This window comes from Danio rerio, chromosome 1 (assembly GCF_049306965.1).
Source record: "Danio rerio strain Tuebingen ecotype United States chromosome 1, GRCz12tu, whole genome shotgun sequence".
In the NCBI taxonomy this organism is placed as follows: domain Eukaryota; kingdom Metazoa; phylum Chordata; class Actinopteri; order Cypriniformes; family Danionidae; genus Danio; species Danio rerio.
The window spans coordinates 24,050,695-24,122,783 of record NC_133176.1 but is presented as its reverse complement, the minus strand read 5'-3'; the positions used below and the strand labels follow the sequence as shown (position 1 = coordinate 24,122,783).

Sequence of the window (72,089 nt, the reverse complement as noted above, 5' to 3'; positions counted from 1 at the left end):
TTTCAGAACTTACATTTGACACTTTTACAGTGTAGTATGATTTTTCAACTTATAACTAGTGTAATTTAATTCTTAAGTAAATTATTATGTTTTTATTTTTTTTACAGTGAATCAAAAACCTCCTTATCAACTAGTGTTTTTCAGTTCTACTAATAGCTACAGGAGCTGGTTCATTATAGTGAATCAAAAAATATTAAAAGTAACCACAAGAATATAAATGACTTAAATGTGCAGTAGGTGATTTGCCACAATGCTAGCCTGTTAGCATAAATCCCTGAAACACCATCCCTCCCCTGCTGTCTAAAGCCACGCCTCCTGAAAACATGAGCGTGCACACCATAAAGATGACAGCACCCTCTCTTAAGTGTTGAGCTAAAGCTTGGCCGGTGGTGTGCAGGAATTACACTCATTATTACACTATTTTCTAAGCCATTTACATGCTATTTCTGACCAAATATTCAGTGTAGCGGTAAACGATATAGGGAGTGTGTCACAGGTTGTCATTGTTCAAAAATGACCCAATGTGATTATAAAACCAATTTTAACTCAGTAAAGGAGGCTAGGAAGGAATAGCATTTACTAATGTTTTGTTGTCAAACTAAATAAAATCTACATTATCGATGTTGTAAAAGGCCCTTATCAAACTGAAAATAGTCACATCGATCTTTCACTGGGAAATTTTAGTGGCTGAACAACACTTGAGTGCATATAACCCATTCAAAACAACCCAATCTACATCAGCTCTGTGTGACAAAAATAATTTTAAAACACAACATTACCTGTTAAAGAGAAATACTTTAGCTATGGTGTCGTTCGTCCTCCAGCATGCAAAAGTAACTCCAATATGGATTCAGGATTTTAAAAAAGTACGGCAGAGCTGCGTACAAACAGGTCCGCAGTAGCTCAAATCTGTATTTGCTGACAGACAGTTTGGGCTACTTATCAGAATTATGGTAGATGTCGGCCTGGCACTATTTTAATTGGATGAACATTTTTTAGTCTTATGCCCTACCCAGAATATTAAAATACATGAAAAAATACATTTAGATCATTTACTTTAATCATTACTATTTGAATGTGAAGAGACTTTCAACCAGCACAACAAAAACTGCTTCTGAAGACAACCACCTACTGCACCTTTAAATAATAACCCTTATAAGCCAGTCATTTTTAAGTAAACTAAAAATATAAAATGCTGCACAAGTGATATAGCTTTCAGACTAAAGGAGTTTAGAAGCCCAGACAACTTAACGTGTAAAAAATAAATAAAAATTGTAGCAAATCTAGTGTAGTCCAATTCTAAAATGAATGTCACACCGAAGCTTTTTTCTTTATAATGAATTCAAAAATAATGAACACAAACCAGTGCAGTCCAATTGGGTCATTTTACCCATATTCCTTTGGTTTATTCCCTGATTTTATATGGGTTGCCACAGCATAAAGAGCCTCCAATTACACTGCCACATGTTTTACTGGCAGATGCCCTTCCTGCCACAACCCAGCCCCCAAAAATGATTAGATTTAGTTTATCCAATTCACCTATACCGCATGTCTTTGGACTGTGGAGGAAACCAGAGCACCCGGAGGTAGTCTCACATAGCTAGACCTCGCATAGACAGTCTGACAGCTGAAGGTCTGGGAGTTTTGGACGCTTTTGGTCAAGGACCACCCACTATGTTATAATACAGTCAGGTTAACCAATCAATAACTTTTTGTTATGTGCCGTGCCCTGTTTGACGATGTGGACATGCCCTCACAATTACAGCCCAACATGTAATCACAGTGCACATCCTTGTAATAATTCAGCATTTAAGTTTAATAAATAAATGCTCATTGTAGCAAAGTTATCCCTACAATAACAGACGGGTGTGCAGGCAGTAAATCACTGGTTCATAAATGTCTAAGAAAGTTATACATTTATCAATGAGCATGTATCAATACAAACATCACAGCTTTTTTATCCGCTCTGACTTGGCTGAATAAGAGTGCTAAACACTTGAATCCTGAAAATCCTATATATATAAAACCAATCTTTGGATGATTAAGGATCTGTTTCCAGAAAAGTGTACCTTATGAATCAGACATTTAGCCAAAGGTCCACGGGCGGTGTTTGGTGTGAAGTCTGAGACTGAGACTAACCCACAGAAGACCCACACAGGGAAATGTGAAAATTCCAAACATAAAGGCTTCTTGGCTTAGCCTGGACTCAAATTAGCAACCTTCTTGCTGTAAAGCAACAGTACTACCCACTGAGCAAACGTGTCATCCTTTAAGGTATCAGTTATGGAATTAAAAAATAACATGAAAAAACATGTTGTATGATTTGTAAACTAGAGAACTTTTTAGAAGGCGAAGTAGTGGCACAGTAGGTAGTGCTGTCGCCTCACAGCAAGAAGGTTGCTGGGTCGCTGGTTCGAGCCTCGGCTCAGTTGGTGTTTCTGAGTGGAGTTTGCATGTTCTCCCTGCGTTCGCGTGGGTTTCCTCCGGGTGCTCCGGTTTCCCCCACAGTCCAAAGACATGTAGTACAGGAGAATTGGGTGGGCCAAATTGTCCGTAGTGTATCAGTGTGTGTATGTTTGTGGATGTTTCCCAGAGATGGGTTGCGGCTGGAAGCGCATCCGCTGCATAAAAACTTGCTAGATAAGTTGGCGGTTCATTCCACTGTGGCGTCCCTGGATTAATAAAGGGACTAAGCCGACAAGAAAACAAATGAATTAATGAACTTTTTAGAGCTAAGACATTTCAGTCAATTAAAAAATGTTCATCACTACAACAAATATAGTTTGGTTTTTGAACAAATGACTCTTATGAGTCAAATCCTTGCAGTGAAACAAAAAGCACACAGCACAACCAGTGAAGTTTCTTCAGCAAATTACTTAAAAGAGCTTTTCTTAATGACTGAATAAAAAACAACAGATTAACCAGTGTAGCATGATTTCAAATTACTCTGACAAGTGAATACAGCACAACCAGTATATCCAGTTCTCCAAGTATTGACTCATCTTCTAATAACTTACTACTGTATAAGATTTAGTTCAACCAACTGAATACTGATTTGTTGGTGTAGTTAAAGATGCAAGTAATTTTTATCTGTATACTTAACTAGAGATAGGAAATAGCAGGAAATTGTAGGGCTCTAATTTAATGGTCTATGCGCAAAGTCTAAGGGCCCTATCATACACCTGGCGCAATAAGGCGCAAGATGTTGTGTATGGTGTGATTTGTTGCTATTTCCAGACTAGCGCAACCCTAATTTTCTCGTTTTGAGCCACTTTGTGGACTCATAGGTGTCCCAGTCTAAAAAGGAGGTGCGTTAAGGCGCATTGTTAGTGCGTTGCTATTTTGAGAAACTGAAATAGACTGCACCATTGACCAAATGAAAGCTGGTCTAAAGTCCAGGACAAAACTATTAGCTATGCATTAACAAAGGTCCAGGATGTACAGCAAAAATAAATAGATTAAAATTATTATTTTGTATAGAAATAAAAAAAAAAAAAAAACATTACCTCCATGCCTTCTCCATGTCGGGGGGCTTTTTTCAGTTTATTCATGACAATTTGCATTTTGCAGCATTTATTATTTATTATATACATATTATATAAATAACAAAGTCAAATAAAAATAATGACTACTCATATTTAGATTTAGGGCGAGGCAGTGGCGCAGTAGGTATTGCTGTCGCCTCACAGCAAGAAGGTCGCTGGGTCGCTTGTTCGAACCTCGGCTCAGTTGGCGTTTCTGCGTGGAGTTTCCATGTTCTCCCTGGCTTCGCGTGGGTTTCCTCCGGGTGCTCTGGTTTCCCCCACAGTCCAAAGACGTGCGGTACAGGTGAATTGGGTAGGCTAAATTGTCCGTAGAGTCTGAGTGTGTTTGTGGATGTTTCCCAGGGATGGGTTGCGGCTGGAAGGGCATCCGCTGCGTAAAATCTTGCTGGATGGGTTGGCGGTTTATTCCGCTGTGGCGACCCCGAATTAATAAAGGAACTAAGCCGACAAGAAAATGAATGAATGAATATTTAGATTCATTTACTACTATGTATATATGCAGGTGACGCATTGGCACAGTAGGCAGTGCTGTCACCTCACAACAAGAAGGTCGCTGGTTTGAGCCTCCACTGGGTCTGTTGCCACTTCTGTGTAGAGTTTGCATGTTCTCCCTGCGTTCACATGGGTTATTACCGGGTGGTCCGGTTTGGGTAGGCTATATTGTCCGTAGTGTATGAGTGTGAATGGGTATGTATGGATGTTTCCCAGAGATGGGTTACAGCTGGAAGGGCATCCGCTGTGTAAAATGTGTGCTGGATAAGTTGGCGGTTCATTCTGCTGTGGCGACCCCAGATAAATAAAGGGACTACGCCAAAAAGAAAATGTTACCCTTCCAGCTGCAACCCTGTACTGGGAAACACCCATACACACTCACATTTACACACACTCTTATACACTACTGCCAATATAGTTAGCTATTATTCACGAATACCACCTGTCTTTATATATGTATAAATATATATGTGGTTGAAACGAGGAATTTTACTTTTTTACTTTTGTACATTTTTGAGGCCGTACTTCTTTACTTTAACTTAAGTACAAACATGTAGTCAGTACTTTTACCAGAGTCGTTTTAAAAATGAGTATCTGTAATTCTACTTAAGTGAAGGATGCTTGTACTTTTGCCATCTCTGGCTAAAACACCATCAGAATTTTGCTGAAGCTCAAGCTTTAAGCCCACACCTGATTCCCCCATGACTGCATATATACAGTAGTAATTTAAGTATTTTCCACTTGTATGCGTCCTGCAGATCATTGAGGACTGGAAGTATGTGGCCATGGTGATCGATCGCCTCTTCCTGTGGATTTTTATCCTGGTGTGTGTCGTCGGCACACTCGGACTATTTGTTCAGCCGCTCTTTCAAAGCTACAACACCCCCGTCGCAGAGGAAGAGTGAGTCACATCTTTCTCTCTCTTTAATTCATGACAGAGGAGTGTTTGAAGGCCAGTGCCTTCCGGAGTTTTGCAAACTTAATATGTTGTCAACAACTGCGTCACCTGCAATTTGCAAAAGTTTACTGATGATCTGCTTCTTTCTTTCTGTCCTTCTCTTCCTCCTTTCCCTTTCCCCATCCCACCATCCTCTTTTCTGTGTCTTCCTTTTGCAGATATGGAGATTTTTAAAGTGTCCAAGCAATTCTGCCACTTTTGGATAAACCTATTGACTGAACTTTGACATCACATGCATCAGTTTTCAGCAGAACATAACCTACACCACCTTAGAATAAATATAATAATCTTAATCACAATCTACCTAAAATAGGTTGTTTTCAATCACGTGGTTCTGGTGACGTGTGATATTCAGATGGAGGGCAGGAAGTAAAAAACTGAATTGGAGACATAACATCCGTATTTTTGTCATTTATACCATATTTCAAAGGAGATATAAAATAGAAAATAACCACATATGTTGGCAGGATCTTTATATCATGAAGAGGGGCGAATTTTCTACTGAACTGAAATATATTTGCCTGTCATCAGAGTGGTAGATACTGTACAAGCTTTTACGTTACATGACAAAATACTCTATAGTAAGTAATATAGTGTGTGGAAGCATACTATAGATAATTGACCCTTCGCTAAGTCCCGGCTTCCTTAGTTACTGTTGCTACACCTGTCAAGCTTTCGTGCCTGGCATGGCTTTTACAATATGTATGCGCCGATGTCAGACATTGCCAGAGATATAATGTCATTTTTAGTGAACAGGTGAGATATCAGAGAAAGCCAGACAAAAAAGGACTGCAGTATGCATTACAGGGGTATACTGTATTCACCACATAATAGGCAACCGATTAGAGAATAATTCAATCAAAATTGAAGCTAGCTTAGCCTAGCCACCTCATACGCTAACCACTCAACAGCTTAGCTCATGCTCAGCAGGAGAGGTGACAACAAAAATAATCTAATAATAACACATGAAACCATGATTTCTCAATTTATAGCCAAAAAGTCTGATAGATTAATTGTTGTGCAATGAAATATAGCTTTACTAACTGAAAAGGAAACACGCATGGTAGTGCTTTTACACAGCCAGAAAGGGGAAACTGATGGATGTGCCAAATATTAGCATCATTGACCCATAACAATGTACAGTAAGTTGCCTATAAATCAGTATGTTTGTGTGCTCTTTATAAATGACTGATAAACAGCTATGGGTATAGTATATTCATTGCAAGTGCTCAGTTTGTGATCAAATCTCGTTGATTTGTAATTTCAAATATTCTTAGCTTGAAATAAATGGAAATATGAAATTCAGTAAAGTTAGCAACAGATTCGCATATTCGTATTTTCCGGATCAATAACTCATGTCATCTTGACCTATTCGCTATTAGTATGACTAAGTTACTATGGCGAAGGCTTAAACGGAGCATTGCTCATAGTATCGAGCGAAAAAAAGGAAAAAGACAGATGTGAAACATTACCTGCTTTGTATTTTTGTAGGAAGCACAGTTTAGATCTGTTTAGGGTAAGTTATTGCCGTCGATCTAAGACTGAATGTGTCAGGAATATCAAAACCAATTTACCACCTCTCACACAGTTTGATCCACGCTGGCATTTCTCCCCTTGGGTTTTAGGTATTAAAAAGGGGAAAAAATTACACCATCCTGTCCAAACTTTAAGGATACTGGGTATCAGATTTACACAATACATATACACTTGCTCAAAAGCTTGACAGAGCCCCTGCGCATAGCTGCAGTTGCTAAGCCACGATTGTTGGGTGGAGATTTTTGGGTGTGGCTTAGCGTAGGGTCAATTACTTGAAATTAAGTAGTAATATTGTTGCTGTTGTTTAGCATAACTGTACTGTATTAATAAACTAATTATTCAATAGGCTTCAGTTCTATACGCTATAATTATACACCATCACAATGCAGCAGAGTTTACACTAACGTTATTACAGTTTATCAGTTCACAATGTTACAGTATTCTGTAGCATTAATTAACAAATAGTTGAACACATTATACACTTTATGTGGTTCAAAAACATGTTTATTATTAAATTACTATAGTTTTTCCCCATGCAGATATCTTCCAGACATCGTGAAGTAACAGTTGAAAGCATACAAAAGAATTGACTCATAGTCTATAATATTATTATTATTATTTTTTTTGGTAAGGGGGGAAATATATAATAACTATCTAGTTTTGTCGCAAGGGTTAAATATTTTTGTTTTGTTCAGTCGATAAACTTACCATCAACAAACATTCACTAGTGCTCCTTATCTTGATGTTCAGATTACGGTTGTTTATTCTGCCAAAATGCCACTAAAGAAATTGATTATTGCAAAACAAGACGGAGCTTTCATGTAATTACATGGCAGGGTACGTTATTTATATTCTCCTGGATTTTGTGGTGGTGTATAAATCAGATTTTTATTTAACACATTAACATATTTAAACACATAGCTAGGCCTATATATAATTTTTATTGTTGCTGTCTAACGAATTTTCTTTAATTTCTTGAACTTTCCCCTTTTTGTAACAAAAACTTTTGAAGTTCTACAAAAGCTGTTCGTTTCTTATTTTGGCTCATTTAAACAATTTTAAACAACATAAATTGAAAAAACATTTTGATGTTCTGTTAGCGATTCCTATGTAGAACAACCACTTCCTGCTAGGGGGTGTCAAAATTAATTGTTTCTTCGGTGCACTGCGATGCAATTTGGTATCGGTTCAGTAATAGATTCTAACCAATTATTACGTACTGACATCATTAATCTCATATGCGCTATATTGTGGTAGCTTACAATGTCGAGAGAGGCGAGCGTGAGTAATTAAAATGCTCTAACTACTTGAAAATGCAGAAACTCTGCACAATTCACTGCATGTGTTTGCTGAACACTAAAGTTACAGCAGAATCCTCTATTTAAGGATATGGAGAAACTGAAAGTAAACTCCATTTCTCTCTCTCTCGCTCTCTCTCTCACTCTCACTCTGGATCAGTGACCAGTTGGCGTGAGGTAACTTTTCCTCCCCTGTCGGCACAGCGATACTTCTGGATACAGACACGAGTGTGACTGCAGAGCGAGGTTTCTCCACTGCGTCTTTCATTGATCGGCTGTGATCGCCGCTGCCGTTTATTAGCGTCACTCATCGTGAACAGTGCCAGAGTGTTAGAGCCAATCGCAGCCCTTTCTGTTGAGTGTGTGACCAATTATAGGGGTATAAGAACTCACTTGACAAGGCACAGATATTTATATTTGTTTATTTGCTATAAATGCTTATGTTGTTCTGTGCATGTCCTTGAGTTTTTAAAGGTACAGTTCATATATCTGGCTGTTTGTATTAAAGGACAAAATTGTATTACAAATAATGTATAAATATAATTACAAATTTTAATACAAGAATTCTTGCTCTGAGAGGTAAAATATCAAATTGTGTATGGAAAGCATTGTAAATGCACCATGATGCACCGAGATATAGAATTAAACGGAATGGATGGCATGATAATCGTAACTGAACCGTGAGTCCCGTCTAGGTTCCCACCTCTACTTTCTGCCCTCCATCTGAATTTCGCATTTCATCAATGACATCATTTGAAAACAACCTATTCATTTTAAGCAGGCTAAAAAAAGCATTTCTCAATTAGTGCAAACTATCTTTCTATGCAAAATATGGCTTCTTATATCATGTGTATTGAACAAACGAGTGCTGTATTGCTCTCGGAAAGCAGGCTGTAAACACGATTTTATATTTTCTACATTTTGTATTTATTGAGGTAGCAGTACACTCACAAATGATGATTAATTGGAGAAGAGCATTATAATCAGCCATAAAATCAACCATTACCTGATCTGATTCCTTTAGATCCAAATGAACACACCAGCTGCTTCCTTCAGTTGCTTAGTCAAATCCCTCCTGTGTGTCACATGGCAATCTCTGTTACACTCTCAAAGCTGTAAACCAATGATCCTGTTTCTGTAATTAAGAAAAACAGTAATAGTGTGACATGACTGCTCTAAATGCCACTAAGTCTCTGCAGCCAAATCCTTGTATGACTAATATTTATACGTGTTATGTAGTGTTCACTTTTATATTTTTTCAAGGCACACATTCACTACTCTCAAAGGAGGTTTACAGGGTTTGAAAAGCGTGATGATTATTGGAGGCCTTGACTCAAGGACTCATTTTCTAAGAGGTTTTTTCTTCTTGCTTGACTTCACACACAAATGCATCGACACACAACCTATAGTGCACTCAATATTGTGTGATATGAACATTTGATTACTGGCCGCGAGTGGTTTTCCGGAACTGAATCACATTTTAATTGCCTTAAATGAAAGTTTCATGCAGTGATTGAAAAGCACTTCACCATCACAGCATCATGATCAAACAGACTTTTCAAAATAAGCATTGTAATTGCATATATATAAAAAAGTATACAATAAAACATTTTCATTCATTTCTTTTGGTGTTTTTGAGAGCAGTTTCTTCTATTTCTGTCATTTAATTTTTTGTTCCATCTTTGAATTGAGTATATAGAAACTTGCAATCCCAAGTAGGCAATGTTATATTATTGATATACAGTTAACGTGATACATAGGTGCATATTTGTTTAAATGTCACAATGTGTTTTCATCAACATAGGCTCGTTTTGAAAACGTAGCCCTATATACGTTTCTGGAGATCACAATTGGTACTTTTTAAAATACTATTGATTGGGTTTAGAGAATGAGGGGAATGGGTCAGTCAGTCAGCGATTTAGTCAACAGTGGCCTCTGATGTATTTGCGAAAACAAACTGCAAAAAATGTAGCTCCTGGGACGTATTTTGCTATCTCCAGACATGCTCTCTCCAAATAGATCCTGGAAACCATTATAAATGTAGGTGCCTTAATCTTAATCTTTCTTCCAACATAAGCATGAAAACAATATTTCATAGCTATGGAAACATCTGAGAAGTGTGTACTTTACATTTTCAAGTGGTCTTCCCTGTTATGCTGTTTATTTTTCCATGCTAGGGCTCTTGATTTAATGTATTGTAATTTAATTTATGGATTTTTTAAAATGCTTTCACACTTTCAGACCTGTGTTAGTAATCTTACTTTTCATACAGTTCCACTCATTGGAGATAAACATGGGGCAGGACAACTTGCATAGAGGAACCTGTACAGTGAAATTAGATATATAGTGTTCAGTAGCGGGGCTATGCTTAAACCAATCAGCTTCCCACGTTGGCTATTTGGGGGAAGTGGACCTTCCCTAAACCATTTGACTCAGACTCTCTCTGGACTCACTCATGATGGATCCCGAGCTTCAGATACACCCCTCTGACTCAAACTTCATGTATACTGCGTTCCGCCATTCATATACCTCACCCCCTCAAACTTCCTCGGTCAAACTCATTGTTCGACATTTCTCCAACACCAACTCAATCACAAGTCCGATCTCCTCCACATACGTGTACACTTTCATGCAGTCAACATAGACCTCACTCTTCCACCAGCAGCCCTCGTCAATGCTACCACAGCAGGTCTCCCGGGACCGAGAGTGAAATCTAGCAATGGACTATGGCCCACCTAAAATGTGCCCTCAAAAATAAAGTCATCAATTTCAGCCAGAACCTGGTTCAACAATCTCATCCAAGAAGTCCTCTACATGTCCAGCATATCTTCAAAACACTATTCTATACACTCCTTTTGGATCAGAGCAGCCACAACTGCATCTAGCTCAGGTGTCTCGGATGAAACCATAGTTCTGAGCAGATGGTCATCCAAAGCATACTGCCTATATATTTGGAGCAATCTCAATGACCTTCGTCAAGCTCAAACCCACATCAGCTCTCTCAAGTTTTGGGTTTCTTCTAAAGATTCCATTCCCATCTACAAGATGAAGCCTCTACTTGGACAAGACTCCCCGACCAGCCTGTTCAATCATTCCATGCTCTTCTTCTCAAACTTCATAACTAAACTCACAACTCTCAAAAAACTCATAATACATTTTCACAAACATTGTTAATGGCGTGGTCCATTCATTCATTTCCTTTCTAACTTTTCCTTTGTGAATTTTGTAACTGCTGTATTTTGTATTGTTTTTATTGTTTGTTTTTTATGGAATGTCTGCAGCAATATGGTGATGTCCATAACAAATTTCCTTTCAAGGTCGATAAAGTTTACTACTACTACTACTACTAATACTACTTTGGCTTAGTTCTTTTATTCATCAGGGATCGCCAAAGCGGAATGAACTTTCAACTTATCCAGCATATGTTTTACTCAGTGGATGCCCTTCCAGCCCTTGTGCTTCCAGTTAATGTAGTAACAAAAGTTCAGAAGCAGGGCCATGCCTTAACCAATCAGCTTCCCTCTTCTGCTATTTAGGGGAAGTGGACCATCCCTTAACCATTTGACTCAGATTCTCGCTCCCTCTCACCCATTTCCCTCTAAACTCATCCATTCCACACCCCCCCCCCCCCAAACTTTTTTTCCCCCTATACCTCCTAACATCCCTCACCTCTTCCACAGGCTGTCTGCTCTGGTGAGGTCTTCTAAAGGTTCCATTCTCACCTATGAGATGAAGATTCCCCAACCAGCTTGTTCAATAATTATTCCATGCTTCTCTTCTTAAACCTCATATTTAAAACTCACAACTTTTAAACAACTCATAATAAAGTTTCACAAGCATTGGTTATGGCGTAGTCCTAGGGAAAGTGGGGGATAGTGAAATTGGAGCAAATTGATATTTGCCACAGTTGTTAACCTCTGAGAATGAATCTGCAATTTGAATTTATTAAATGAATCACTGATTCAAGGAGAGGCATTTACTTCATTACCAACACATGCTCACTTCCAGCTTGTTAAATGCTGAAGCTTGGTCAGGGATCCTTTAGAGTCATTTTAAATTCACAGTGTTCTCCATTGCTTTAAATAAGGAACTTTTGGCATCATGTGCTAATGCGGTAGGCACTGGGCATTTTATCATCATGATTAAATGACTTCTGTAATGACAACTCTCAGAGAGATTTAATATGGTAATGAATATGCAGTGTTGGGGAAGCTACTCTGCAACTGTAGCTTGATAAGCAAGCTACTCATCAGAAGAATGTAGCTAAGCCACTGTCAAACCACATTTCTAAAATTAGATAGCTTCACTACAAGATTTTTCCTAAAAGAAGCTGGTTTTATTGAAGGTACTTTTTCCACAAAGATGTATATTACAAAGAAATAAATTTTACAAAAACATTTTAGGTTAAATATTTAATACTCTAAAAGTGCAATAAATGACAATGTCAAAGCCCAATATTTTATTAAACTTAGTTTTCAAATTTCTTAGACTGTCAAGAGTCAAAGTACAAAACTGCAACAAATGTAGCATTGCAATAACAAAATAATTAAAATAGATTAGGCATAGGTAGTTTTATCTAATAAAAATAACATGATGGCTCATTTTGGTAATATTTTTTATTGAAGCTCTCGCACAATTTCTCGCTACTTCCCATCACATGTAAGGCTATGTTTATGTGTTTGATCTTGTTGGCATAGATCTCCTACACTGCTACTGCTGCTTTGATTGTTATACTGACACTTGCTACTGTCAGTATACTCACAGACATGTCTGAGATTATTACACTTCTGCTGATAACATGACATGCATGAAAATACTTGTAGTTAATCTATACACAGGTGGAGCTGGGGTGGAGGAGGGTGCCCAAATACATGTTGAAGATTTTAACATAAACAACATTGAAGTAATTAAATGACAGGAGTCCATCTTCGTCATGGCCAATTTATTTATGAAAATTTACATTTGTTTAATGTTATTATTATTTGTAGTATTTATTATATCCATATTTATATTTGTGTGTGTGTAGATTTTTCAACTTTTCTGGTTTTAGAGACTTATGCATCATATGGCACTTATGGTTTTAAAAACAGTTTTGAAAGAATCAAATTTTGGAAATTTGGAAATTCAATATGTAATGGATGTTTTTAGTGGTGTGCATCCACCACCGTTTCTTGAATCCACAGTCAGTTAGTGATGGGTCGTTCTTGAACAATTCGTTCATTTTGAACAAATCTTCAATATGACTCGGGAACTTTGAGTCCTCTCAGGGAGTGATTCGTTTATCCGCACGTGCGCACATTTGTGCAGGTGATATCGTTCATTTCAAGTATTTTGAGTCGTTTATCGCAGAAAGGCAGAAGTCATTCGTCTTTCTTACTTGACTTGACACTACAGCAGAATTGGATGTAGAATTAGTAAATAGTTCTAAATCCTCTTTAGAGACGGGTGCATCATAACCATTAATTATTATAATAATATTAATATTAATATTTTTATATTATTATCATTATTATGTGCATTTTTTAGCTTTAACTGTAGTTCCACTGTACACTGCAATGAGAACCTCAATCAATAATATTTATGTAAAACTGAATTTTTGTTGCATCATGGATCATATTTTAGACTTTACATAAAATCATCAAACAATATGCACCTAAAAAAGCATTTTCTTTGAAAAAGGTCTGTCCTGTTGTCACTAAGTTGTTGTTACTTTTTTCTGGTGGATATGTGGTTTTATTTTTGTTATTTTAAAAATAAATGGAACCATGCTTTAACTTATTTAGCAGAAGCTTTTATCCTGCGACAAACACAACTAATGACGAAAGAAGACTCAGCCTATCAAAGGTTCAGAGCTTATCTTTTTGAATGCTAACAAACCTTAAGCCAAGTCCAACAAGTAAAGCCACACAGTGATGTTTTAAAGCTTATTTAATTCTAATTATTTAAAAAAAAAAAAAGCCAAGCTTGTTGTGCATTGTTGTTGTAATATTCCAAAGTCAATTTTGTTAAGCTCATTAGGCTCTGTGGCTTTTGTATTTTTTTATTTGTATTATCTTTCACTTAAATTGCTGTTTTATAAAAAAACATCTATTGGGAAGGGTTGCCCTATTTGATATAAAGCTTTTATGGCAAAAACGTGTTATTTAATTTAAAGCTTACTTGTTTTTATTTATTAAAAAGCCTAGCTTGATGTGCACTATTTTGTTTTTCTATTGTTTGTATTTTTTAGTAATTTTAACGTAATCTGTTTTGTTATACAGCTTTTCTGGTAAAAATAAATAAATAAATAAATAATAAAACAATAAACAACAATTAAACAGCGTTTAACTTTCTAATGCCTGCAGCATCGTATGTTACAAAACGGTTCACAAAGACAATTTGATTTATTAAATAACTCATCTCTTTTGCTTTCTTTCACATTATGTGACAAAAGAATGAATGACTCGAATGAACCAAGTGATTTATTCATTCGCTCATGCCCACCTTGTGTAGTGCAGGAGAAGATCAGTTCATTTTTCGAGTCCTCTATCGGGTCTGAGTCGTTCGTTCACCACGTGAAAGACTAAGCCTAGCCAATCATATGTATTTAGAGTCGGAAAGAGTATTGATCCGTTCACCTCTCGAGTCCTCGGTCTGAGTTGTTCATCACGTGAAAGACAGAAGCCAATCGTATGCATTTAGAGCTGGAAAGAGAATTGATCCGTTCACATCCAGAGTCCTCGGTCTGAGTCGTTCATCACGTGAAAGACAGAAGCCAATCCTATGCATTTAGAGTCGGAAAGAGAATTGATCCGTTCACATCCCGAGTCCTCCTTCTGAGTCATTCATCACGTGAAAGACAGAAGCCAATCATATGCATTTAGAGTGGGAAAGAGAATTGATCCGTTCACCTCTCGAGTCCTCGGTCTGAGTCGTTCATCACGTGAAAGACAGAAGCCAATCGTATGCATTTAGAGCCGGAAATAGAATTGATCCGTCCACGGTGGACCAATTGGAGCGGTTTTCAGACCGACCGCAACTTTACGTAGGAGTGCGGTCCCCCCGCCCACCGAATTGATTGACAGCTGCGCGCATTAACATGTCCCGGTAGTCACGTGTATATGTCAACAAGACCAGACATACGCAAAGCAACTGGGAATAAAAGGTCTGTTCTGTTCACTAGGATCAGCAATCATCATCAAATGGGATTAAGAGTAAGTTTAAAAAAGGACAAGCCATTCTCGTACGTGACTTTGTTCTTTGTGTGACTGAAATGTAGGCAATAGCTATGTTTCCATCCAAAAATATCAATTCAATTGATGTGCAAAACTGGAATAACGCTTAAAAGATGTGCGAATAAAGCAGCATTTCCATCCAACGAGTCAAAGAGAACAAATTCGTTACTTCTCGATTAAACGGGCGTGAAATATCAACAGTAAAAACAGAATTTACTGTGGTAGAAGAGGCTGCGTCAATCTTCTCTTTACTTAATAAATGTACTTGCGCCTCAGAGGACAATGCTGACACACAATAATTGCATGAGGGCGTTTGAAGGCATGAGACGCGGTGAACAGACGCTCTTTACACGCTGCAGATGCTCTGGAGGTCATTAATAATATAATACCATTAATACTGAAGCGGTAAAGGCGCAAAACAACATTAAAGATGTGTTACAGTGTGCTCTGCCTGTTGGTTTGTCCATTCACACACATTTTCATCATCATCTCTTATAACAAACATTTTTTTTAATGCACATACTGTAATTTGTTCAGTAAAAGTGTTTCCATCGTAGTTTAGGCGCATCTTTTCTGTAAATTAAAAGTTTATTTACTCTGTTAAACGTGTTTTTTATTAATATTTTAAAAAGTTATGTGCATTGTGACGTTTTGTTTTTATTCGCATATTCAAAATGAGCATAAAAATAGGTGGATGGAAACGCAAAGCTAAGGCGAGAAATACCGCTTCGTCTTTAAAAAAAAGGGGAGGAGACCGACAGAAACTCTGAGTTTAGAGAATAAAACCTGCTCCTGACCAGGTTAGGTTCACAGAATAAGTTACCACAGTAACTGAGTAAAGGTACCTCTCTTTCAAAAGCAGGCTTGACTTACCCTGCTTTCTAGAGTTTAACAAACCTGCCATTTTGAAACGGAAAACCCAGAGTTTCTCTCATTTCAGGGTTAAAATACTCTGAGTTTTCACTTAACCTCCTTTCTGAAACAGGCCCAAGGTCTTCTTGTACACATCCACAAGAAGGCGGGGCTTACCTTAAATATCACTTAGTGAAACACTGACCTAAACCATTCAATGAAAACCCAACCAATAATATTTTCAAAAGCAATCCGAGGTGAACAGTGCATTTGCACATATTTTTTTATTTTGATCTCACATTTCTTTTACCTCTTTTGTGGAATCGTGCTTAACCAGACTCTAACCTGAGCACTCCACACAAGTACAAACTGACCATCCTAGAAAAATTGTACGTATGGAGATAGATAGATATGGCCAGTGTATTCGATTACAAATCATAGACACCATAAAGCAGTTTTGTGGTATTTATTTGGTGTTGTGCAAAGACCTGCATGAACATAATCCTTTAATTGTTGATAACATGTCATCATGTCAATATTATTAGTGAGGAAAGAAACAAAAGTTGTTAGCGTCATACTGCTTGGGACAATTCATTTTACAAAGAAACTGCACAAACATATGTTGAAGTAAGTTTTTGTGTTTTCACAAAAATGTAGGGTGAAGCACATATTTCAAATGGACCTGTATTGAATTCAGGGAGATCGTGATCTTTGGTTTTCAATGCTAGCATACTATTGCTAGCCTCACCAAAAGCATCTACCCCAGTGTAATTTTAACAACACATAATGTGTGTTTGACTGGGATATTTTTGCCTTTGGAACATTGTATTAGTGGGCATTTTTAGAACATAAATGTCATTATTGTATTGTTTTTCAAGGTCTGATGAAAGTCTGATTACTGTTGAAATGCTTTCACAAATGATGGGTTGTTAACCACTTGAACCCTGAGTAGTGATGTTATCTAGAAGAGACCCAATTTTACTAAAACCATCTTACTGTGCTAGGAAAATGCCTAAATGTCTTCCTAATGATCTGTAAATTTGTGGGAATGCAAGACTGGGATTTCTGCCAGCAGGCAGCATGATGGACAAATGAACCATCTGAGTGAAAGTTGGCACCAGCATTTGACCCTGTGAAACAAAGAGCAAAGCTGGACCAAAATGTAGAACTGTCCACACATTCCTTTTTGTTCTATTTTTATTCCTACATATTGAACCTGTTCTTTTGTCATGTTTCATTCTAAATGTACTGTTGTTTGAGCCCACTTGTAATTGTCCAAATATGGTATTTAAATTAATATTAACTACACTTTAACCCCAGCAACTGAGTTTGTCCATATTTCACCCAAACTTGGGTTAAAACCACTCAGCATTTTTAAGCGTTGAAATATTTCAGACATGTTTGTGAATTATTCATCACCTTAGATTTTCATAAATTCATTGATCTTATAGTTCATGATCACAGATATCACTCCTATCTAAAATCCACATTGAATGGAAACAGAGACACTCCCTTCATTTGATGTCTGTTGTAAAGCCTGTGTTCATCTTTCCAGTGCTTATCTCACTGCCAGTGGTTGAACGAACACATAAAACATATGAGACCTAATTGAATGTCTTCTCCTCTGCTCATCTTTACTCATACAGGCTGTCGCATCAACAAATTAGACACCCACTTTTCAGAGACAGAGTAGACATAAAGCCCTACCAATGTGTTGTTTAAATCTCTTTCAGGCCTTCATAACATTGAGAGAAGTGTGAATATGCACTTACGCTGATCTTAATTTGTCGGACTAAATATTTTTGAAATAAGGAGACAGTTTCGGTTATATGAGAATATTGTGGCCGTAAAGTAAGAGGAATGAAGGAAAATCCATGAAATATGCTATTTGTCGAGAGTTGAGAGACCATATTTTGTCTGGCCTGTCAGGTTTATTTATATATTTATTTTTTTATTCGGACATATATTTCCAGCTGCCCATAGCGATGATGTCGGGGTGAAGATTTAACATGCTGGAAACTTCATTGCCTCAGCAGAGACAGCCGCTGTTGTCCGCAATGCTGCTGATCAGCAGAAATGCTCCTCTGCTGCTTATAGTGGGCTGAGATATCGACGTCTCTCATATTTACTGTCAGATTCTCACACTGCTGCATTCTGAGGTCTGAAGAAGTGATGGATGTGCATTTTGCTTCAGTGTATGTCTTTGGTTAATATATATCACAGCAGCATATTTATTATTATAAAATATATAAAATAAATAATAAATAGTGTTTATTTTTTGTGATTGAAAATAATCTGCGGTGCTGTGAATAGAGGCAAGAAGATCGCTGGTTTGAGCCTCGGCTTGACATCTGCATCTGAACAAATTTTTTCAAGTATAATATTGCCATTTCTGCATTTTAAGCTGAAAGATGACTTTAAATGTCCATGTTCTTTTTCTTCTCTGAGCGTGTAAACAGATCAGCACATGTTCTATTACTGTACTTTTAAAAAAAGCTTTCATAAATAAATACAATTAGTACCAAAAGCAACATTAAATCAAGCATGTCTTATGATGCATAGTAAATTTACGTGATTTTACTTTGACAAGGAATGAATGCAGACTTCTGCAAAGGGGGAGGCATATGACACAATAACCATTTTATCTCGATTGTTTTTTTTTTTTTTCATAATCAACGTGGAGACTATTTTTTTTATTAATTGCACATCCATGGTTACTATTATGGTGGATTTGTTGCGAACTTGACTTCAAGTGACTTACACTTTTATTTGAAATGTAGCTGCTTATGTCCATGCCTCACCTGAGTCTTGCACAGTTGAACATTTCGACAAGGCATTATTTTATTTTGGAGGTGATTAAATTATTGGTGGCTGCATGATGGTGCAGTGGATAGCATGATCGCCTCACAGCAAGAAGGTTGCTGGTTCAAGCCTCGGCTGGGTCAGTTGGCGTTTCTGTGTGGAAATTGTATGTTCTCCCTGTGGTGGTGTGATTTCCTATGGGTGCTCTGGTTTCCCCCACAAGTCCAAAGACATGCGCTATAGATGAATTGAGTAAGCTAAATCGTCCGTAGTGTATGTGTGTATGGATGTTTCCCATTGATGGGTTGCAGCTGGAAGGGCATGCGGTACGTAAAACATATGCTGGATGAGTTTGCGGTTCATTCCACTGTGGTAACCCCAGATTAATAAAGGGAGTACGCCGAAACAAAAATTAACGAATGATTAAATTATTGGTGGGGAAATTCTTAATCATCTGTGGATATTGGTGGGGACACGTCCTCTCTGTCCATGCTAATTCTACACCAGGGGTCACCAATCTCGTTCCTGGAGGTCCGGTGCCCTGCAGGGTTAAGCTCCAACTTGCCTCAACACACCTGCCTGGGTGTTTCAAGTATACCTAGTAAGACCTTGATTAGCTTGTTCAGGTGTGTTTAATTAGGGTTGGAGCTAAAATCTGCAGGACACCGGCCCTCCAGGAACAAGTTTGGGGATCCCTGTTCTACACCCTTGAATGAAGGGACTAAGCTAAAAAGAAAATGTAAGAGATGAAAATAATCTTGGGTTACATGACAGAAGGGAACGAGGCAGAATAGTGTAGGGTTAATTTACAATTACAATTTGAACCCAAAGAATGAGCGGTCTGTCAGATGAAGAAGAGCCAGAGTCAGCGATTCAAATAAATAAAGTTCACTGAAGATAGTTTGCAGTTTCATCAGCAGAAGCCAGCTTCAACACTCGTAATGAGTTCTCAGGCCGCTCTGCTTGCAATCACAAATCAACAACAATTATACTCTTACATAACGTCATTAACTATGTCATTAAATAGGTGTTTTAACCTGCTTGATAAATTTCCATGTGGGCGCGAGCACAACTCTGAACAATATCTCAACATCTCAAGCATACAAACGTTTGACATCCACTAGGCTGATTATTGCTGATCCCAGACCTGTTAAAAGACCTACAATTCAATAGAACAAACACACTCAAAGTACAATCTGTTTCTTACCCAGGTTGAGTGTACTCTCAGCCATCTTTATCAAAACTGGTTAAAGATTGGTGTAATCTACATTCAGGCTAAAATAAAAAGGAAAATCACTTTAAACTGATTTGACACATAATAATAATACCTAAATCACTTTAGCACATAGCAATAGAAATAGAAAAAGAGTTGTTTTCAATCATCAAGTCCTTCAGTTTCACTCGAGGTCTCCATTACTGCTGACCTGAAAATAGAATTACAAAGAGAGAGGCAAATGCACTGAACATTGTTATGTAAAGCAATGTGTTAACTTTATTCAGTAGTCAAAATCATGTCAAGATTAAATACTGATTCAAATAATCATATTAATAAAGCAGTGAGAAAAAGAATAATGAGAAAGGGATAAATGTTGATCCTTGCTTGATTCAGTTCAATTCATGTTTAATTATATAGCTCTTTTTACAATATGGATTGTCAAAGCAGCTCAACATAATTCTAGTAAAGTCCAGATTTCAGAGTTGAAGTTCAGTCTAGTTTGGTTTAGTGTGGTTCAAATTTCACTGCTGAAAGTTCAAACACTGTAGAGTAAATCCACCGAAGCCCAGATCCACAACTCCAGATCCGAGCAAGCCGGCGACATTGGTGAGGAAAAAAAACTTTACCAATTGAGGAAATGAAGGAAAAAAAAAACTCTTGAGAGCAATCTGGTTCTGTTCGGCACAACCATTATTTTTCTGGCCAAACTTCCTGTGTGGAGCTGCAGTTTAGACACCGGAAAATGGATTTTTCCGTTCTTAAAATAGCAAAAGTGGATTGGGACACACCCTTAATGCTTTTGCGCCCTGCGCTTTAGACTTTGTGTCAAGCTTGTTAAAATAGAGCCCAGTGTGTCTGAGCCTCCAAACATTATCAGGAAGGCTACTCCAGAGTTTAGGAGGCATAAATGGAAAGGCTCAACCTCCTTTACTCGACTTCTAGGTACTACCAGAAGCCCTGAGTTTTGAGATCTTAAAGAGCGGGTTGGATTGTAGTGAGTCAGAAGGTTGGTTAGATAAAAAGATAAAGAGGAGCTAGATTATTTAAAGCTTTATAGATAAGAAGCTATATTTTATAATCAATACGGAACCTAACAGGCAGCCAGTGTAAGGAGGATGCACCGCTTGAGATGGATTTGAAGAAATCCAAATCCATCAATAGAAACATGGTATTTTTACTCTTGCTCAAAATGACACTTTTTAAAAATAAATTTAATAAATTCTAAATTAACTTAGTCAAAACAAAATTTTTCATTCAGTTTCAGTTCCTTTTTAAATAAATATTTTTTGTATTATTACAAAATTATTATTGTATTATTGTATTATTACTGGTCAATTATTATATTACAATTATTATTGGTCTCACTTTGCAGGTTTCAGTGAGTTAGCAGATTATGAGATGTTTAAAAATCCCTTCAATTCACTTGACAGGCTCACTTTACTTAAAACTGTGAAATCCTCTGACAGCAGGTCGTCCAGATGAAAGCCAAAGGGTGAATCTTTCAGCCACAGCAAGATGAACTGGTCACTCCAGCTGGAATTACTCACTAGTTCAGCACTGAACAGGACAATGATCTGTGTAGCTGACAGCAGTTTCAATGTTTGAGAGAATGTAGACTAAAAACCCTGCAGTGACCAAACTTTAAACAGCAGAAAGAAGGCTGGACTAACCTTTAGCGGGGAGCATGTTGTGTGGACAGAGAACATTCACTTCAATGATGAAAGCTAATGTAATTTAGTTGGGTCAGATGAGAAACAGGGCTGCACGGTGGCGCAAAGGATAGCACGTTCACCTCAGTGCAAGAAGGTGGCTGGTACATGCCTCGGCTGGGTCAGTTGCTTATTTCTGTGTGGAGTTTGCATGTTCTCTCTATGTTCACGTGGGTTTCCTCCAGAAGTCCAAAGACATGTGCCATAGGTAAATTGGGTAGTCTAAATTGTCCGTAATGTATCAATGTGTATGAATGTTTCCCAGTGATGGGTCACAGTTAGAAGGGCATCCTCTGCGAAAACCTATGCTGGATAAGTTGGCGGTTCATTCCGCTGTGCTGACCCCAGATTAATAAATGGACTAAGCCGAAAAGAAAATGAATGAATGAATGAATGAAGATGAGAAACATTGTTCATTGTCAACTCAGTGTGTGCAGAAGTCACTGAAAGGCAGAGGTGATGTTTGGTGGTTTGGGGACGTTTTCTTCAGCAGGAATATATAAAGAGACAATTCAGAATCAGAAAGTGCTTTATTTCCATGTATGTTCACACAAACAAGGAATTTGTTTTTATGACAGCTTTTACAGTGCAACAGAATGACAGAGACAGGACAGCAAACAGATAATAAATATACTTTAAAAATAGAAGTAAACAGTGAATGCAAATATACAAATTGACAAGTGGGAAGTACAGCTATATTACTATATAAAGCATTATATGTGCAAATTGGCATGTAAATTGTATATGGGTATAAAAGGTAGTGATGTTTGTTTCATAATTACTATCATAAAGTGTTCATGAGATGGCGGTATGGGTGTGAGGGATCCAGAGTGATTTTGGCACCCTTTCAGCTCCCTCTGAATAAGTACATTTCTTGGAGAGTAGAGAGGGTAGTACCAGTGATTTACTCAGCTGTCTGAACAATTCGACGTAGTTATGAAAGTGTACAACTGTTTCAGCAGCAGCTCCTTTGGAAGGTTGAATTTCCTCAGCTGATGAGGGAAGTACATCCTCTGTTGTGCTTCAATATTCATTTTTCAAAAGCTTCTTTGGCAACATGTTTTCTCCATTCATCACCCAATCAGCCAGCGTTCTTCATGCAGGATAATGTGCCCTGTCTCACAGCAAAACAGCTAATGCAGTTTCTTGAAGCTGAAAACATGACAGAATGAAATGGCAGCCCAGAGTCTTGAACTAAACTGAACTAAACTAGTTATATTTAGTACAAATGGCTGAAAAAGAGACTCCAACAGAAAATAATCATCATTTTCTTATCATAAGGATATTTGCCCTTAATGCAAACAGTATATTTTCAACATAGGCTTATTCTGAAAATGTAGCCCTATATACAAATCTGGAGATCGCAAATTATGTAGTCAGAGCTACATGTGAATGCATTTCATCCTTAAAACAAACACTTCAGGGCGGTATGATAGTGTTCCTTTTCTTGCTAACCAGCTGACCACTTACCTGCATGTGGACGGCTTTTCGAATGGTTCCAGAAAGTGGGTAAGCCAAAAAATTAAATAAACAAGTAAATAACGGTTAGAATGTGGTAAAATCTGAAAATGTAGTTAAAATTAGGGTGTTTAATTTTCTGGATTGTTTTTTAAAACGCTGCAGTTGGGTTTAGGGAAGGGGGTGGGCGGGTCAATCGGTGCTTTTTAAAATACTATTGGTTGGGTTTAGGGAAGGGTGGAGGGATCTGTTTGTCAGTCAGTCAGTAAATCAGCCGACAGCGGCCTCTATTGGTTTTATGTAAGAACAGCAGGCATGAAAGGCACTCGTGAGAGAAATTTAAGATGGAAAAAGTGTACACAGCGGCCTTTGGTGGAAAACAAAATGAAAACAAAGCAAAATAAAGAAATAAATAAAATAAAGAAATAAAAAACATAGCTCCTGGGACATATTTTGCTCTCTCCAGAAATGTATATAGGGGTGCGTAATCAGAATGAGCTTGTGTTGTATATTTTACCTTACACTATTTGTAAATAGATTACATATGTACTGTATATAGACAACACTATATATGTAAATACATTTTTTTTATTTTTGAGTGTATTTAGATGGAATTCATAGTGGAAAAACTGTAGATATGTGCTCTCCAGTATTAAGGCAATACAGCATTTATTTAGTGTAAATGAGAATATTCATCAAATTGATGTTGCCTTATCAGCATTATCTTATTAAATTTCCATCTGATGCTTTATTTACACTTTTGAAAATGTTTTTTTTTTGTTCATTTTTATTTTTAATAAAAATGTCTCTCTGTAAGGAAAAGCTAAAAAAACTGATTTGTCAAAATAGATCCCATGCACTGTTTATTAAGTATACACTCAATGTTGGGTTAAATATGGACAAACTCAACAACTGTTCAAATTAATCCAGCTTTTTTTTTTTTTTTAAACAACAAATGTCTGTTAATTTGTACTTCAAATATTTTCAGGAATGAAATACTCCCTAGTGGGTGCATAAAAGCCTCTAGAGCTCTTCCTATAACTCCAGTATTGCTTTGCTTGAGTGTGGCATTTCAGGTCTTGTTTGAGTCACAGATGCAATATGCTCCGCCTTTCAGACAAACCAGCCCTCCACAGCACTGCCAGATGCCTCTGTGCCTGTTGTTTTGCTCAAATTTTACCCCTGGAATATTGTCTATCTTAAATGTTGAGGCAGAAAAAGAGAAAATGCACAAGAAAGAGTGAAAATATAAAGAAAACATGTGGCAACTATGAATATCATTATAAAAGGGTAATCTGAAGAGTGCGCACACACACACAGACTCGCACACACACAACCATACACACAATTTCATTAGCTTGTGAGCCTCTTAGATATCTCTCATTAAATATTGTCTTAAGGTCGCACGTCCCCAGAGGCTTATGGAGAGACTAGCTGGGCTTGCGTTTCATCACTCTTGCTGCCATTGAAGATTAAAAATAACAGAGTGCAGTGACGTTAAACTGCGGACACTAACCACACACAGCTGTCATTTCTAAACAAGCACATAAGGACTCTTTAACAGTTGCTTAGGACTCTACAGTCTGTATTCACAAGGTCAAACTTCCAGAAATGCTCTGATTAGATGGTTGCTGGTTATTCTGTTTGCACTGGATATAAACAAAAAAAAAAGTGTGTAGTCAAATTCGAAATAAATCCTGCTTACACTTAAATGGTATGCCTCATGTGTGTTTCTTGTGACTTTTTAAAAATCCTTACTATTTTTTTCTTTATGTGCCCTCTTGTACTGCTCAATAACAGGAATGCAGTGTTTTGGATGTAAATTCCACCTCATCTTGAGGGATTTATTATATTTAATGTCAAAAAATATTAGGTGGAATTTTTTTTATATTTATATTATACAGTTGAAGTCTTTAATAACTCATTTCTAATAGCTGATTTATTTTATCTTTGCCATGATGACAGTAAATAATATTTTACTAGATTTCTTCAAGACACCTTCTATACAGCTTAAAGAGACATTTAAAGGCTTTACTAGGTTGATTAGGTTAACTAGGCAGGTTAGGGTGATTAGGCAAGTTATAATGATTTGTTCTGTAGACTATCGAAAAAATAAAAAGATTAAAGAGGCTTATAAATTTGACTTTAAAAATAAAAACTGCTTTTATTTGATCTGAAATAAAACAAATAAGACTTTCTCCAAAAGAAAAAAATATTATTAGACATACTGTAAAAATGTCCTTACTCTGTTAAACATCATTTGGAAAATATTTTAAAAAAGAAGAAAAAAAAAACAAAGGGGGGTAATAATTCTGACTGTATATAAAACTGCACTCATTTCTTTCTTTTACATATACTACATAAATTAAACAGTAATAACTTAAAAAATGACTTGATGCCTAACATAATACGTTTGCCTCAATAATATATCTTGTATTAAATTTAAAACGAAAAAAAAAACTAAAATAAGATAAAAGCAAATAAATTATGAAATTATATATATATATATATATTAGGGGTGTAACGATACACTCAGCTCACGATACGATGTGTATCACGATATAATGTTCACGATTCGATATGTATCACAATATTTGGAATAAAAATTGAAAATTAAACTGAAATGCAAATTTTACAAAGTAAACTTTTTTATGTATTTCTTTTGCTTTAACTTGTTAAACTGAACCTTCTTTAAGAAAATAAATTAAACAGGCCTGTCTCTGGAAAATAAAACAATTTAAAAACTTCTTAAAAATATTATTGAAATGACAGAGACAACATTAAGGAACAATTTAAGTAAAGGTGCAAAAGAAATAAGCTTTTTATTCAATTGAATTTAACAGTAAGAGCTTAAGGCTTTGCTTGGTCACTTGCGTTTTTTGTGTGTGCAAAAAAAAATCCACATTTCCAGGTATTTAATTCATATTTAATTAAATTCATTTAGAGATATCTCTAATTACAATTGTGACTAGTCAAAACTCATTTAGAGATATCTGCAAATATTTTTCAATGGAAGTCAATGGAGGAATATGACTAGTCATAATATATTTGCAGATATCTCCAATCTGATTTCGTACTAGTACAATTGTAATTGCAGATATCTCTAATTGTCATTCTGACTAGTCAAATTATAATTATGACTAGTCAAAATATAATTAGAGATATCTCTAAATATATTTATGGATAGTCAGAACAAAGGTTTAAATGCTAAAACGGCTTGCCATACGCGCGAGTCTATCAAAGTCCGCCCTCTGTAGTAACAGCTCACGTCATGTGTGATTTTGCGGCGGGAACATTATATGAAGACAGAATGATATTTTAGGGTGAATTGTACCTTATAAATACAGTGTCTGACTCTTTCAACACCATTAGGAGGTATCCCTGTCGCTGTGCAAAGTATGTAAATCACTGTGAAGACTTTAAAACTTAGGATGTTTGACCAAGTATGCGTGTCAAAAAGCGGACGAGTCTAAAGCAATGGCTGTACAACCGAAATGTTGCCAGACGTCTGATTTTGAGAGGATGGGCCATCCTCTATTTCAGCTCCACTCATCTTGGTCTGCTAATATTACTGCTGCTGCAATCTAAACTCACGTGCGACAACAGGTGGAATGTTGCTCACGTGCAAACAGCTCAACTTATAAGAGAAAACGGACGCCATATCGTAATCATATCGTCATAACGCCACGATGCATATTGTGACATTTTTGCATCGCAATAAATCGTACAACGATAAATCGTTACACCCCTAATATATATATATATATATATATATATATATATATATATATATATATATTAGGGATGGGAAGATTAACCGATATGTATCGATACGCGGTCATGCGCGTGCACGATGCGAGTGCATCGGTAGAGCAGCAGAGGATGAATGAAATTTTGGAAGCAAATCGAGATGCATCGGTTTTTGCGAGATGCATCGGTTTTTCCGAGATACAGCTTATATTTTTAATATAGAATGTATTTTTTATTTATTAACAAGTGTTGTTAACCTGTTTTTGGCGCATAATTTAATCGACCTACATAAAGTAAGCCTTAGCAACGGATTTGCGGATGTGCACACACTACAACTCAGTGTATCAGGTGTGCGGATGAAGCTAGTGGAGCGCCCTCAGAAAGCGCGAGAAGCAAAACAAACATTTTATTCCCCACTGAGTTTTAAATCTAAAGTATGGCAACATTATGGATTTAAGGATGGACGACATGACAGGACAGATGCAATCTGCAAAATGTGCCGCGCATCTGTAAAATACGCGGGCAGTACGACTAATCTGATATCTCACTTGAAGCGGCGCCACGGTGTTGTTGTGAAAGCATCTTCCAGTGTTTCTGCATCCCCGGCTTTCGCACTGCTTCAACCAGCTCCAAAAGTGGTGAGAAAAGCATTGCAAGTTTTTTTTCCATGCGCAACAGTTCTGCTCGCTCTACGCCAATAACGAATGCTATTGCATTGTTCATCTGCAAAGATATTCAGCCTAGTGTCACGGAGAACGAAGGTTTTAAACACCTCCTCCTGTTAATTTTAATTTAATTATAATAATATTAATAATAATAATGATAAAAATAATTGGGTGTCACGGTGGCACAGTGGGTAGTTTGACCACCTCACAGCAAGAAGATTGCTGGTTTGTTATATTTTTATTAGCCTGTTGTTTACAGTGACAGTGATGTTTCAAAGCAGCATAACACTGCTAGTTCACCACCTTAAGTTTTGAATATTCAGTGGCAAAATATATCTTTGTAAAACTTGTTTTCATAGTTGAAAAGTTAAATCACAATTCTTGTTGTGCAATGCTAAATTTATTTATGTTGAAAGAGTGCAAATATATACATTTATAATATATATTGCACCTATACATTCTGTTTATCTTGAAAATACTTAAATAATATGTGCTATATTATCTAAAATGGCCCTCTACTGTAAACTGACACTCTGGCTCTGAGAGAAAAGCCAGTTTGTAAAAAAAGTCTTGGTTTTGCTTGGTTTATAAATAATCAAACTCATTCAATGGCACAGCATCCTCTTTCACATCATCTCATAAACTTGATCTAATTAGTTAGTGCTGAAATATCGCATCGTATCGTGATATGGGTGTGAATCGTATCGTGTTGCATCGCAATATGTCACAAATGTATCGCTAATATATCGGATCGTATTCTTTGTATCGAGATACGTATCGGATCGGCATTATAGCTTAGATGCCCAACCCTAATATATATATATATATATATATATATATATATATATATATATATATATATATATATATATATATATATATATATATATATATATATATATATATATATATATATATATATATATATATATATATATATATATTTACCCCAAAATCTAAAATCAGATAATTAATATGCCCCATGCTGTTCTAAACCTACATGAGTTTAATTTGCACTGGAGACAACAAAAGAAGATATTTTGAATAATGTTGGTGACCATGGTGTTAAATTTATAATGTTGGTGATATTTTGAGAAATGACTAAAAAAAAAAAAACCCAAAAAAACAATGTTTTTTGTGGTAACCAAATGGTAACAGGAACAAAAAACATTTGAGTTGTTTGTCAAAATATATTCAGTAACACTTTAGTTTACCAATTCTCACAATTAACTAGTGACTTACACCTAGTTATTATTAAGATATTGGCTGTTTTTGATTACTTATAGTACATATTCTGCATGATCGTATTCTTCATCCCACCAAAACTATTCATAATCAGCAAATTAGACATTTTCTGAGCTAAAAGTCAGTCAATGGCTTGTTAATAGCCAGAATTGCACCATAAAAATCTTGCCATTCTTTTGTGTTTCAAAGAAGATATAAATTCATGCCATTTTTACATAATTATGATGGAGTTTTTATGTTTAACTTCCCTTCGAGTGAAACTGTCCCTAGAAATCTCTCAAACTAACCTGCTATTGATATTAGTAAAGCCAAACTCATGTTACACGCATGCAAGTGCATGTCTCTGTCAATGCATCTCTTTAACATTCTTTAGCCCATGAAGCCTTTGAGGTGATTCGTTGCTCTCCAGTAGCCTGTAGCAAAAAGAAGAGTAAGTGAGAGGTACAGTTAAGGGGACAGAAAGAAGAAATCCACTTCATCCCTTGACTGTCACAGTCAGTAAAAGTCATGGTGTTTTCAGTAAGCTGCTTAAACACTGGTGATACTTGAGGCAACAGACTCTGAGTCACTGTATTATGTACATATCAAACATTGTATTTGTCTTTGCCTCAGTATGTACATTTATAGTGTAATAAATTGTTCCACCGGTGAAAGTGATTTGTTTTTCAAAAATACATTTTGAAGGGGACATCTTGAGGGGATGACTGGTCAAAACTTTTAGTGCCTGAGAGCAATTTAAACTCATGTAAGGACAAATGCATCTTATGAATGTAGTTTTGAAGTCAGTCAGTCTAAGAAATTTGAACGTTTGAATATTTTAATAGTAAAATCTAGAGAGGGGTCTGGATGCAGACCTGGTGCAGTGCAATCTAAGCTGCATTCAATGCTTTTTAATGTGCCCACCAAACACTAACCATACTCAGAGTGACATCACTAGCTCCAGTGCATTGAGTTTGACATTGCACCGCTGAGATATGCAGTCTCAGCTTGCATTATCAAGACTGCATCCAGATACTAGTGAAAAATCAACGGGGGTCATGATGGTTGTCCATTATGTAAGTGTTTATAGCAGTTGACAGTTTTAAGAGAGCTAAACATATCAAGAAACGGTAACATGTTACAATAAAGTTGTGTTATAATGTTGTTAATGCATGAACAAGCAATGAAAATTAAATTTATTAAAATTATTTATTCATTTTTAAGTTAGTTAATAGAAATAAAGTTGTACTTTGTTAGTTCATGTTAACTCACATTAAGTAATGTTAGCAAGCATTGATTGAAAATGTAATAATACGTTATTAAATGTTGAACTATGATAAATAAATATCTCTTGAACTATGGTTAAAATAAAGTATTATGCATTATTAGTTTATGTCTGTATATACCTTTACCAACATTAACTAATGAAATATTATTGTAAAGTGTGACCCAATAAAATTCTGTTTTAAAATTTGACCACATAATAAAAGCACAGCTACTCTCTGTAAAAAAACTGACCAATCCCAAACAGCTATTCAACTGACGCATCATTTTTGAGAGCATCTAAACTGTAGTCAAAAAGTCGCTACAAACCAGTAGCAATGTATTCACCAATTGCTATGTAAATTGTGGGATATTGCATAATATATATATATGAAGTTTAAACAAACGCAATGCATTTTATCCTATGTTTTGTTTTTTATTCCACAAACCGCTTATATTCTTCAATAATGCTTTGCTTATTTGATTGTCTTCTTTTGTAAAATTGTTTGCCAATCGATTAAGCATAACTGTAAATATAAACTACACAGAAATGTTTCAGTCATTCAAAAATGCTTAGCCCAAAGTCAATCATCAAAATAATTTGGTATAATTAACTCCTAGAACTGTCTCATATGATTGGATTACCAAACATCAGACATCAGAATAGATAACATGACTCTTTGTTTACACACTTTAGGGCACAAATGAGTCATTACATAATAATAACAACAATAATTAAATAACAGATTAATAAGTGCCTTCTTCTATATAGGATGAAAACTGTACTTCATTTACTGTACTACATGTTTAAAGCAGTATTTCAAATATGTGCAAACACATTTAATCACAGTAATGCTTCATTAAGCCTATAAAGGACAAGTCATGTACTGTGTAGCTGGATTAAAAAAAAACAACAACGTATCATTTTTCATTGTTTGTTACCATAAACTTTTGCTCCATGGCTGATCCAGTTTTGGTTTTGTCTCAAACCAAAACTGGCACAATCAGCTCTGAGCAAAGTGGCATATATTTGAGGCAGTGAAGTCATTTCTCTTGCACTAATTTAAAGGTCACTTAAGAACAGAAAAGATTTAAGGACAAAAATAATCACCCAGTTCTTACATGAGAATCTTAAAATATCCCATTACAAATATTCCTTAATTAACCCAACTGAACTTTTATAACTCAGGAAAGAGTGAGGCATTTGAATTTCATGCAATCTTACACCATGTACCGTAACAATCAATATTACAACACTCTTTAAGTTTCAATAATCAAGACTGCAAAACAGAGGATGTGTGAAAGAACCCAGATGTGTTCTTGATATTAGGGATTTGTTGATAAAGGGCAAACTTGTTGAACCTAGCACTAATAAAGGCATAAACACTTGAAAAGGTTTTTATTCGCTGAAATTCACATTGAAATATGTTTTATTTGTTATTTATCCATGTACAGTTGAAATTAGAATTATTAGCCCCCCTTTGATTTTTTCCCTTTTTTAAATATTTCCCAAATGATGCTTAACAGAGCAAGGAAATTTTGAATAGCATTTTTTTTTCTTCTAGAGAAAGTTATATTTGTTATATTTTGCTAGAATAAAAGCAGTTTTAAATTTTTTTAATCAAAATTATTAATTATTTTTGACCAACCCAAGCTCATTCTGGAAACATAGCCCCGCGGACGTTTCTGGAGGCCGCGATTTACGTGGCCGGAGGTACGTAAGGCCGCGTTTAGTTCTTTTCAAGCGAACGCTGCGGGGCGGTGTGGCCTCCTCTTCACGCTCGCTAGCCGACGGCTCGCCTCCGAGTGGAGGGCTTTTCCGATGCAACCAGTTTGTCCGCTTAGCTCACAGTGTTGCGTCGGCAGAGCGGAGGCCCAGGAGGAGCCGGCTGCGTGGACGACGACCGGGATCGAGTCCGGGGAACAGCAGGTTCCGGAAATCAGGTAAGACGAAAAACGGAATCTGAAAAATAAGGGCGAGAATGTGGCGGGATCCGAAAATGTGGTCGAAATCGAAGACGAGGGCTTTTGCTTTTTTTTTTTTTTTCTGGACGGCTTTTGCAACCGTCGCTCGGGTTTAGGGAAGGAGGAGGAGGAGGAGGAAGAGGAGTGCGGCCGAGTCGGCCGATCCGGCGGCTTTTCGCGCGAGAACGGCGCGGGTGCGAACAGCGCGCACTCCCGAGAGGCGCCCGAGACGCGAAAAAGCGCGCACAGCGTCCTCTCGCTGATCCGCGAAAACAAAAAACAGCTCAAATACGTACCTCCCGGGACATAAATCGCGGTCCGCAGAAATAGTCTACAGAACAAACCATCATTACACAATAACTTAACAACTTAACAATAGTTGATAATGTCAGCCACAGGACAACAGCACCAGTGCACTCACCACACACCAGCTACAGGTGGAGTGGAGAGGCAGTGATAGAGCCAATTCGATGGATGGGAGGCCATGATGGGTAAGGTCCGATTAAGGGAATTTGGCCAGGACACCGGGGTTACATCCCTACTCTTTACGAGAAGTGTCATGGGATTTTTAAAATGTTCCCTTTAAAGTGTTCCCTTTACTTTACTTTACTTTACTTTACTTTACTTTACTTTTACTTTACTGGGGTATTAAGACTAATGCAGACCCCCTGCTGGCCTCTCTAACACCACTCCTAACAGCAACCTAATTTTTCCATGTAGACTCCCATCCAGGTACTTAGCAGGGAACACACAAGAACACACAAGAAGTTTCACTTCTAGTCAATATGACCACACTAGCAAAAGAAGTCATGCCTTCTCATTAATCTCTACAGAGTGATGATTCTCTGGGAAAGAGGTTTGGTCCAGGCGTGTACTATTTATGACCGTTTTTGCAGCTTCATTACTGTTATGAAGCCTCTGGTGTCAGCAAATGCAATCGAATCTCAGCAAATACTTGCCTCACAGACATGAGATAAATATTTAGATAAAGTGTGAAATTTCTACTTTTAAACAAACTAGCTACATTTGAAAACAAATGTTTTTGTAATCTGTATTAAAATGAACAGAAGGTAGAGTCTTTCCCATCTGGCCAACTAATGAATTACAATCTTTGCCATTCAAAAGAAAATCACATGACAGCAAACACTTGAACAGTTAAAATATTGAAAACAACAAGGTTGCTGTCATTTTTTTAATGATATTGTGAAAATGATTGATACAGTAGCTTTTACAGTAGTTACACAGTTTTTATTGACATGATGATGTATGTATTCGTTTAGAAAATGCTTCTTGACTTTTTAGATATTTTGACTAGAAACAAGACAAAAACTTTGAAAAACTACTAAGAAAAAAAGTTTTTTTTTTGCAGAGTGCACTCTTGCGTATGTCATCAAGCAACTGGAAGCTCAGGCCCACTACACTTGTACGCATGCCGAGAACTGTTTGCCCTGGCTGTGGATACAAGCTAATAATATTGTAAATAATGTTTAAAACAGGTGAACACTGACTTGCATTATACATCACCTACTTCTTCAACATCCTGATGGAGAGTAATTTAACTGAACTAAATTGAAATTTTTAGGTGAACTATCATTTCAGGGCAATGCAGTGGTGCAGTAGGTAGTGCTGTCACCTTACAGCAAGAAGGTCGCTGGTTCGAGCCTCGGCTGGGTGAGTTGGCATTTCTGTGTGGAGTTTGGATGTTCTCCCCGTGTTTACGAGGGTTTCCTCTGGGAAGTCCAAAGACATGTGGTATAGGTGAATTGGGTACGCTAAAAAATTTCGATAGTGTATGTGTGTGAATGAGAGTGTATGGGTGTTTACCAGTGATGGGTTGCAGCTGAAAGGGCATCCTGCGTAAAACTTGCTGGATAAGCTGGTGGTTCATTCCGCTGCGGTGACCACAGATTAATAAAGGAACTAAGCTGAAAAGAAAATGAATCAATTAAGTCACCATTCTAACAACCTTGTGGAAACGTAGTCCCGCCGACGTTCCTGGAGACCGCGGAATACGTCCCGGCGGGTACGTAAGGCTGCAGTTTTACCGATTGTCCCGCCCACCCGCTCGCTTCCCTAAACCCGAGCAACAGTTTACAAAAGCCGTCCAAAAAAAGAAAAGCCCTGATTTTTTTTTTTAACCGCGTTTTCGGATTTCACCGCGTCCTCACCCTGTTACGAAACTCGTTCACTTAATTTTTGAGATTCTGTTTTTGTCTTACCTGATTGCTGGAACCGCTCTTCCCCGGACTCAAAACCGATCGCCGTGGTCGACTCCTCTCTGCATCTCGAGTCTGCCGATGTACACTGTGAGCTGTGTGGACAAACGGGTTGCAGCGGGGAAGCCCTCCACAAAGAGGTAAGCGGTCGGCCAGCCGGCAAGCGCGAAAGGTAATAGTGTCACACCACTCCGCAGCGTTCGCTTGAAAAAACTAAACGCGGCCGTACGTACCTCCCGGGACGTATTCCGCTGTCTCCAGAAACGTCCGTGGGACTACGTTTTCAGAATGAGCTTGGGTTGCATTCTAATGTTTGAACTTCCAACATAGGCTCATTCTGAAAAGGTTGCCCTATATACATTTAATTTTTTAAACAAATGCTACGGTGTGGTATGACAACATTGCTTTTTGAACTTACCAGCTGATACTGAACTGAACTGCATGCACAGCTTTCCCGCTGTAACCAGTTTGTCCCGTTAGCTCGCCATGTACGTCGACGAACTTGAGATGCAGAGTTGACCACAACAGGGTTTGAGTCTGGTGAAGAATGGTTCCAGAAAGCAGGTAAGAAAAAAACAAAAGCCAAAAAATAAAATAAACAAGTAAATAACAGGGTGAGAATGTGGTAAAATCTGAAAACGTGGTAAAATCAGATGAGGGATTTCTTTTTCTGGATTGCTTTTGAAAATTGTTGGTTGGGTTTAGGGAAGTGGGTGGGCGGGTCAGTCAATGAAATTGGTTGGGTGTAGTGAAGGAGGAGGGTGGGTCATTCGATTGGTGGGTTTACACAAAAACAGCAGGCATAAATGGCACTTGCGAGAGAAATTTGAGATCTCAAAAAGCATACACAGCAGCCTCGTAGATTTACCAAAACAAAAACTGCAAAAAAATGTACCCTCTGGGACATATTTTGCAGCCTCCAGAAACGTATATAGAGGTATGTTTTCAGAATGGGAACTTCAGCAGATCATTGTAACCATGTCTAATTCCGTGTATTATTACTGTCAAAACACTGACTGTATGAACATAACCTTGAAAAAGCAAATACAACAATGTTAGTTGGTAATTGGTTACAATGCTCGTTCTTGAACAAAGATTCGCTCAAAGACGGCTGTATTTACCAAGAAGTTGACTGGAGCAGTTGAATCTATGGGTGATGGTGGTCTCTGCTTTGGTTTTCTATGGAACACCAGGCCAGCAGTTCTCCCATAATGGACGATCGTGATTCCAGATATTCTTGCTGTACTGGTGAGGAATAAAAGCACTCAGGTATAATCATCTAGGTATTGTAGATGCGCGAGGTGAATAATTTAGAATGCCATAAAAGTCCTATTGGGGAATGCAGCTTTATTTTTCTATTTTTAATATGCACTAGAAGATGGCAGTCCTGTTTCAAAGAGAGAAGAAGCTTTTAAAAGAGTGTTTGGGACATGGCAGGGTGAGTGGAGGAAGACAGGGAAAGCAGGCACACCGTTTTGAGAAAGAAGGGGAGCGAAAGACGAGAAAAGAGTGAGACATTAATGGCTCTGTGAGTCACTACGGCTTGCTTTTAGGAAGCCATGAATTAAAGATGGAGAATAGAGGAAAGGAGGAAAGAGAAAAGTCATGGCGTGATACCAGTTGCAGTATGTTTTTATGAGGGACCATCACCCATTTTCGCTTCGTCCACTTCTAAATGCTTGACATGGTTTGATGTTTTTATCGTTTTACTTAAATTTGACCTTCAGTAAAAAGAAATGAAAGAAGAATACAGACTCTTTGAACTTAAATATCCAGTAAAATCATGTATAATCATATATAATCATGTATATAAAAAATAATATCAAACACAGGGTCTAAAAACCCTTTTGTAAGTTGAACTATTTTCTTTCTCCACTCATTCACATTTGCAGCTGACGTCACAACAGCAGAAACCGTTGCTACTTTCCCAACGTCACTTTGGAGCCAGTGTTTAAATGATTCTCTAGCGTAATATCTAAAATGAAGACAAAACAGGTGATTTTGCTGGCATTTTAAGATTATAAGGCTGAACGGCATGAAATGCCATCAGTCTTCAGAGATTTCATAGTATTTCTCTGTTTCAATCGGGAGATCACAATAATTATCCCTGAAAAGGCCTGCAACTTACTGTTGTGTTTGCGATAATGATAAACGCTAAACAAACGCAGGCATTTCTTCTTTTTTTCTTTTTTCTAAACTAGTGTGCAGTAACAAAGACAGGAGACTTGTTAGAACCAAACAGATGGCCAACTAAAACACAGGGTTATACAAACAGGGGCCAACAAAAAATACATACATTCCTGAGTCCCATTTCACACTCGATACAACTCATTCTGAACGATCTTAAAAACCCCAACTACTCTTAAATACAAATGATTTGTTAATGATGCAATACTAAATTTAGTCATGAAAAATGTATCAATAACAAATTATAAAAAGAACAATTTTTAAAGCACATGTGCTTATAAGTCAAGAATTGAGCATTTGTATCTGTAGTTGTAAACTGTTAACTAACGTCTGCTAATGTAGAGGTAATGCTTAAATAGTAAATTTACTATTTGCTAGTGCTAAATAGATGATTCATAGTGTGTAGTTATTAAAAAGTGTTAGCAAGTCAGAATTAAGTTTGAGCAGCCAATGAGCTAAGTAAAATAATCTTGTTGTTGAAATAAGATTATTTTACTTACACCACTGGCTGATACATTTAGCTTTTTTTTTTTTTTTTTTTTTTAAAGAAAACACACTTTAGTTTGACTTATTATCTCTGAAAATAAATAATAATTTATTTTTCTCTAGAAAATGCTTCTTGATTTTGGAGTTTTTAGAAATTTGGACTAGAAACAACACAAAATGTTTAAGTAGGAAACCTTTAAGTGTAATGGCAACTCTAATAAACTACTATTTTAAACAGAATGGTGAACCCATGTAAGTGGCCTTAAATCAACAACAAAGACAAAAATCTTCCACACCAAAAAATTAAATAAAATAAATGGCCAAAAAATGGGATAGGAATTCTTATTATTATTTAGATAATGTAAACACTGCACAAATTCTGATAAAATGTTCTGTTTTTGAACGGAGAGAGGATGGAAATGAGATTTGAGTTGTCATTATTTTGACATTAGAGCTGCAGTGTTTCTGAGTCATGTTCTGATCTGATCTGATCTCTCTGTCTCTCTCTCTGTCTCTCTCTCTGTCTCTCTCTCTCTCTCTCTCTCTCTCTCTCTTTATTATACAAAACATAGAACAAGAATATATCAGTAAAATAATTAACAGGTACATGAATAGTATATGCAAGTAAATAAATATAAGTAAACAACAATTATAATAACAAAAAAGATGAATAATAAATAAAAATAATAATAAAATAAATAAAAGTAAAAAGATTATGGTAATAATGAGAAGAGATATAAACATAAGAAATGCTCTTGCTTTAGGTATTTCTATTGGCTGACAGTCTGAGTTTGTGGCAGGCTGACACCTGTTTGGATGATGTTGGGATCATCTCTCTGTATTACTTTCCAGTTACTTCTAATTTTCTTGTCTAATAAAAGGGTGTGGTTGAAAACATAGAATCCTGTAAAACTAAATAGTACCAACTCCAGGGTAGTTCACTCATGATTAGTCGGTAGTATATATTAATAACAAGCACATAAATATTCCCTCGAAAACAGGGAAGGCTTCATTGACACTGCTTTGACCACAAATCAATGTTTAGCACCATGGACAGCGGCAGCACCAGAGCCATAAAATGGTCTAATTCTCCCATAGTACAGACAAAAATACCGACCATCCTGGATGCATACACACATCCATTCCTCAATTACACACATTTCAGCTTATATTTTCCATCTATCATGTATCTTTTTATTTCGAATACAGATGCCTTTCACATTTTGACAATTTATCTCATTATCGCTGCATCATATTTTGTAGTTTTTAAATTAAAGTTCAATAATATTATCCGTTTCCCCCCACAAGTCCAAAGACATGCGCTATAGGTGAATTGAATAAGCTAAATTGTCTGTAGTGTTTGTGTGTGTATGAGTGTGTATGGATGTTTCCCAGTGATGTGTTGCAACTGGAAGGGCATCTGCTGCGTAAAACATATGCTGGATAAGTAGGCAGTTCATTCCACTGTGGCAACCCCGGATTAATAAAGCCAAAAAGAAAATGAATGAATGAATAGTACAATTTCATAAGTCGTATATTATTTATTTGATTCATTGACTATTTAATTAACTAAACAACACACTAGTAAATATGTTAAATTACTGCTGGTTTGCAATAATATATGGCTAAAATAAACAGTTTAATCTCATGTCCCAAAGTTAAAGTTATGTCCACATTATGACACTTGAGTGATATTCATTTATATTGACTAATTAGTTAGTAGCTAATTAAGGCTAAGATGCAGTCATTAATACAGTGCTCATAAAGGTAAGTTGACCCCCTATTCCAAAGTGAAAGTCATATAACTAATGCATAATTCAGGACCCTTAAATTCTTGTTAACCATTATTTACTAGTGTTTTTGCTCTTTACTGATGCTTAACCGTGAAAAAGTTAACCATTAGTTGAGCATGAATTAATGCTTAACTAATGCATTATTTTGGACCTCAAAATAAAGTGTTACCAAAAATTCTATTGTCATTTACAGGTTATTTCAAACCTTTAAACCTTTTGTCATCTTTAGTGGATATTGCTTTGTAACAATCACAAAGACATTATAAATGTAATCCATACGAATCAATTGATAAATACATTTATCTGGCAATTTTTAACATTTTTATTGGCATATGGTTTCATAAACTTTTAAATCCAATGGAAACTTTAATTTTTTTTAAAGGCTCCTCACATTAAAGACAAATGGTTATTATTTTAAGAAATAATGACTAAAACGTTTAATGTTTCTCTGTCAATTTATAAATAAATCATTCTATAAATGAATAGAAATAATAATCATTGTAATAAGTTCTTTAGATCATATTTAAGCTGATAATATGTTTATCTGTTCTATGCATGTTTTATATTGTGCTGAAAAGATTATGGATCTATAATAATGTTAAACATTGCAACAAAATATTGCAGGTTTATTTATTTTTTAGATTTATTACTCAAACAAATTATAATACACAAATCTACTTTAATCTCATTGTAAGGGTGTTTGTTTAAGATGTTAATAAACTTGAAAGCATATGCTTTATGAGTTATGAGGCTGTATAATTACATTTTCTGTTTTTTTTTCTGATATTTCGTTGAGATAATTGGCCTACTTAAACTGAATCAGAATTTATTTATTTATTTGTAATGAAAATAAGTGCATAAGAGAAAGACAAAGCTCCCTGATTGAAATTGCAATTGTGTAAAGAGTGATACAGGGCTCCAGATTGCTGCACCTGCTCCCTCTAGCGTACACACGCACACACCGAGAGAGAGAGAGAGAGAGAGAGAGAGAGAGAGATTGACTCTTCACCTACTACACACAAAATGAGTTAGAAACCAATAACACTTAAAACAATTGACAAATTGAAACATCTTTTTCCATATGAAGAATTTGAACGAAAATCTAACACAGAAATTCCTACATCTATGAAACCCAAGGGCGTACAAACATTGATAACATACAGATGACAAATGATACTATACTATATATATATATATATATATATATATATATATATATATATATATATACACTCCTTACAAATATTTTTTGAAACTCATATTTTTAGGAAATTTTTAGGAGGCTATATATTTGTGAACATACATTAGATTAGTCAGTACTGAAGCCAAATCCGGAGCTTATCTAACACAATAACTTAAGATACAATATAATAATGTATCAAAATATAATGAGAAAAAAATCAAGAAAAGCCATTTTTTTAATGTAGTTAAAATTTTGTAGTTTCTATTATTATTATTATTATTTTATTTATTACATTTTTTTTGCAATATTTTGCTTGAATTTATTTGTGTTATCTTTCAATTTCTAAATATGTTTGGTGACTAAAATATCTTTTAATAAATATGTTTTGTTTAAATACATCAAAATACATATTCACTGAGAAATGGATACAAATATTTATTTTCAAAATGGGGTGTTCTATATTATTAGGAATGTATACTGTAAATAAATATATTGTACGAGTATGGATACTAATATTTGGCAGCATAAGGCCTATTATCACACTTTTAAATCTGAAACAATTGCTAATAAACATTAAAATAAGCACAGCTTGTATAATGTTTGATAGGTGTTACATTTAGCGTAGAGATTTTAGACATTTGTGATTATATGCTGCTGTTAGCAAACTGACACATGCATATTTTATTTCTGCTTATCCTGTTATTATCCAAATGTCAAAACTCTCTCTCTTCATCAGTCTATTTTTCTCCGAGTTTTAGCATTTACACATGAATGCCTGTAGTGTTTCTGGTCTCTTTGCTCTTGCCCATGTGTTAAAACATCAGAATGTCCCTATCATCACAGCATGCACACACAGATAAGCACAGCCGTTTGATGAGAAAACAATAATAATGCAACAACAGCTGCTGAGCATGTGGGTATTTGTACACGTGTGTATACATCTAAATGTTAAATACGGATTCACACAGATGAAAGAGCTTTATCTTTCAGCTCCTGAGAGGTGTTTGTGTTTGCCTTGTATAATTAAAGTGAGATTTACGCCACCTTTTCATAAACACTCAGTTTGATGACGTCAGAAGCCAGGCTTTAACAATAGAACCTAAATTTGATCTATATTCGGGAGGCTTTTCCTCTGGCACTTTGTTAGTCACCTGCTCTTTATCAGCTGCTCTGCTTTTCTTGACACATAACTTTATGCTCCCCAGAAAGCATTTTTATGTGTAATTAAGAAAAGATAACCTCCTTAGCCAGAGGCCATGTTTCTCTCTGATTTCCAGGGTGAAATGACAACATGTTCTTTTGTGATAAAGCTGACAAGGCAAGAGAATGCATTTGAAAAGAAATTGTAATTCTGTTGACATTTTAAATGACTGTGAATATGTCAGTTCTTAGTGCAGTGAATAAGAATGTAAAGACTTTTGTGGCTGCACAAAATAGCTGTAACTTATATTTACGATATACTTTTAATAACCTCAAAACAACTTAAAAATAAAAGAAAATTCTAATTATTTACTTACCCCCAGGTTGCTCTTTATATGTGCACCTTTCTTTCTCTGTGAAATACAAAAGAAGATATTTTGAAGAATGTTGTTAACAGCACATTTTCAGTTTCCATCATTTTTTTTTTTTTTTTTTTTGTGGTAGCCTATATAGATTTCAACTGTACAATTGGAGTTAGTGGGCAATTAAAAGTACACGTTATCATTTCACAATCCAAACCTGTTTGACTTTATTTTTTTCAATTAAACATGCAAGCTTGTATACAAGTGTGATTTCCATTTGGTCTTGTTATAGTAAAAAATTATATTAATTAATTATTAATATTATTATTATTTTATGGCTTGATTACCATTTAAAGACAATTTTACTATAGTTAAACTGTGGTTAGTGTCGCAAAAATTGTTTTTGAAGCCATTGTTTATTTGTAGCCTTATACACGTGCAATTCCCTATGGAAACGAACAGTAGCATTTTCCCAAATGCCTCATTTTGTCTTCTGCATGCAGACAATTGTTTAATAGGTGAAGAGTAGATGACACTTGAGTGAACTACCTTTAAAAAAATGAAGTATAAAAGACAGTGTCAATGTGCGTCTCATTAATGACACTTGCTTAAAGACGCGCGTGGAGAAGGATGCGCGCGCCCAGGGGGAGGGACGAAACCAAATCCGCCTCACGCGCTTTCTGCTCGCGCAGAGCTCAACTCAGGCGCACCAACGGGACCCAAAAACATATATTTTTACAGTTTGTTCCTTCTTGATTCGTTCACGAGTTTGCTACTTTGTTTTGGAAAGGGAGACGGTCTCTCTACCTGCGACGCCCGATGAATTCTGCGGGGAGAGTCACTTTGTTTTTTCTTTTAATTACCCTGATAACGCAAGGTAAGTTCCAATGTATTCAAAATATTTATGCATTTATTGATTGCAGTAACTGTGAAAAGAGGTATCACTTGTTTGTCTTCTCTTGCGCCCACTGACCCAAATAGCCTACTTGCGATCAAGGGAAAAGTAGTGTGAATGTCGTAAACTATAAGCAATCGCTTTCTTTTGTCCCACCAAGTTTATTTAAGGACATTTCAGTTCTCGTGATGCTTTTAAAGAAAAGTTTCTTTTTAAACGTGTTTGACTTTTTTTTTTGTCTGGAAGTATACGGCAGAATGACAGCCTCAGTCAAATTACTGTCATCGTGTGAAAACGCCCGTTAAAGTAATTGATTGCTGTCAGTCACTTCAGAATTGAACACCCCTTTGGATTCCACTTAAGGAATGAAGAAAAAAATGTATAGAAAAACAAGGTATATTAAATGATGACAGGGTATTTAAACAAACCATCCCTTTATGTGACATAGGATACGCATACTTTACTGCAGTGTGCATGTGAATTAGTAACAGTCTCTTTGAGTGTCATTGAGACACACTTCGCGTCTGTATGTGGGTTAGTAATTTGTTTTTGATATTAATCTTAAAAGCGATTAAAGCCAAGCATTTACACGCAGTTAAATCCATTCTTCACGCCGCTGCGCGCGCGCGCAACGCGGAGTTTTCAGGCGCATATTCGTCTCGCTCGGAAGACACTGTAACTGCGGGGAAACCGACGGCTATTTTAGACAACAACGCTAGCACAATTTTGCTTAATCGCTTTAAAGCCATTTATCAGCAGAAACCGGTAGGTGAACCCAGAGGTTCTACTGTGGTAATGAAATGCGAGTTAATCTGTTCATTTTCCACTTTCGTCAACACCGCTTGTGCGTCAGAGCGTTGAAATATTTAAAGTCTTGTCGACTCACTGAAAGCTGTTTACGTAAAGTTTGCAACAAGTCCACGTTTAGTCGCGATCACGTTTTGTCACTGAATGAAATGCCCTGTCTGCTTTAAGCTTTCCCTTTCATCTCGCTTGGTTTAGCTGGTAAATCTGTATCCAAATAAAATACAAGAGGCTTCACTTTTTGTCACTGCCATGCATCTGTGTCACTCAGCAGTGAGTCATTTAGGAGGTAAAGTTAGAAACTGGCAAACACGCTGCTTCATTCTGTTGAGATTTCACATGCTGGTCTGAGTTTAGAAAAGAGAAGCTGACTGTGGATGAACTCGATTTCAACTCCAGCTTTATGTCATTCTTGCTGCAAGTGTTCCATCTATGTTGGACTGATCACATACTGTTGGCCACTGCATGAAGTGAGGAGGAGGAAACAGACAGACCAAGACATGTTAGGAGAAAGACACCAGAGAAGCTAAGAAAAGTTTCTCAGAAGACATGAACAAATGTATAGAGTATAGAGAGCTTATATTATATCCCAATCATTTTTGCATCATTGATTTGCAGTGGAACAGTGATTTAATAATCCATTCATTGTAATCAACAAAGATTAACAGTTTATAAGCTAAAATCCCTCTGATGAATGATTGTTCAGTCAGGAAGCAAATATTGTTTATAAACTACTGTATATTTAGTTTATAAATTGATTAAATGGTTAAAAACAAGTGGTCATTCTTAACTAATCTATTGTAATTGTGATCTGAACAACAAAGACAATTAAAAGTACTGACAAAAAACATGAATGTACATTAGAAGGGCTATAGTGACACAAACACAGTTTTGTTTTGATTGTTTGCAGTGAGACTGAATGGAAATTCTCATAAAAAACAAAAAATAAAAAAACATTTAGTTTAAAACTATTTCGCCTCATAGACCACTGCACTGAAAAAATAAGCTTTTTTAAATTTTTACGTTTCTGTCTTGTTTCTAACCTAATTATCTTTTTAGATATCTATTCTTGAATGAAGAAGTGTTTTTAACAATAAAAGCATTGTATTTTATTAAGAAATAATAAGTCAAATATAGAGTTTTCCTTAAAACAAGCAAATTAATCTCACAGTGGTGTAGGCAAAATAATCTTATTTCAAAGTGATTATTTTGCTCAAACCATTGGCAGATTACATTGCATGTATAAAACAGCATATATATTTTTGAGCATGAAACTTCCCCTTTTACCACAGTAAAACCCAAAGTGTCTTCTCTCCAATGATACCTAACTTGTGTTTGTAGCTTACTGGAGTCAAGAACTGTTATTATTTAAAGTTAGGTAGGTGTAAATCCTCAAAAGGGAGTGCTGGCTAACAGGTTAAAACACCTTCATTTAATTACAGTCTGCCTATCCATCTGAAATAAAATGTTGACCTTATAAACCTAACTACATCAATAACCTTGCCTCTAACCTTAATCATATCACACATAATCAGCAACAAACAAGTTCACAAAACACTCACTCACTCACATTTATCCTTTGGCTTAGTCCCTGATTTATCAGTGGTCTCCACAGCAGAATGAACCAGCAATTAGTGGAGTGTGGCGAGGGTTGCAACATGGGGGAGTTGCAACAAGTATTATTCCTCTATTCAGCAATGAGCTTGAGTAATGATATTCACACTACATATACTACATTTCTCAGTTGAGATATCAGAATCTGAGAAAAAACAGCCATATGTTACCCTTTCTTCAGTATAAAGCTAATTTATGGTTCTTCTTTTGTTGAGAAAATATCTCATCCGGTCTAGTCTGTTTTTGTGAAACATTATTCATTCTTATAATGTAACTAATTTAACTATAATTTTCTTAGCTTTAAATAGGTGTAGCTATCAAGCGTTAAAGCTATATCTCCCAGACAGTTTTACAGAGGGTTTACAGAGTTGGGACGGATGCAACATGCTGTTGCAACTGTCCCCAATTAAAAATACAATTTAAAAGCTTGCCACATTAACAATGTACAATTTTAATTTAATTACAGTTAAATGTAATTTAATTAGAAAAAAATGAATTTGTTTACCAAATTATTTATTTCAATGTCCTAAGAAGTATAAGTAAAGGTTCAGGCTAGATTTTTGGTACACAAAAAAATAAATAAAAATAAAAATAAATAAAATAAAAAGTTGGTAACACTACAATTACAGTACATGAATAATGATGTGTTAATATGTAATTTAAACTTTACTTTATTATAGACTAATGATGAGTGAATGCATGCACTAATCATGAACTTTAACTACAACATGAGTTCATGTGTGAATAACGGCTACTTAAATGACTTGTTAGTACATGCTTGTTTGTTAATTAATGTATTAATTACCACATTAGTTTATGCGTAATTTAACCATATTGAATTTATGGTATGTTAATGTATAATTATGTCATGACTTTACTTGTAGGGGCACATCACCATTCTTAATACTCATGAACTCCTAATGCTCATTCGTCTAGTGCGTTTACACTAAATAACAGTAGAAAAGTGTTCAGTCAACATCAACAGATTAAACGCAGGAGTTCATGAGTAGTTATTGGTGATGGGCCCCTCCAAGTAATGTAACCAGCTCATGAGTTCATGATGGTTACATTTAGCTTAAACTTAAATGTTAAAAGAATACATGTATTTAACAGTAATTAAGGTAGCCGTTAATCACACATGAACTCATGTGACTCATGCTGTAGTTAAATTTAGTTCATGATTAGTGCATGCCTTAACTCACCATTAATTTATAATAAAATAATGTTTAGCTTTCATATTAATACATCATTATACATGTACTGTTATTGTTAAGTGTTAACTATATATTTTCAGTGTTTTAGACCTGATAATTGGTTGCTGCTTGTTCTTTTATTAGTTTGTATTTGTATGGTCAATTTAAGCAATTTACATTTAGTCTGTTTACAATATATATATATATATATATATATATATATATATATATATATATATATATATATATATATATATATATATATATATATATATTATCACATTTAAATGAATGTTGCAGCTGTCTCTGTGGGTTAACCCTGCTCGTTACAACGTTTGACTTTGTCAATTCTACATATATTACCATATGTACAATTTATAGCAATATGGGTGGTTGTCCAATAGATGTTGGTTTATTATATTAAAATTTTGCGATTCTACAAAAAACTGTCTCTGAGAAACCTGAAGGAAATGCAAAGTGTTGCAACTGTCCCACCTCTCCACTACTCTGGCATATGTTTTATGCATTGGCCGCAAAAACATTCATTTTCTTTTTGGCTCAGTCCTTTTATTAATCAGGAGTCACCACAGCTTACCAACACCACCAACACCAACTTACCCAGCATAGCTTTCCACTTACACAGCGGATGCCCTTCCAGCCGCAACCCAACACTTGGAAACTGCCATACACTCTTGCATTCACACATATACACCACGGCCAAGCTTATTCAATTCACCTGTAGTGCATGTCTTTGGACTGTGGGGGAAACCGGAGCACCCGGAGGAAACCCACACAATCACGGGGAGAACATGCAAGCTCCACACAGAAATGCCAACTGACCCAGCTGGGTTTTGATCCTGTGACCTTCTTGCTGTGAAGCCATCGTGCTACCCCCTGCACCACAGTGATGCCCTGCCACAAATAAAAAATAAATAGTGTACATTACAATCATTTTTTTGGCCATTAAGTACATAGTAGTTTAAGACACCAAATATGAAGTAGGATCATTTTTTTAACCTGCCTGGGAAAAAAAAAAGTGTTTTATGACTCATATGGATGTGTTCTTGTAATAAAAACATTCCAGTGATATTTCCACTGTCTTTGTCACTATGTACAAACAGGCAACTTATAATTGATATTGATTTGTTTGTTCACACCAGATGTTATAATGCACTGAACTACTGTAAAACCCATAGCTTTACTCGCAAATAACCAATGTTAGATTCTCCCAAGATCTCCGGGGTGGAACATCCTCTGGGTAGGACTGCTCTTTTATCCACTCGAGCGTCCTTTTTCAATAGCTTCACATCTGTGTTTTGGTACTGAGGAGAGAAATCAATGTGGTTCCAGCAGAGAAAACGGTTGTGGGAGCTAAAACCCTCTGCTTCAAAAGAGAAGGAGAAAGAAAGTAAACAAAAGAAAGCGAAAATGATTCCCCACACCTTGAGAAGAGGTGTAAAGACGTTTTTGAATTGTTCCTCCTTTTTTTTCCCGTCTTGTTTTCTCATCCCAGCTTTGCCACCTCTATTCCTTCTGCTTTCCCGAGGCGGTTTCATATAGATGTGTCAGAGTTTGAAGCTCCAGGACCCTGTGGTTGCACAATTTGATATGTTTCAGTGTGATAAGAGGTAACGCTTCAATTCATATGTAGGCTGAACAGAAGGAAGAAATTATGATAAAAGAAGAACACTCCAAGTTCTTATTGAGACGTCAGAACATTTTACTGTATTAAGAATGGATGACAGTGCTGGAAATATGAAGATTTCCAGGTGGCTTAGTGTCATCCTTCTTGCATTTAGAAACTCACATAGACGTACGCGTCCTCTTTGTTCCAGACAGAAGCTACAAAACACACAAACAAACATGCACACACACACACACACACACACACACACACACACACACATACATACAGATGCATAGACAGTGACGCATGTTCTGACAGCACCTCCTCTCTCTCTCCCTCTCTTTATCACATACACACACACACACACACACACACACACACACATAGATGGTGATGCACGTCCTGACAGCACCTCTCTCTCACACACACACAGAGATGCAAACACACAGAATGCTGTGGGGAACAGGCATGTGTGTGCTCCTCCAGGCTCAAGTCTCTGGGCAACAAGAACAGCTCACCTGTCTGATTCTATCTGTAATGCTTTTCTTCCACTGACAGAGAAACACACTTAGTGTCCAACTTACTTTGAGAGAAAAAGCGGAGAGGAGTGTTTCACCCTTTGATTCCCTCTCTCTCTCTTTCTCATTACTTCTAAATAAGGGCATATGTGCTCAGCAGCAGTTCACGAGTGACTTATACATGCCTTTATATTATCATAGATGACTCAGTTTGTCTTTCCAACCGATTGACCATCCTTCATCGGCCGCTGCTGCTGCATGCATTTCTCTCATCGCCATCAAAGCAGTTTCTGGAAACATTCATGTATTTTGGATTACATGTATGTGTGGTGAAACTAGGGTGGAAGGTGAAGTTAAAACCTGAACAATATTTTATTTAGCTTTTAAAACATGAAGAATATTTAAATTTACCATTGATTTTATTTTCACTTACATTACCGGGTACAATATTGCGTCAAAACAGTAGTAGTGTGTCAATACTAACATATTTGAGCTCCATATATAATTGTTTATAGGAATGAAAAGAAATAAGTGCCTTAAAAAGGAAAGAAGGAACAAATGAATGAAGAATTGAATGAACAAATGAGTAGACATTAGGTAATTCAAAAAAAAAATGAAACACTGTTTACAATAATCGCATATGTGCAAGATATGGAAGATAACTAAATTAATATAATGAGCTCTTCTCAATAACTTAGTGACTTATTAATGTATAATTAAAATTATTGAGTTCATCCCTATGTGCCTTAATTTTTAAATAGCTAAATATAAATCAAAATCATTATGAACATATTGTAAATATTTCCAGTTTATAAGCCAATACTCTGGACAAAATCCTTTCTTGTGCTTATTGGAATTTCATCATGTTCTTAGCATAATAAACATAAATGTGACCAAAATATATAAGTGTACATTTAAAAAAAGAATTACATCACACGAAGGCTGAATAAATAATATTTTCATTGGCGTATGGTTTGTTGGAATAGGACATTTGGCCAAGACTTGGAAATCTGAAATCTGAGCGTTCAAAAAATCTACAGTAAATACTGATAAAATCTCCTTTAAAGTTGTTTAAATGAATTGCTTAGCAATGTATTTTATACCAATCCAAAATTGAGTTTTGATATATTTTCAGTAGGAAACCGACTCAATATTCTAACTTTTTCGGCATAAAAATATCTTAAATAAAAATGTAACAGAACAGAGTCACAATAAAATGTAAAAACAATAAGAAAACTCACATTCTCTGATGCATGACAAAACAAAACTGAGGCACAAGCTGAGCACAGGCATCATTTTGGGTACTTAATTTTTTTTCCAATAAAATTTCATTTGAGTAAACGAGGAATTCATTTCACAGTGACTCAAACCTGTGGCTTTTTTTGGATGTAATGGCTATTTTAATGGGCTTCAGTGCTGTGTCCGCTGGACCAAGTCAAATGTGTTGGGCTTAACTGTTACGAATTGTAATTTTTAACGTAAATGCCGTAGCTATTTTTGATCAGCCTCTATCCTCGTGGCCACTGATGGCTCTCTCGCAATTATAATAATGTATGTCATTTCTGCTCCATCCTTATGCTTTATGTGAATGGGCTATGAAATGGAATTAACACAGACATAATTGGCCGTTTAAAAAAAAATCTCTTGGACATAAAAATGTTTTTTGTTCAATCAGCGTTAATAAAAAATTATTCAGCAAATGTTTTTCTTATTTGTCAATAAATGCTCAAAATCCATGAAATGTGAGTATAAACAGTAAATTCTTGTTAGAGACTCCAAACCATGAGATTCTGAACCCATATGACTTCTTTTAACATAAAGATAATATATATTATGAGAGAAAAACCCTCAAAACATTCCGTTTATTAACATTAAAAAAAAAAATGTACACAGTATTTATTCAGCCTCAAATGGTTCCAAATCCTCTGCTTTTTTATTCTGAAGATATCTGAAAACCTGTAACCATTGACTCCCATAGTAGGATAAACAGATACTATGAAAGTCATTGCCCATGCAGGCACAGGACGTCAACAGGGTGTCAGTACCCCAACATCGTGGGGACATTGCGTTATGTTTGTAAATCAAAATCGGGTTGATTTCAGAACCCAAGATCAGGCTGAAGTAAAGATGTTACAGCTTGACATTGTTTGGACGTTACCACTATGACAGCTATAAGATGTTGGATTTTGGTTGTCAGTATTTGACCTCAATATGACGTTGCTTTAAGATGGTGGCTCGATGTTGGATTTTGGTCACTTTACACCACAACCTAAAATCAACCAAATGTCAACATCACTTGACGTCGTTATTGGACGTCAAATCAAAACGTTGTCAAAGAGCATAGAATCACCAAGAGGTGACACTCTAGTGCAATTTGGGAAACAGCTACTAGATGGTGCGGCGGCCATTTTGGAATGAAAACTCCAATAGAACAACAGCATATTATAAGTCTGTAAAATAAACTATTAAAAGTGCTGATGATTGTGATAGTAAGTGTTGTATCGTCGTCTTTCAGGTTGTATCTCAGCTTTAATGCACTTTTTAAATAAATACATAAAAAACAAAGCAGCTGCTTGGCATCGCGACAGCAGTAAGAACCAATGCACAGCTGACCGCTTTCACTCCAAAATGGCGGAATCCGGGGTTGTTGCCGGGCACTGCTGTTGCAAAGGAATGTTCTATTGAGTGTCGCCTCTTGGTCATTCCAAGCTCTTTGATGTTGTCTTTAGATGCTGGCTAGACTGGCTGGCTGGCTTTTTGGTCACCTGACGAATTTCTTATGATGTTGTGGTTACAGGTTTCCAAACATTTTATATAACTCTTCTTTTGTGTTTAAGAGAAGAAAGAAACACACTGGTTTGAAACAAGTGATGTGGGGTGTAAATTAGGACAGCATTTTTGGTGAACTGTCCTGTTAATCAAATTTTCACTTATCCGTACTTTCAAAACAACTTTTGTTTTGTGTTGTTCAGAAAAATAAATAAATAAATAACATGGACACACTTTATTTTGATGGTCTGTTTGTTGAATTTAAGTTTTATTGCATCTACAAGTTAACTAATTCAGGTGACGCAGTGGCGTAGCAGGTAGGGCTGTCGCCTCACAGCAAGAAGGTTCCTGGTTCAAACCTTGGCTCGGCTCGACTCAGTTGGTGTTCCTGTGTGGAGTTTACATGTTCTCCCTGCATTCGCGTGGGTTTCCTCTGGGTGTTTCGGTTTCCCCCACAGTCCAAAGACATGTGGTACAGGTGAATTGGGTCAGCTTAATTGTCCGTAGTGTATGAGTGTGTGTGTGTGTGAATTAGTGTGTGGATGTTTCATAGAGATGGGTTGTGGCTGGAAGGGCATCCGCTGTGTAAAAAGGTGCTGGATAAGTTGGCGGTTCATTCCGCTGTGGTGACCTCGGATTAATAAAGGGACTAAGCCAACAAAAAATGAATGAAAAGTTAACTAATTCTCAATAAATTATAAGTAGACTGTTAGGTTGGGGTTAGGGTTTTGTTAGTGTAAGTTGACATGCACTTGCAAAGTTTCTTATCGTCAGTTAAATGTCTGTTGAAGGAGAAGTGTCAACAGATATTAAGCAGACAGTCTACTAATTCTCAAATGGACCATCAAAATAAAGTGCTACCAATAACATTATATGGTTTAGGAATGACTTGAGGGTGAGTAAATGACAGAAATCTCAATTATTGCCGAACTAAGTTTTACACCAGCTCTTCAAAGTTCAACTTAAGTGACTTTCAGTTCCTTGTGGACACTGTTCTACTTTAATTTAAAAGGGTTATCTTAAGCTTGATGGGGTTCAGAAAACTACAGTAACTTTCAACTTCAACACTCTGCTTTGTATCTTATATATTTCAATGAGGGTTAAGTCCATTTAATTAATGGAAGCAGGGTCTTGCTATCCTTGGCTAACCCCATTAACAGAGGAGGCCATTGGAGAGTTAACTAGTTGAAGTAATTAGAAGAGGAAAGTAAAACAAGAGCCATATGCACATGGGACAGCGGCACTGAACTCCCTGAGTGTACATGAGTGTGTCTGGGTTTAAAAAGCTGACTTTTCTGTAAGACTTACTGCATTCAGTCTATTCCATTCTTGCTAAACTTTATAGTTTAACATTGTCTGCAAATGTCTCTTTACAAAATGAGGTTGTAATCAATGTATATAACAGTTAAAGGACTAGTTCACCTAAAATTGGACATTTACTCTATCTTAAGTGGCTATGAACGTTTATGTCTTTCTTCTGTTGAACACAGAGGCAGATATTTTGAAGTAAGCTGATAACCAGTAACTACTGACATCAACATTAGAAAAATATTGTTATAAATATATGGTTATAAATAAGACATATAAACGTTGATTTCAATAGTTTATTAATCATTTACTAACTCATTCTGAATGATCCTAAAAACCCTCAACTACTCTTAAATACAACTGGTTTGTAAATAATGCGATACTTAATTTAGTAATGAAAAATAAATCATTTACTAAGTATGAAAATACAATTATTAAGCACATTTTAAATGTGGTTATAAGTCCACAATAGAGCATTTGTAGCTGCAGTAATAAACTGCTTACTAACGTTTATTAATGTAGAGTTAATGCTTAACAGATAATGAATTCACTATTTGCTAATGCTTAATAAATGATTTATAGTGTGTAGTTATTATAAAGTGTTACCCATAAATCTATGCTAAGCTAAGCCATACTTAGGGCATACTCGCACTATGCTATCTTAACCGTGCCCAGGCCCAGACCCTTTGAGTGTCCCGGACCGTTTGAGCTCAGGCACGGTTCAGTTGGCCGGCCCTCGCCCGGTTGGAAGAGGTCTGCCAGAGTGCGGTTCACTTGGGCTTTGGCGCGGCACGCTTGTAGTGTGAGTGTAAGTCATGCCTGAGCCCAAACCTGAAGACGAGACGTGAGTTATACGGGACCGTTTCATGTGGATTTATTAATCATTCTTACTCTTCAATGAACGCAAACTGACATAGATTGTTAACGATGCAAACTCCTCACTGCACGACAACTGCAGCTTTAGCAAACCTCCTAAATCCTGCAGCACGAGGACTTTATGATTGTTTATGGGCGTTAAAAGTGGCTGATCTGTTCGGCAAAATGATTGACTGCGTGTAACTGCTTCGCCAAACCACTAAACCAATATAACTAAAGAAATCTCCACTGTGCTGAGCAAGATTGCTTCTTACTAAACAGCGCATTATTGATGAAAAAAAAACATATTAAAATGAGTGGCTACAGAATTAAAATTCTTCAAAGTATTTTTTTCATGCTCAACATAATAATGAATCTAAAATCAGTTTCAAAGGTGAAGAGTGAGAAACACCCTTATTAACATTCACAACATTCATTAACATTCAAATTAATTGTTTACATTTAAGAAAAATGATGCAATGTTACAATTAGAAGTGGAAGGCGTGATCACAAAAAATATTTATCCTGTTTGAAATAAACCTTTACAGTATATTTAGGTGCAACCGTACCGTGTTCTTAGTGTTCCTTCAGACCTGTCTGGCTCCATCAGAGTGCATTATTTTAAAGTGGCTCCATTTTCCACTTGACTACACCTGGTCTCTTTGGTGATAGTTTATGATGACCTCTAACCTTCAGAGTTATGTTTGGTGCACTTAGAGGGTCCACTAGGACATCACTCTCACCCTGAGAAATGTGCTAAAAGCAACTCACACACTTCCAAAAAACTCACATTCAAAATATACTGCAAAACAAGAAATAGAGTCAAAATGACACTCTAATGTAAACAAAGAATGCTCAAATATGAATTTATGCTCAAAATATATGCTCAACCTTTTTGTTGAAATTTTATGTATGTACAGTATTAAATACCTTTAACTCAACAATTAGGTTTGTCTATATTTTACCCAGTTTTTTGGTTGAAAATGATTAAAGACATACAAGTACAAAATATTTTACATTACTTAAAAAAATCTGTAATCTTAAAAATAAATAAATAAGATAAGATTTAAAACGACCTTTAAAGTTGTCTAAAGTTTAAAGTTGACCTTAAGTTTACAGTAGGACATTTATGTGGTAAAATCAACTCAAACACTTCCCATAAAACACAAGAATATATCATTATATACTACACTCTAAATAAGGACGAAATATGCTCAAATAAGGACAAACCCAACATTTGTGATAATAAAAAAATAACCATTAATCATTAGAAAGAATCATTAAGGAAATAAACCTACAAGATATGTCCATTGTATTGTTGTTTACATTACCTGACAAGTACAATTGGATTATAAAAATATGTTGTCATTCTGACTTGTATAAGATCCAAAACCAACTGGCAGATGCACTTATTTTACAGTTTTTTTTTATTTTGTTTTATTGTAATTGAGGTCAAAATGATTAGCACACCTGTGAAATTTGTTAGAAATTAGTTTTAAAATGTAATGGGAAAAAACCCTTCTCTAAACAAGACTTGCAAAATATTTATAAAGGGATTAAAATATCACATGGAGGGCTGAAAATTCTGACTTCAACTGCATATGAAGAGTTCAGATGCAAAAACCTCTAAATGGCGTCTGAAATTTTCTTCAAAAACAAGTGTTTTTATCAGACTTCAGTATTTAGGTTCAGTAATTTCACTTATATGGCAAATAATAAGTTCTTTTCATTGTTGTTAAAGTGAAATAACCCATCATAAACAAAGAAAGCTGAGAATGTACTCATTTTTGATGGAAATTTCAGACAGCACTTCATAATATAGAACTCTTCATATATAAATAAATATTCATAAAAATGCAGCAGATTTGGTAAACTTAGCTTGGATTGTTTTATGGATATCAACTGTTTTAATCTATGTTTGCATTATTGTAATCATCATATATCAATCAAACACTGTTGCAAATACAAACCACTTGACGTTTGATTTAAAATGTTATACTGCATGTGTTTCATTCTCTGTAGTTCCTCCTCCACCAACCCACTGTATTATGAATGAGATCTGTCCCCGAGTCCCACCCAGTGCACTGCATACTAAAGTAGATTTCTATTCCTATGTCTCTGTGTTTATTTCTGTATGCGTGTTTGTGCAGATTGTTTCTCGTCTAAAGGAGAAGACAGGCTCTTTCGTCGTTTATTCAGGAGGTATAATCAGTTCATTCGGCCAGTGGAAAATGTGTCTGACCCTGTTACTGTGGAGTTTGAGGTCTCCATCTCACAGCTTGTTAAAGTGGTAAGAGAAACCTTTGAGTACCCAATGCATCAAAACACTTTTTTTGTCCAGTATTAATAGAGAATCATAATATATAGGAAAAGTTTCAGTTTTGAATATTATTAACTAATATTAATTTAGACACGCTTTATTTTTAACTTATTATTAATGTTTGCTTTTCTCACAGCTCATAATACAGTTAGTTTTCCATTCTTAAATGAAACGTAACACTTAACCAAACTTTATACTAACTAACTATATATTGTTAATTGTTGTTATTTAAAACTTAAAAAATAATGTTTTCATTTTATAAAGACACATTTAAAACAAAGTTTGAATTTTTTTTATTGATTTATGTAAATATACAAATGTTTCACATGCATATTTTAAATGTTATATTTGTGTTACATGTGCAATCATCAAACACTTACTTTAATAAAAAAAAAATTAATTAATAACACTGATAAATGTAAAAAAAAAACTAAAAAAAAAAACTAAATATATTTGTATTTCATTATGTAACCTATACTATTGGGATGCCTAAGAAAATAGTTCACACACAAAAAAAAGGCATTTTATTCAGCATGTACTCACGCTCAAGTGGCTCTAACCTTTTTGAGTATTTTTTCTTTTTTGTTGAACCAAATTGAAGACATTTTTAAGAATGCAGAAAACCATTGATCCATAGTAAGAATAAACATGCTAAGGAAATCTTTTAGTTTAATTATTATTTTTTACATTTTTCAAAATACCTTATTTTCTGTAAGAAAGAAACTCAAACAGGTTGGGAACAAGTGAAGAATGAGTTAATAATTATCATTTTTGAGTGAATTATCCTTTTAAATTCATTTGTAACATTTAAGCATGATTCATTCATTCATTGTTTTATTCATTCAAACCACACCTTTAAATTTTAATACTGGCCGTTTATGTGTAATAATATTAGTTTATCAGTGTTTTCCTGCATTTTCAGTCTGTTTTTAATAAAATGTACCTTTTATGATGTATGTTTTGTGACAGAGCTTAGCAAACATTCAAAACAATGCTCTGTACAAAATGTATTTCATTCATGCATGGGTAAAAAGTTTTTCATTTGTGTGCTTGAACATATGGTATTTTTTTATCAGTTGAGAACTTGTGAGAACTTGTATAAAATGCTTTAAATTTTAATAGGCTGTTTTTTTTTCGTTTTTTTTTTTTTTTTTTTTTTTACAGAATTTAACTCAATTTTATTTATAATGCACTTTAAAACAGCACAGTTGACCAAAGTGCTGAAAATAAAGAGTAAAACAAAGCATAACACATACTTTAAAATACATATAAATAAACATAAAACATAAAATGTCAGCATCTCATGCTGCGCTAAAAGCCAAATTGAAAAAGTGGGTTTTAAGAAGAGATTTAAAAACAGTAATGGAAGAGGCTTGTCTAATATACAGAGGCAGCCCATTCCACAATTTAGGTGTGGCCACAGCAAAAGCTCAATCCCCTCTGAGCTTTAGACTGGTCCTGGGCACTCCCAGGAGGAGCTGGTTGGCTGACCTGGGTGAACAAGAAGGTTTGTAGAAGAGCTCAGAGAGGCAAAGAGATGCAGCATCATTAAGAAACTTTAAAACAAATCAAAGTAACTAAAAATGGATCCTAAAATGCACGGACATCCAGTGAAGAGGAGATAAAACCAGGGTGAACAAGTTGCAGTCGACAAATAGAGGACCGACTCACCGCAAAATAAAGTGCATTACAGTAGGTGGGTGGTTACAAAGGCATGGACTGCTGTTTCAGAAAAATGAAAGATGTAAGAAGCTTGTTTGGATTACATGGATGTCTCTGGTCCATGTTGGATTGTAGCAGAATTGGTTTAGAAATGAACTAAAACCCTTATCTGTCCTGGGGATGACAGTTTTCGCATGTACTGTTTAATGCACTGTAAAAAGCTTAGTTTAGTTTAGTTTACTAAAAAAAAGTTAGTAAACCTGCCTTAAAAGTAGGCAAATCTGTTATAACTTTGAACTGTTCAGTGACAAGGTTAATTCCTGCATATAGTTAATTTACTTATACATTTTAAGGTTATTTCTTAAGTTAACTAATCACTTTAAAAATGTAACCTCGTCAGTCCTACACCACCTAACATGCTCCGAGTTGGTATCGATTCGATGATCTTCTGCATGGGAGTCAGTTGCTCTACCAAGGAGGCTGAAGACCATGACCTCTATTGTCTGTCGCTAGTGCACCTTTAGACAGGTCAGAGGTGTGAGGTTTACCTACAAAGCACTTACTAGCTGGCCTCTGTTACAAAAGCAATAGGTTTACTCGTTACAGTAAGTTATCAAATTACTTTTACAGTGTACACAAACAAGTCTGTACACTATAAAGTACATATTCTGGATGATTATGTTCTACATAACAAAGTACTACCTTATTAACCATTAATAAGCAGCAAATTAGGATATTATTGAGGCAGAATTCATAGTTAAGGGTTTGTTAATAGTGAAAATTTTACCTTGAAGGGGAAGTATTATGCAAAAAATCACTTGTATCAGGGGTTTTAACACAGTTGTGTGGCTATAACCTGTAAAAATAACCAGCTTCTTATGGTAAAAAATGTATTTGTTTTGTTTTTTATAATCACACATCATAAAAACAGTCAACCAAAACACTTTCCCTTGTGCATATCATGAGGGGGAACGCCCTTCCCACTGGTGACGATCTCTCGCTCATTAGGATAGGATCTTACTCTTGTTTTTGTCTGCCACTATGCTGACACATTGGCATTTGTAACTCTGCCCTCTTTTGAAAATCTCGTTTGAATGTAAAGCGACAGTTGGCAAAATGGCAAACTTAGGATCTAAGCCTAAAAGAGGTAGTTTCAAAGAGTTATAAAACATTATCTGTGTGGTATTTTGAATTTAAACATCACATATGCACATGGGGACATCAGAGACTTATTTTGCACATTGTAAAAAGAGGCATAATTGGTCCCCTTTCAAATAAAGTTTAACCCAAGCCAAGTTTTGCTGTGTTGCTAAAGACAAATATCCATCTTTTGTTACAATACACATCTGATTAGTTTATCTATAATATATAACATCTTTTTTCCCTATTTTCAAAATGGAAAAAAGGCATGATTAGCTTTGCAGGTGCCTTTTAGTGAATGGAATTCTGTGCTGTTTTCAGTTGTTGTGAGGGCTTTTTGTTTCATTTACTGTGGTCAGATAGAGCAATTGAGTTAAAAGCCTTCGTGCCCCACTGTTACAGGAAGCAGTGCAGACTCTGTGCTTTCCCCGGCGTCATACAAATCAGCACTCCTCTTCAAACTCCTGGATTAAATTTCCACTTCACCGGGGAAAGCAGCCAAGATTATCAGCGCACCTTTATTCTTGCTTCACTAAGACAGACACCTAAAAGATTAACAAGCCATAACCCACCACTCTACAGACTACAATCCTGGATTATAGATTATACTCACTCACAGGATTTAAGACATTTTGCTTAGCTAGCATTTTTTTGCAGATGTTTTCTTGTGAGTATGCAGGAGTCATTATCGGTGCTGAGGGTCCAGTATGCACTTGGAGCTACAGTAGATGAAATAATGATGAAAGTACTTCTAGAATGTTAACCCTCTATTCTAAGCTTATATCAGATCCTTTTTCCCCTGAAGGCAAGAGCTGTATTGATTTTATTCCTAGAACATGTTCTATCTTAAATAATACAGGATGCTATCTTTGTTTCTGATTGTTTCTATCTTTGCTTTTGCTCGTGTCTTCCTGTCTATAGGATGAAGTCAATCAGATCATGGAAACAAACCTTTGGCTGAGACATGTAAGTGGAGTGTGTGTGTGTGTGTGTGTGTGTGTGTGTGTGTGTGTGCAGCACGTAGGCCTTGTGCATGCATTTCTGTCAACAAAAAACAAACAAACATCCCATCCTCTTTATGTCTTGTTATGCCACTGACAGAATGAATGCACCATTGCGCAAAACTGTGAATAGCACAGGCATACCTCAGGAAGGGGTTGAGTAATGCAGAGAAATAAGAATTCAGTAGATATGTACAGGGAACAAATGAGGTGGTGGAAACAGGACATCGTGCAAAAGAAAATTTCTATAATGGAAAACTGAGAGGCAACACAATTATTATCTCTGAAAATGAATGGAAAGAAGGAGGTTAAAAAGATGGAAATGTATTTGCAGGAAAAGAGTTTAACTAGATCAAACAGTTCACTTTATTGTTTTAATAATATGCTGAATAATAATAGCCTACTGTTATGAAGACTTCATAGTCAGCAAAAATTGTTTTGGTAATTATTTAGTTGAACATATAATTTAGAGAAAATGTTTTTGTTTCCCTTTTATGCTCCAAGTATAATGCATGCATCCTATGAGCTTGGATTTGTATAAAGTGCTGCAGTTTTATTTCAAGTTTTACAGTGAAAACACTTTTTGGTTAAATAAAATATGTTTGTTTACTCACACTATTATCTACGATGTAGATGTATTTTTTTAGTCTGTAGAGCATACAATGTTTTTAACTGAAACCATAGTCCAGGACAAAGGCTTCTAAAATTAATAAAATTAAACAAATTACTGAGTAATGATGCATATGATCATATGGTGCTGTTTTTTTTATTTGTATTTTTTATTCAGGACAACTTGTTATATACTTCAGACTACTTCAGTATTTAAACCTGTAATATTCATTTCATACAATTGATGGATGGTTTACTAACATAATAGTTTTTTATGTTACGTCATTGGTTGATTATTTAAACAAACACTTGAATCAGATATACTGACATCTGTCTTAATTAGTTCGCAAAAATTAAACAGACTTTGTTTAATGGTTAATTCATCCCAAAGTTAAAATTATGTTATTAATTACTCACCCATATTCATTGTTCCAAACCCCTGAGACTTTTATTTATCTTCAAAATGCAAATAAAAAATTTTAGGTGAAAGTTTCATGACTCCAGAAATTCCAAAAAGATATCAAAAACATCTTTAAAACAGACCATATGCCTTCAGTGGTTCAATCTGAATATTATAAAGCAACGAGAATACTTTTGTGTGTAAAAAAAACAAACAAACAAACAAACAAAAAACTTTATACAGCGGTTTCTTTTCCACAGTATCAGTATATTGTGCACCACACAGTGATGTTGGATGCTGGTGTGCAATTTCCTTTGTTTGAAACAAAGCACAAGTGCATCCAAGGTGATAAAGTATGTTAGAAATGAGACCCAGTGTGCTATACTGCATACAATACTAAACTGACAATACCTAATATTACTAAGCACATTCATTTATTTATTCATTCATTCATTTTCTTTTCGGCTAAGTCCCTTTATTAATCAGGGGTCGCCACAGAGGAATGAACCGGCAACTTATCCAGCATAAGTTTTTACGCAGCGGATGCCCATATAGCCACAACCCAACACTGGGAATACACTCTTGCATTCACACACATACACTACGGCCAATTAAGCCTATTCAATTCACCTGTGCAATTCACATGTGTTTGGACTGTGGGGGAAACTGGAGCACCCGGAGGAAACCCACACCAACACTGAGAGAATATGCAAACTCCACACAGAAATGCCTACTGAGCCATCCAGGGCTGGAAACAGCTTCGACAACACCTCCAGAACCTGGAGAATTGTGCATTATCTGTTAATACATTAGCATAAAGCTATTAAATATCTTTAGAATGCAATTTGTAACAATGGGAATTTATTAGGGGTGTAATGATACACTCAGCTCACGATACGATGTGTATCACGATATAATGTTCACGATTCGATATGTATCACGATATTTGGAATAAAAATTGAAAATTAAACTGAAATGCAAATTTTACCAAGTATATTATTTTTAATGTATTTCTTTTGTTTCAACTTGTTAAACTGAACCTTCTTTAAGAAAATAAATTAAACAGGCCTGTCTCTGGAAAATAAAACAATTTAAAAACTTCTTAAAAAATATTATTGAAATGACAGAGACAAAATTAAGGAACAATTTAAGTAAAAATGCAAAAAAATAAGCTTTCTATTCAATTGAATTTAACAGTAAGAGCTTAAGGCTTTGCTTGGTCACTTGCGTTTTTTGTGTGTGCAAAAAAAAAAAAAACACCATATCGCGCTCACACCATATCGGGCCTCGGCGGCACGCTTACGTCATCGCTGCTGCGCTGTTCAGAAGCGCTCTCTATGGCAAGCCTTTTTAGCATTTAAAACTTTGTTCTGACTCCATAAATATATTTAGAGATATCTCTAATTATATTTTGACTAGTCATAACTATAATTCGACTAGTCAGAATAACAATTAGAGATATCTGCAATTACAATTGTACTAGTACGAAATCAGATTGGAGATATCTGCAATATTATGACTAGTCATATTCCTCTATTGACTTCCATTGAAAAATATTTGCAGATAGGCTTATCTCTAAATGAGTTTTGACTAGTCACAATTGTAATTAGAGATATCTCTAACTGAGTTTTTACTAGTCATAATACATTTGGAGATGTCTTTAATTCGTCATATTTAGAGATATTTACAAATATATTTGAAGATACCTCTAATTAATTTACTAATAGTCGAATTACAGTTGTAGATATCTTGAATTGGATTTTTGACAGGTCAAAACTCATTTAGAGATATCTGCAAATATTTTTCAATGGAAGTCAATGGAGGAATATGACTAGTCATAATATATTTGCAGATATCTCCAATCTGATTTCGTACTAGTACAATTGTAATTGCAGATATCTCTAATTGTCATGCTGACTAGTCGAATTATAATTATGACTAGTCAAAATATAATTAGAGATATCTCTAAATATATATTTATGGATAGTCAGAACAAAGGTTTAAATGCTAAAACGGCTTGCCATACGCACGCGTCTATCAAAGTCTGCCCTCTGTAGTAACAGCTCACAGTCAGCTAACGTCATGAGTGATTTTGCGGCGGGAACATTATATGAAGACAGAATGATATTTTAGGGTGAATTGTACCTTATAAATACAGTGTGTGACTCTTTCAACACCATTAGGAGGTATCCCTGTCGCTGTGCAAAGTATGTAAATCACTGTGAAGACTTTAAAACTTAGGATGTTTGACCCAGTATGCGTGTCAAAAGCGGACGAGTCTAAAGCAATGACTGTACAACCGAAATGTTGCCAGACGTCTGATTTTGAGAGGATGGGCCATCCTCTATTTCAGCTCCACTCATCTTGGTCTGCTAACATTACTGCTGCTGCAATCTGAACTCACGTGCGACAGCAGGTGGAACGTAGCTCACGTGCAAACAGCTCAACTAATAAGAGAAAACGGACGTCATATCGTAATCAAATCGTCATAACGCCACGATGCATATTGTGACATTTTTGCATCGCAATAAATCGTACAACGATAAATCGTTACATCCCTAGAATTTATATTAACAGTTTAATTAAAAATGTGATTTTTGTCATAGATATGGAATGACTACAAGCTGAAGTGGTCACCAGCAGAGTTTGATGGAATTGAGTTCATCAGAGTCCCATCCAATAAAATCTGGAGGCCTGACATTGTACTTTACAACAAGTGAGTCTTTCAACCTAACACTAAAGCTGTATACATATGTATGAATTAATGTTTATTGTAAGTTTGGCAATATTCCTAGGTCCCTCATTTTGTTTTGAGTGACATGAACACAGAGTTAATAGTCCGATAAAATATTAATTGATTAATGCTTTTCATACTTTTTTTTCTGACACAGTGCTGTTGGGGACTTCCTGGTGGAGGACAAAACCAAAGCCCTTTTGAAATTTGATGGAACCATCACTTGGGTCCCACCTGCAATTTTCAAATCTTCCTGCCCTATGGACATCACTTACTTTCCTTTTGACTATCAGAACTGCTCTATGAAGTTTGGTTCCTGGACGTATGATAAGGCCAAAATTGACCTGGTTCTTATCGGCTCTAAGGTCAACCTTAAAGACTTCTGGGAAAGTGGAGAGTGGGAGATCATTGATGCACCGGGTTATAAGCATGACATCAAGTACAACTGCTGTGAAGAGATCTACCCAGATATAACCTACAGTTTTTATATACGCCGACTACCCCTCTTCTACACTATCAACCTTATAATCCCCTGCCTCCTCATCTCTTTTCTGACAGTACTGGTTTTCTACCTTCCGTCAGACTGTGGCGAGAAGGTGACCTTGTGCATCTCTGTACTTCTATCTCTCACTGTGTTCCTTCTTGTCATTACGGAAACCATCCCATCTACTTCACTTGTGATCCCTCTGATTGGCGAGTACCTTCTCTTCACCATGATCTTCGTAACCCTCTCTATTGTTATCACTGTCTTTGTACTGAATGTGCACTATCGCACCCCTATGACCCACACTATGCCCAGCTGGGTCCGCACTGTCTTTCTTCGAGCTTTACCCCGCATCATGCTCATGCGCAGGCCTCTTGATCTATCAGAGTCCTCTGGAAAAGGAGGACTAGAAACTGGGGGCTCGTCCGGGACAGGAGCAGGGCGCGGAGGAGAGGGGAAGAAGAGAAAGAATAGTGGATCCCAACAGGGTGCAATGAACTCTCTGGAATTTGGAGAGGGGAAAGCAGCATTGGAAGGAAAGAAAGGAGGATGCCCATGTCATCCACTGAAAGAAGCAACTGAGGGAGATTGTGGGAAAGTCAGCCGTCAATTAAGTCCACAGGCTATTAATACAGTTGTGGCTTTCTCTGTCGTGTCACCGGAGATCAAACAGGCTATTGAAAGTGTGAAGTACATTGCTGAGAACATGAGGAGCCGCAACAAAGCTAAAGAGGTAAAGAGTTTTCCATTTAATTGTTCCACCCTGTACAATACATTGACTATTAGCAATTTTCTCTTTGGATTATGAGGCTGATAAAATTTGATCCCCCTGCCAAAAAATTACACTGCCATGAAACTTGACAGAGCTCAAAGTCAAGCTTTTCTGTCGCAACAGAATGTAGATGTCTTTCACATTTTATTCAGATTGGAAGCGATCTGACCTTAGTATAGGGGCAGCCATGGACTAATAGTTAGAGAGTTAGACTTGTGATCTAAGGGTGTTTTTACACCTGCCTTATTTATTTCGGTTGAATCGCTCTAGAGTTCGTGTTCCCTCTTGGTGCTGTTCGTTTGGACAGGTGTGAATGAAGCAATCGCACTCAAGTGCGCACCAAAAAAAGGTCTTGATACACTTTCAAACAAACCCTGTTTGTGATGAGAACATGATCCAAACTAGAACAGACCTGATTACCTGATGGATTGTTTGTAATATTTCCAGAAGATGAACATGTCGCAGTTTAGCAAAATAAATTCACACCTCCTCCTGAAGTGACTTGCAATGCTCCTTCGCCATTTGTGATGTGTTAAAACATTGTTTTTCTTCATGTTCGAAATGCATAGTCTTTAGTGACAACAAACTATATAGAATACTATGACCAGGGATACAATCAGCCAGTGCAGTCATCCCTCCATAATAACATTTTTGTGTCTGGTTTGTTTACTTGCGGGAGTTCCTTTGGCATTTTCCCACATGTTAAATCTGACCAATCGAAAATAGTATAACAATAACATCAACAGTAACACCTGGCCAATGAGTGATGTGAATTTTGTCACATGACTGCATATTGGTTCTTTTCAACTGATTTGGACCAAAGCAATCAGTGTGGCGTGAAAAGGACCCCAAAATGGCAGAAAAATGCTATAATGTATTATTTGTTGCCCTTGGTCTGGACCAAATGAACCGAACCCCAGATGTGAAAGCACCCTAAGGAACGCATGTCCGAGTCCTGGCACCAGCAAGGATTGTAGTTGGGGGGAGTGAAAAAACAGCACTTCTTTTCCACTGTCAATTAAGAAAAGTTCCTAAGGCACAGAACCCCCAACTGTTCCCAGGGCATCTCACTGCTTGAGGTGAGAGAGAGTTGCTTTGGATAAAAGCATCTTATTAAATGCTAAAATGTCAAATGTTATTTACCTGCTTGAGTTGATGGCTCCAACAGTGTTAGTAGAAGTCAAGTAAGGTTCTTGTTGGTTTTAGCTTTTCATTGATTTGTTTCATCTAGCTTTACATATACTACTCACAGGAGAGTGGGAAAGACATCTTTAGGCCCGTGGAGAGAGCACATTTTGTTGCCATTCAGTCTGTCTTGCCAAAGTGTGATAAAAGATAGGGGATGATGTACCTTGTAAGGTCATACTGTGACTGTTTGCACAAGCTACATTCTATAGGCCCAACCCCAGTTCTACCCCTTAGCCTTTCCCCTCGTTTTGTGCATTCGCGTGATGGGTGGATTTAGGTGGTATGTGCCAATTCTCTTGAAGGCATAGGGTTAAGGTGAAGAGCTAGATAGCCCTCGCAACTGAGATTTTTCAGGACCACACTCAAAACCAAGGGGTAGGAAAATCTCCCAGAATACACTCTTTACAACAGCAGTATGGCTGCACACATAACTAAGGAGATGCACAAATTTGTATTTTTGTAATTAATATGAATTTTTACAACAAACAAGCATAAATTTCAATACATTAATAACGGCGTTCATGTTTTACTCGGTAAAAAAAAAAAGCTAAAATAAAAACTAAATTTTGCTATCTAAAATCCCTAATAATAACTCCTGTATAGCAGTCCCACAACATCTGTCTCTCTATGACACTCGAAGGCCCTGTCAGAAAAGTCTAGTGGCTGGGAATGAACTTTTTACAGTGTCTGCTATAATGTTAATGTTGTTTTTGTGTGTTTACTTAGATTAATATGGCCACGGAGTAAATGCACAGTACAGTACGATCTTATTGCCACATTATATCATTATGATAACATTATAGTGATTTCCTGAAGATAAATACCAAAAAATAGCTCAACTGAAACAACTACAGCAGTCGCTGTCGTAAATCTCATATGACGCAAGAGCTCACAATGACATATGATGACGGGTGCAGGTGTTGTAGTGCAGTCCCGTTTGTTAGGGTCAAATTTTGAAGCCCTTCCCCTTCACACTTTTTTTCAGAGGCCAAGGGCTAGGGGTGGGGGTTTAAAAATAGTATTGGGATTGGGCCTTAAAATTACAGTTTTTTTTTTTGTTTTTTTTTTCATAAAATTGTTGTCAATGGAGTGAAAATACATTCAGCATGTTCTGATCATAACAGACAACAAAACTGCTGTGTCTTACATGAGGCAAAGGGTGGACCTTCTTTACAGAGGAGGACCCTGTCTCAGGGAAGGACATCTTCAAGGGTGAACATAGATCTCCCTTGACAATGCGGGTCTCTTTGAATTGGGTGGAAATACAATGTGTGCTTTGTTTTATATATAACAGTTTAATGGTTTCCCAGAAAAGACAAATACATGCATGACTAGCCCAAGGTTATTTGTTTATAAATTTCCTGTTGTGCCTGCAAAAAGATGGTATTCTTACATCACTGACCTTCTTGCAGGACAACCTTTGTTTTTCCTAGTTGTTTTAGATCTGCTCACCCAACCAAAGGAGAAAGTGCTGTGTTCTTGGTCGGAGCTATGGGCTATAAGGTCTGTTTTAGGGCTTAGTATTGTATCTAAAGTTTAGCGTGATAGATTTCTTTTAAAAAAGTTTATTTATTTATTAATTGTTCCTGGTTATTATGAAAGTCAAACTAGAACAAATTTATCAGCTTGTCACAAGGAAATCAGCTGGGCTACCCTTGAGGCATGAGGCCTTTTTGATTGATTGAGTAAATATTTGGCTCTTTTACCGTTCCAGCCCATTGTACGGCACAGACTAAGCAACATCATTTACTGAATCTCTTGGCATGTAACAGCCTGAGGGAGTACACAGTCATTCAACTCGTGGGAAGACTGCTTCAGAGCTGTCGTATTAATTCCTGTTCTATATTTGCTGGAATCATTGGGCGTGAGTATTGGTCTCACTGTCAATGTGATCCACATAGTAAAGCAAATAAATATAACTATGAATACATAAGGACTATTCCAGAAATAGGGAGGCACTTGAATCATCACAGCCTTATTCTATAGAAGCTACAGTAAAGAGGCTTCTTGAACCATAGGTATGATGTATCATGTCACTGATTAGGGGATTCTCAGCCAAACAATTCAAATGTGATTTCCAATAGCCAATGTGTTGTACCTTGATTCTGTTTCTTTCTGTAAATGATAATTAAAGGTCTAACAGTACCTTTACTCACAAGTCAACTGAATCAATCAATCAGTCTTTTTTGTCCTATCCACTTTCCATTCATATGCTATAATGTCTTCATTATAAAGAACCTCATCGCCCACTGGAACAAGTTGCCCACTCAGTGTCTGACTCAAATTCCAACATCATTTTATGCTTTGGTTGTAATGTCCTCAGAAAGACAGGTTGTATATCACAGTCATCAAGCTTACAGAAAAGACTCAGCTACTCTCAGTGGAAATGTTTACTGAGTGCTTCACTGACAATAAGTGCTTTAGATTCCTCAGTGGAGACATCACACTTTGATATGGAAAGTCTCAGCACTTCATCCTTCATCTTCATTTTTGGCTCAGAGCCTAAGTACTGAATCACATTAGCATTGTAAAGCAGCCAGTGCCTAAATACGTGGAGGAAAACGGTTTCACATATTTCTGCTTATTGTAACACAGTCAAATTTAGCTTATCCCCATGTAGCATGAGAAAAACATTCTGAACTGGTGATAAGCCTGCATTTCACAACATAGACTCTTGAAAACTTAGCCACATATAAGTTTCTGGAGATCGCAAATTATGTAGCCAGAAGTACATATAGCTGCATTTTGTTTTTAAAATGAACGATACGGGGTGGTATGATGCCGTTTCTTTCACGCTTACCAGCTGACCGCTTACGTCCATATGGACAGCTTTCCTGCTGTTACTAGTTTGTCCAGTTAGCTTGTCATGTACAGTACATTGGTGGACTTGAGATGCAGAGAGGAGTTGACCATGATGACAGGGTTTGAGTCAGGTGAAGAACAATTTCAGTAAGCAGGGGGCTGTTTCATAAAAGTTGTTTAGAAAAGCGGGGATTAAAGTCAAAATCCAGACTTCAGTAAGCCGAACTAAATGTCCATGCTTAAATTAGTTCAGTAAATTAAAGATCATTTGATTTACTATTAAGTAACTATAAAGTTTTAATCATTATTAAGAGATAAGTTAAACGAATTAAAATGGCATCAAACTACGAAAGTTAAATGTTAATAATACCTTGATTAAGCTTGAACAACCTTGATTAAGCCTGAGAATTAACCTGTCCTGAGCCAGGCTAGTTTTCCAGCATAAGTTTGAACTATCGTAAATTTGATTTATGAAACCGAGTCCCCCATTAATAAACCTGACTCACCAAAATAAGCCTGTTTTTTTCTGTGAGCTTGGTTTATGGAATAGGTCCCTGGTAAGACAAAAACGGAATCCTAAAAAAAAAAATAACAATAATAAACAAGTAAATAACAGGGTGAGAATGTGGTAAAATCTGAAAACAAGGTAAAAATCAGATGAGGGCTTTTCTTTTTTTAAATTGCTTTTTAAAATTGTTGGTTGGGTTTAGGGAAGAGCATGTCAATCTGTGCCTTTGAAAATTCAATTGTTTGGGTTTGGGGGTTTGGGGAAGAAGGAGGGTGAATCAGTCGATCAGTCAGTCAAACAGTCAGTCGACAGCGGCCTCTGGTGGGTTTTTGTAAGAACAGCAGGCTTGAATGACTTCGCGAGATAAATTTGGATTCTCAAAAAGTATACAAAGCAGCCTCTGGTGATTCGCGAAAACAAAAACTGCAAAAAATGTAGTAGCTCCTGGGTCATATTTGGCGCTCTCCAGAAAAGCATATAAAGTTATGTTTTCAGAATGAGTCTTTGTTGGCATTTCATTCATTCTCATCCTCTATTTGCCATTTTCTCCACCATTTACCTTGCTTTGACATGCTCTCATTTTCTTTCTTTCTCTCATTTTCTTTTCTTGCTACCTCTAACCTCTCCTTTCTTTCATTTATTAACCTTCTTTTTTCCCCCTCTGCCTATTGTGTGCCCTTTCTCTTAGGTGGAGGATGATTGGAAGTATGTTGCCATGGTGATTGACCGCATCTTCCTCTGGGTCTTTGTGCTGGTGTGTGTGTTAGGAACTTTGGGCCTCTTCCTGCAACCTTTGATTGGCTTCCTCTCGTAATTAACTATGAAACACTAACCAACAATTTTCTGAGTCACTGACATGCTCCGTATTTATTAATGTCACATGTTCCGTCACTACATCAAGACTCTGATAATATAAACTATACACAGGTGCCCTTGTACAGCAAATATCCAATCAGTTTTCCTCTGCCACTAATCACTTGGATGGTTAAAGGCTGATTTTGGCCTTTTAACAATCATTGACTTTGAAACTTGACTATAAGTGAACCTTCCAATCACAACCCATCTTAAAGAACTGATGTCTATAAGAAGACTAATCAGGCTGATTGGTGTGTTCACTACTCAAATCTGACTTGCTAATCTAATTACACGGGTTTGTACCAAACAACATTGTCATCTCGCAGTCACTCAGGAAAATCTACTAACAGACAGCAAGGTTGATTCCTTAAAAGAGGATGAAAATTAAATTTAAACCTAAAGAAATGTGTTGTGTAGACAGTGTTGGGGAGTAACTAGTTACATGTAATGGCATTACGTAATTTAATTACAAAATAAAAATAACAGTAATTTGTTACAGTTACTGAGAAAAAAATGTGTAACTACATTACAGTTACTTATGAAAATGTTAAAGATTACAAATGGAGTTACATCTAAAAATATTCTTTAGAAATCTGGGATATGTTGAATAATATTAATCTGTTCCTTTGCCTGTTTTTGATATGCACGATGCCTTCTGCTAAGGTCATTTTTTTAAAACTCTGCTATTCTGATGCTTTTGATAGACTTTCCGGTTTGATTGCGGCGCATCTAACATCTAACAGTTATGTTAATCCTCTTTGCCGCTGAAAGCATTAGGCTACTACAACCAGCCTTTTATCACATTAACTGTTTTGGGCAGTAGCTACGCCACAAGTAGTGATGCTACTAGCTTAACTACATTTCTCAGTAGTGTGGCAGTAGCGTCGCTACTTTATAAATCAAATAGCTTTTCAGTAGCGAAGCTATTGTATTAGTGAAGTAGCGCAGTAGCGCCCACACAAGCTACATTTACCGATCCGAATCAATACTTGATGTGAGGCTGATGTTTAGCCAATGAAAGTAAATCCATATGAGGGATAACGATTTCTTCTTCTTCCTGTTTTACGGTTGACAACAAACGTTTTGGTGCATTACTGCCACCTCTTGCTCTGGTCGGTGACGTCGCCAACCAATTAGACTAACACGCTAAATTTGCTTGATGGAAAGATGACTGAGGAACAGGAGGTCTAAATAAATAGTTTACTGTAGTAAAGGATAATATGTACTATGGTAATTACGGTAAGTTCATGATAGTTACTAATGATACTACATTATGTAGTGTAGTTTATTAAGATAGAGTCGTAAATATATATACAATATAATACTCTTTCCTAAATATTTCGCTTTACTATAAATTACTACAGTATTTTAAATGTGTAACACATGCTTTTATTGGATTTTTGGTTTTGCTGTTATATATTGTATAGTTTGTTGCTGTTTGGTACAGCATATTATTTGCAGTAAATAACTGAACTGAATAATTATGCCTCACATGTTTCATTGATAGTTTTATTGATCACTAAGATGTGATTGACTTGGATTTAAGTTGCTTTGATTTAGAAATGAAAATTGCAAAACTAGCTTAGATGTTTTTTTTTATTGCAAATGACACAAAAATTACCCTGCACAACTAACTAAAATTTTGTTTTTTAACAACAGTAAACACTTTTTATGGTTATAAGGTCGGATTTTGTGGTGGCTGGACTTTAAAATTAAAATAATATAATCTTAATTCATGTGTTGAAAGATTTTGAAATTTTAACAGTAAACAGAGCTACTCTTAAGGTCACACCTGCTTGGTACAAATGCTTGAAAATGATTTAGTTGAAAATATCCATTAGAAACATAAAAGTAATTAAAAAGTATGTAATTAGTTCATTTACTTTTAAAAAGTAATTGAGAAGGTACACTGCTTATTACATTTTAAATAGGGTAATTTGTAATCTGTAATCTATTACATTTCCAAAGTAACCTCCCCAACACTGTGTGTAGATTAGTTCACCCAAATCTGAGGATAAAAGTGAGCCGTGTAATTATGGGATGGAATTATTCCAGATTATGGGTGATCTAAAAATAAGTTTGAGTTGTAGCATGGCTGCATTCTAGAACAAAATGACTAATCAGGTCCCATTTATGCCAAATAATTTGTTTAGAATGAGATTAATTAATGTTCCCCCCTCTTAGTGTGTCTCATACCAATTGCCTGGTGATTTTGTTTCTCATTTGAAGCAGATGTATTGACCATGATGTTTAAATCCTTAACTGTTTTTTGGGGCTGTGCAGGCTATTAAAATGACTGCTTTCCCTCCCTTTCTTACACTCATACTCTCTCTCTCTCTCTCTCCATCAGAGACATAATCCCCTCTTTAATATCACCATTTCAATTTTTTCCCACTTCCACTTGTCAGCTTCTGACACTTTTTGTAAAATATTTTTAAACAGATGTCTTTCAAATAAAAATAAGTTCTTTTTGTTGTACGCACTATCCTCTCTCTGTCTTACTGCCTGTGTGTTGAACTCAGCAAGCAGCGAGTGTGTTCGTGTGGCGTGTGTCTGTGAAACGCTCATGCTTATCTTGGCTTGGCTGGTACAGCAGAGGTTGAAAGTGCCTCTGGTTTTATGATTGGTTTTAGTAGTATTAGGCCTTTTGAAGTAACAGCTTTCTATAATCATTTCCTAAGTATAAAAGCGGTTTCAGAACTATCTGAATTAACTCT

At 36.1% G+C, this 72,089-nt stretch overlaps 2 protein-coding genes and 1 long non-coding RNA gene across 4 annotated transcripts in view; 2 read left to right on the top strand and 1 right to left on the bottom strand.

Annotated features, from left to right (window-relative positions):
• chrnb5a (cholinergic receptor, nicotinic, beta 5a) overlaps positions 1–9,452 on the top strand; it is a 50,073-nt gene extending 40,621 nt beyond the window's left edge. Inside the window, exons 6-8 of one of the 2 annotated variants that reach the window (XR_012406065.1) lie at positions 4,796–4,938; positions 5,154–5,751; positions 5,803–9,452. Coding sequence is in view for 1 of the 2 variants with exons in the window: in XM_021476333.3 (XP_021332008.1) it covers positions 4,796–4,938; positions 5,154–5,169 (159 nt within the window). In the remaining variant the exon portion in view is untranslated. Of the gene's footprint in view, positions 1–4,795; positions 4,939–5,153 lie in introns of both variants that reach the window. The other variant, XM_021476333.3, reaches the window with a different exon arrangement.
• Positions 9,453–35,325: 25,873 nt separating this feature from the next.
• Positions 35,326–42,883, bottom strand: LOC137490659 (uncharacterized). The gene is made up of 3 exons (XR_011015317.2): positions 42,799–42,883; positions 41,330–41,365; positions 35,326–35,408 (listed from the first exon to the last, which is right to left on the bottom strand). It is a non-coding gene; the product is annotated as an uncharacterized lncRNA (long non-coding RNA).
• On the top strand, positions 41,975–69,571 carry chrna6 (cholinergic receptor, nicotinic, alpha 6). The gene is given in 6 exon segments (NM_001042684.2): positions 41,975–42,191; positions 55,048–55,187; positions 58,941–58,985; positions 62,636–62,745; positions 62,921–63,980; positions 69,206–69,571. Coding segments are annotated over 6 exon segments (1,539 nt in total). The 5' UTR covers positions 41,975–42,133; the 3' UTR covers positions 69,332–69,571.
• Positions 69,572–72,089: the final 2,518 nt, after the last annotated feature.